The sequence below is a fragment of the Cherax quadricarinatus genome, chromosome 84 (genome assembly GCF_038502225.1).
Source record: "Cherax quadricarinatus isolate ZL_2023a chromosome 84, ASM3850222v1, whole genome shotgun sequence".
Classification (NCBI taxonomy): domain Eukaryota; kingdom Metazoa; phylum Arthropoda; class Malacostraca; order Decapoda; family Parastacidae; genus Cherax; species Cherax quadricarinatus.
The window spans coordinates 12,263,211-12,335,299 of NC_091375.1; the positions used below are offsets into that span (position 1 = coordinate 12,263,211).

General features: G+C 42.2%; 8 protein-coding genes across 8 annotated transcripts in view; 1 reads left to right on the plus strand and 7 right to left on the minus strand.

Moving 5' to 3' along the window:
* Window positions 1-813: 813 nt before the first annotated feature.
* On the plus strand, window positions 814-3,256 carry LOC128704380 (actin, muscle). Its single transcript, XM_053799529.2, has 2 exons — window positions 814-1,003; window positions 1,464-3,256. The coding sequence occupies exon 2, from the start codon at window positions 1,480-1,482 to the stop codon at window positions 2,608-2,610; it is 1,131 nt and encodes a 376-aa protein (XP_053655504.1). The 5' UTR covers window positions 814-1,003; window positions 1,464-1,479; the 3' UTR covers window positions 2,611-3,256.
* Window positions 3,257-5,440: 2,184 nt separating this feature from the next.
* On the minus strand, window positions 5,441-8,097 carry LOC128704376 (actin-57B-like). The gene is made up of 2 exons (XM_070103114.1): window positions 7,979-8,097; window positions 5,441-6,730 (listed from the first exon to the last, which is right to left on the minus strand). Exon 2 carries the CDS (start codon window positions 6,701-6,703, stop codon window positions 5,573-5,575), a length of 1,131 nt encoding a protein of 376 aa, XP_069959215.1. The 5' UTR covers window positions 6,704-6,730; window positions 7,979-8,097; the 3' UTR covers window positions 5,441-5,572.
* A 6,247-nt stretch (window positions 8,098-14,344) lies between these two features.
* Window positions 14,345-17,529, minus strand: LOC128704357 (actin, alpha skeletal muscle-like). Its single transcript, XM_070103115.1, has 2 exons — window positions 17,499-17,529; window positions 14,345-15,592 (listed from the first exon to the last, which is right to left on the minus strand). Exon 2 carries the CDS (start codon window positions 15,577-15,579, stop codon window positions 14,446-14,448), a length of 1,134 nt encoding a protein of 377 aa, XP_069959216.1. The 5' UTR covers window positions 15,580-15,592; window positions 17,499-17,529; the 3' UTR covers window positions 14,345-14,445.
* A 3,608-nt stretch (window positions 17,530-21,137) lies between these two features.
* On the minus strand, window positions 21,138-24,431 carry LOC128704481 (actin, muscle-like). Its single transcript, XM_070103116.1, has 2 exons — window positions 24,289-24,431; window positions 21,138-22,365 (listed from the first exon to the last, which is right to left on the minus strand). The coding sequence occupies exon 2, from the start codon at window positions 22,339-22,341 to the stop codon at window positions 21,208-21,210; it is 1,134 nt and encodes a 377-aa protein (XP_069959217.1). The 5' UTR covers window positions 22,342-22,365; window positions 24,289-24,431; the 3' UTR covers window positions 21,138-21,207.
* An 8,098-nt stretch (window positions 24,432-32,529) lies between these two features.
* On the minus strand, window positions 32,530-35,849 carry LOC128704356 (actin, alpha skeletal muscle-like). Its single transcript, XM_070103117.1, has 2 exons — window positions 35,720-35,849; window positions 32,530-33,766 (listed from the first exon to the last, which is right to left on the minus strand). The coding sequence occupies exon 2, from the start codon at window positions 33,731-33,733 to the stop codon at window positions 32,600-32,602; it is 1,134 nt and encodes a 377-aa protein (XP_069959218.1). The 5' UTR covers window positions 33,734-33,766; window positions 35,720-35,849; the 3' UTR covers window positions 32,530-32,599.
* An 8,124-nt stretch (window positions 35,850-43,973) lies between these two features.
* Window positions 43,974-48,674, minus strand: LOC128704354 (actin, alpha skeletal muscle). Its single transcript, XM_053799516.2, has 2 exons — window positions 48,521-48,674; window positions 43,974-45,183 (listed from the first exon to the last, which is right to left on the minus strand). The coding sequence occupies exon 2, from the start codon at window positions 45,148-45,150 to the stop codon at window positions 44,017-44,019; it is 1,134 nt and encodes a 377-aa protein (XP_053655491.1). The 5' UTR covers window positions 45,151-45,183; window positions 48,521-48,674; the 3' UTR covers window positions 43,974-44,016.
* LOC128704467 (actin, alpha skeletal muscle-like) lies at window positions 45,180-59,335 on the minus strand. The gene is made up of 2 exons (XM_070102923.1): window positions 57,931-59,335; window positions 45,180-45,183 (listed from the first exon to the last, which is right to left on the minus strand). Exons 1-2 carry the CDS (start codon window positions 58,233-58,235, stop codon window positions 45,180-45,182), a joined length of 309 nt encoding a protein of 102 aa, XP_069959024.1. The 5' UTR covers window positions 58,236-59,335.
* Window positions 59,336-69,315: 9,980 nt separating this feature from the next.
* The window catches only part of LOC128704355 (actin, alpha skeletal muscle-like), a 3,771-nt gene continuing 997 nt past the window's right edge, over window positions 69,316-72,089 (minus strand). Inside the window, exon 2 of the mRNA XM_053799517.2 lies at window positions 69,316-69,743. Coding sequence (XP_053655492.2) covers window positions 69,316-69,711 — 396 coding nt within the window. The 5' untranslated portion in view covers window positions 69,712-69,743. The remainder of the gene's footprint in view (window positions 69,744-72,089) is intronic.

The window sequence follows — 72,089 nt, forward strand, 5'->3', positions numbered from 1 at the left end:
TTGGGTAAATAATGGAACCAATACGCATCTAACTTACCCCAAGTTATTTTTGTAACTTCGTTTGAAAGATGAAGGTCTTGGCTGGGTAACCTTCATTAGTTAACTGAGGACATCAACTCTCTTGATCTCTATAGCAAAGACCACGAAGCAGTCCTAAGGTAAACATTAATCTGGTAGAATCGACGTTTAGAAAGAGGATGTTTACGTGAGCGAGACGGTGCTAGTTATCACTTGTGTCAGCTAATTAACCTGTGCGGGACAGGTGGACGCAGTGGTGATGTTGTGATGGTGCTGTGAGGTGGTGAAAGTTAGTGATGATGGGTGATGGTGTGTCGGTGGTGTTGTGAGGTGGTGGTGAGTGTTTATGGGTAATTATTTCGGTGATAGGTTTTGGTGATCATAATGTTTTGGAGTGTGATGATCATGTATGGTGATAGGGTGCAGCGATGTTGTGTGATGGTGATGTATGGTAATTGTGTAGGGTGGCATTGCATGAGGATGGTGTGTAACGATGACAGACGAGGAATGAACGCTGGGTTACATTAGTAGTCCTTAGAATGGCACAAGGTTCGACTAAGCTATCTGTTGAACCACTCAAGAGGGCTTGCTTAAACCAGCAACTGGGTGTTTGCTCACTGATATGAACCACAAGCGTGTTAGTACGTGAGTGGTCACTGATAGAAGCCGCAGGCGTGTTGGAGGGTGGGCCCAGCAGTGTATGGTGGGTGGGGAAAAAGTGATAACTCCAGGTATGGGCATAGTGGCCCGTAGATTTGCCCGTAGCAGGTATAAAAGACCAAGATCAACTCCCCTAGGCCTCACATTACGCCCAGCCACACAAGAGTGAATATCAGAACCATATAGAGCATAGCACATAGTTTACCTGTGGGGTGAATTCTAAGAGTTCCGAGTTTCTCTGTGTATATGTGTACATAAATAGCTTCCAATATACTTGTAATTTTTGCAAATTCCGCTTTTACAGCCACTCTTGATTATTCTCCATGTAAGTATAGCTTAAGTGATGTTTACAGACCTACTTTTACTGGGAAGTAATCTCCCTCGTACACACACCAACATGAGCCTCGCTATCCTCATAAAAACTGTTTACAACATTGAGTAACTTACTACCTAATTACGTATTGTAGTGAACATTCTTCATCCATGATGTAATTGTATTTCAAAACATTCTCTCTTTTTTTTTAAGTCTACGTTTGAATCATTTCTACCTTAAAATAATTTCACTTTTCAAAACAGTTATGACAAAGAAAATGCTATTTTTTTTATTGTAAAATATTATGAATATTTTACTCATGATTCCTCTTTTGGCTGCTTAGTACTTTTTGTAAAATTATAACATTATCAGGAAATATATCTTCCAACTTTCCGTATTTACAAATTTTGCTGATTTCTCAGATGAAGCATCATAGCAAGGAATTACATTTTACTTATTATTTTCTTTTCAGACAGAGAAATTCACGAATGTGTGACGACGACGCTTGTGCCCTGGTTGTGGACAATGGCTCCGGTATGGTCAAGGCCGGCTTCGCTGGTGACGACGCTCCCCGCGCCGTCTTTCCTTCCATCGTCGGCCGTCCTCGTCACCAGGGTGTGATGGTCGGTATGGGTCAGAAGGATGCCTACGTCGGAGATGAGGCCCAGAGCAAGAGAGGTATCCTGACTCTCAAGTACCCCATCGAGCACGGCATCATCACCAACTGGGACGACATGGAGAAGATCTGGCATCATTCTTTCTACAACGAGCTGCGTGTTGCCCCTGAGGAGTCTCCTGTCCTCCTCACTGAGGCTCCTCTCAACCCCAAGGCCAACCGTGAGAAGATGACTCAAATTATGTTTGAAACTTTTGCAGCCCCGGCCATGTACGTGGCCATCCAGGCCGTGTTGTCCCTGTACGCCTCTGGTCGTACCACAGGTATCGTGCTGGACTCTGGTGATGGTGTGTCTCACACTGTTCCCATCTACGAGGGATATGCTCTTCCACACGCTATCCTTCGTCTTGACCTGGCTGGCCGAGACTTGACTGATTACTTGATGAAGATTCTTACTGAACGTGGCTACTCCTTTACAACTACTGCAGAACGTGAGATAGTTCGCGATGTGAAGGAAAAACTATGTTACGTAGCTCTTGATTTCGAGGGGGAGATGAACGTTGCCGCTGCTTCATCGTCTCTGGAGAAATCTTACGAACTGCCAGACGGACAGGTTATTACTATTGGTAATGAACGTTTTCGTTGTCCTGAAGCTCTCTTCCAACCTTCATTTTTAGGCATGGAATCTGTGGGTATTCACGAAACAGTTTTCAACTCAATAATGAGATGCGACATTGACATAAGAAAAGATCTATATGCCAATACAGTCATGTCTGGTGGTACCACCATGTACCCTGGTATTGCTGACCGCATGCAGAAAGAAATAACTTCTTTGGCTCCTTCTACCATCAAGATCAAGATCATTGCTCCTCCCGAGCGTAAGTACTCCGTCTGGATCGGTGGTTCCATCCTGGCCTCACTGTCCACTTTCCAGTCCATGTGGATCACCAAGGAGGAGTACGATGAGTCCGGCCCCGGCATCGTCCACCGCAAATGTTTTTAATTTTTTGAGTATTTATAGTAATCTGATTTCAAAACACACATGCATAAAGTTTTCCATTGTGATTAAGCTGGTTGTTTATAAAAATAATATTTCTGTTATTGTCCATTGTCAATTATTCTTGGTTGAAATAGACTGATGTGTTAGGTGATTTTAAATAACTCACATTTGTAACTCCTATAATTAAATCTTGCGGTTCACTTAGTGTTTCCAACATGTAGCGTATCTCTGGTAGCTAATCTATGTACCAAAGTTCCAAATGCACAAACCAAGGAACTGGTGGAGTTTGAACCTACGGCGGGGGAGTCTTAAAACTCCAGGCCAATGCTCTGAAAAATATTTCACCTTCCCAGTTAGGAAAAGAAAATCCCAGTTGGGTACCAATGCTAGCAAGACCTTTATGCAATGGTGCTTAATCACGATTCTATATTAGCATATATTTTGAAAGTTCGCAGTCTTTATGGCTGTCAGCAGATAATGACTGACACAGAATTTAAGCTACAGATTAATTAAAGAAAGATATATCAACCACTCAATCTAGTAAATAGTTTGTCTTCAGTCTGTGTCATATGACCAATGCGGGATTTGCGAAGGATGTCAAGTACAGTCTGTGTAATAACTGATTTTACTGCCCACTGAATGTCTAAAATATCAATTAATACACTCATTAATTTAATAAAATTATTTTAAAGAACTGTGTTAAAGATTCATTTATATATATATATATATATATATATATATATATATATATATATATATATATATATATATATATATATATATATATATATATATATATATATATATATATATATATATATATATATATATATATATATATATATATATATATATATATGCAAAACAACCACTCTGAAAGAATAGAGAAATTCCAAGCGCTTTCGTGACTACTCACATTATCAAGGAACTTGATTATCATAGTTCCTTGATAATGTGAGTAGTTCCTTGATAATGTGAGTAGTCACGAAAGCGCTTGGAATTTCTCTATTCTTTCAGAGTGGTTGTTTTGCATATTCTGAAATCACCTGTTTACTGTGATCTTGTTGCATGTATATATATATATATATATATATATATATATATATATATATATATATATATATATATATATATATATATATATATATATATATATATATATATATATATATATATATATATATATATATATATATATATATATATATATATATATATATATATATATATATATATATATATATACAATAAGATCACAGTAAACAGGTGATTTCAGAATATGCAAAACAACCTCTGTGAAAGAATAAACTCCAAGCGCTTTCGTGACTACTCACATTATCAAGGAACAATGAAAGTAGAGCATCAAAGGAAGGTATATAAGGGGTCTAACCCACACCTCACCATCACATCCCACAACAAAGCAACACCTGACGCACGACTCATAAGAAAGGGAACACTGCAGCAGTCCCGCTGGCCCAACTAGACAGGTCCTTCACACAACCCACAAACAAGAATTAAGAATTAAGAATTTTAAAGTTTATTATTTGTTCAATATATTATTAAATTCTTCCCAAATTCTATTAATTATAAATGAATTTAATTTATATAAACCAAAGGAAATATTCATATTATTGTCAAAACTGCTTTTTAGGAACAAGATTCAATTATATTCCTGTCGACCATGGACTTGCTTGATACAACTTTCTCAACTTTTTGAAAATCAATTGGATGGTTAAAATCTTTCACATGAATAAATAGAGCATTGGAATCTTGTCCTGTTCTAATGCTATATTTATGTTGTTTTAATCTTAGTTCGAGATTTTTACCAGTTTGACCGTAATAATCTTTATCGCAAATTTTGCAAGGAATCTTATAGACACATCCATCAGCATTTTGGGGGGAATTCTTTATCAAAAGTTTTTTTTACTGTATCAAGATTTTTGAATACAACTTTAATATTAAAAGTCTTAAGAAGAGAAGGCATATCAACCAAGTTTTCATGGTAAGGGAGAACCAACATATTTTTAGTTGAATAAGGCTGGTTGTCCCTTTTTGGATTGTAAAAAATATTTCTAGCAACTTTAAAAGATTTATCAATTACATTTCTTGGGTAATTCAAATCATTAGAGTTCATAGATGAGGAAATATCCAAAATTTATGAAATAGGTAATGATTTGAAATACCCAAGAAACGTAATTGATAAATCTTTTAAAGTTGCTAGAAATACTTTTTACAATCCAAAAAGGGACAACCAACCTTATTCAACTAAAAATATGTTGTGTACGAATGGTATATAATACCGACAAGATGAGAGTAAGACACATGTGCAACATCTGGGTATCTTTATTGTAGACGTTTCGCCATCCAGTGGCTTTATCAATACAAATTCTAGGACATAACTTGAAGACAGTAGAACTATGTACAGAAGATGAGGTAATCAGTCCCTCAACCTAGGAGTAGGTGCGAACAGCACCATAGTCGTGGAGATTCTGAAGCAGAAGAAAGAATCCTGGCGCTTATATAGTAACGTCAGGTGAAGCAGACGAGGGCATATTCACTGGTAGGCGGGATTCCCCAGTGGAAGTAGGTCCTTCCCAAAGAGATGGGTTAGTTGTAGTAGTAGTTGTCGTAGTCATGAAGGTTATGTACATGTCCTCAGAATTAAGATTCCATGATGTTGCAGTGTTGCAGACACTGCAACACTTTTAATATCAATATGAGTGATGGTTATAAAGTTAGGTTGAAGAAAAGTACCATGAGTGCTTTTAGGGAAAATCTAAAGATTGTTGATATATCACTTTTTATTTACTTCTCAGGGGTAATATTTCCTTATGATTTGCAGTAGAGATGAGGATAAAAAAATACATTGAAAATAGTAAAAATTATTTGAAAATACAAATAAAGGCTTTGGAATCGATATTTTTATAAGATACACAGTAGTCAGGCACATTTGTTTAATATAATATCAAAAACATTTGCGGTGGACGATGCCGGGGCCGGACTCGTCGTACTCTTCCTTGGTGACCCACATTTGCTGGAAGGTGGACAGTGAGGCCAGGATGGAACCACCGATCCAGACGGAGTACTTACGCTCGGGAGGAGCAATGATCTTGATCTTAATGGTAGCAGGAGCCAAGTTTGTTATTTCCTTTTGTACTCTGTCAGCAATACCAGGATACATGGTGCTGCCGCCTGAGAGGACTGAGTTGGCGTATAAGTCTTTCCTAATGTCAACATCACACTTCATTATAGAATTATAGACTGTTTCGTGAACTCCACATGCCTCCATTCCTAAGAAGGAAGGCTGGAATAGAGATTCAGGAGCACGAAAACGCTCGTTGCCAATGGTGATGACCTGACCGTCGGGAAGTTCGTAAGATTTATCTAAAGTCGAGGAGGCCGCTGCGACATTCATTTCCCCTTCGAAATCAAGAGCAACATAACAGAGTTTTTCTTTAATATCTCGAACAATTTCTCGTTCAGCAGTAGTGGTGAAGGAATAGCCTCGCTCAGTCATAATCTTCATCAAGTAATCAGTCAAATCACGCCCAGCTAAATCAAGACGAAGGATGGCGTGAGGAAGAGCATAACCCTCGTAGATGGGAACAGTGTGGGACACACCATCACCAGAGTCCAGCACGATGCCTGTGGTACGACCAGAGGCGTACAGGGACAACACAGCCTGGATGGCTACATACGTGGCTGGTGTGGCAAAGGTCTCAAACATGATCTGTGTCATCTTCTCACGGTTGGCCTTGGGGTTGAGGGGAGCCTCAGTGAGAAGGATAGGGGACTCCTCAGGGGCAACACGCAGCTCGTTGTAGAAAGAGTGATGCCAGATCTTCTCCATGTCGTCCCAGTTGGTGACGATACCGTGCTCGATGGGGTACTTGAGAGTCAGGATACCTCTCTTGCTCTGGGCCTCATCACCGACGTAGGCGTCCTTCTGACCCATACCGACCATCACACCCTGGTGACGAGGACGGCCGACGATGGAGGGAAATACGGCTCGGGGAGCGTCGTCACCGGCGAAGCCGGCCTTGACCATGCCGGAGCCATTGTCGCACACCAGAGCACAGTCTTCTTCCTCACACATAACAGGGATTTAATCGCTCAGCTAAATCTGTTGGTATAGCAACAATTTTCATGTTTATTTACATACGATTATATTATTTTTGTCCAAACTTTAAAATATAATAATGATTTTCTCATAAACGCCGAAGTGCATTAAAACATTTTAAATAAGTGAAGGCAGAAACAGATAACATAAAAATTATGACAAAACTGAAAGAGAAAAGGCTAATTAAACTACTTCCTATGGCATCTTAAACTATCAGTGTAACAGATTCACTAAAGTCATTCAATAAAATGAATTACAGAGCAAAACATAAACATTACGAACAATGAAGGTATTAAAATAGTCGGTGACGTCACGAGTAAGACAAGAGAGCCTTAGTCTAAAGTAATAGGGACTATCTGTCTATGTAAGTGTATAAGTGTATTACACAAGTATCAGTGTGGGTATGCAGACGTAAAGACTAGTTAAGAGAACGGTGTGCATTAATAAAAAAAATCAGTAGATAACATTTATATAAAGTAGCAAGATAAATAACAAAAAGGCACAATACCGTGACTGGAACGATACACAAATAACCCGCACATAAAAGAGAGAAGCTTACGACGACGTTTCGGTCCGACGTCGTCGTAAGCTTCTCTCTTTTATGTGCGGGTTATTTGTGTAAAGTAGCAAGATATTCAAGAGAAACTGCAAAACTCACATTACGTTATATTTCTTCACAATAACAAGTGAATATAGGATGGATTAACCTCCAAAATTATATGGTAAATTAATTTCAAAATTCAGAGCTTGTTTCTGTTATTAATACAAATATACAATCACACATACACATGAAAATGGATTTATCGAGTCATACTTTAAGTATGGAAGGGGAGGGTGACACACCTTATATAAATATAACACAAACCTGGTTGTTAAGACCACACACTAAATACAACACTGGTTGAAGCATCACCTCACTACCAGTGGTCAGTTTCAGTAGCTGTTACAATCATGAAACTAGCGGTTTCACAACTCTGGTAAGTCGTTGTATAGTCGTGACTCAGCATCATCGCCAGACAGATTCACCTCAGCAGCGCTTCCAGTCATGGAAACTGTTACTCTTCGTTAGATTTGTCTTTGACCGTTCCTCAGAATTATCTACAAGTATCAATATACCTCTTTTGAAAACAAATCACGTGTACTCAGGAGGTGAAAGACGTAACTCTGTGTCATAGCACCAATGTAGAGTCACTGACAAACGCAGTGACTTCACAGGCGTTACATATTGACTCACCTGCAAATTAAACTCACCTCGTCCTCCCTCCCCAGTTGTATATTCAACCCACTAGGAGTCTAAGGAGCCAGGGAGTGGACAGGGCGTTCTCTGCCTACCTTCCTGACAGACTGAACGACACATGAACCTTACCTCAACCCTATATAGCCTCACACTGGCTCTTAAGACCTGCTGTTCATCTCTTTCCCCTCTCTCCTCGCATGCCAGGGAAAGCTATGGGTGCCATTTCGAGGGGAGCTTAAGAACGGCGTTTGTCGACACAAGGATGGAATTCACTCCTCCCACACCCGGATATAGACGAGCTGGAGGAAGATATACTTATCATTATTTATATTCCACATCATTGCCCACTGTGGCACAAATCTTTCATTTATTAAGGTTTTCCATAAGCAAGCACGAAGCATTTACTAGAATATTCGTTTAGGTTCTAAGCTAAATACAACAGATTGATAATAATAATAATAATAATAATAATAATAATAATAATAATAATAATAATAATAATAATAATAATAATAATAATAATAATAATAATAATAATGATAATAATAATAATTAAAAATCTTCAACACTAACATAGAACTGCATTGCACATCTATGCCGCACTCTGCACTAACCCTTTCGTGTGTACTGAGGTAGAGAAAACTGGGGTTATGCAACACGGGGATACCTTGGACCGTGAGGCTACCAAAATACTACACATCTAGTTCCTTATCTGTTGCTACAGTAGCAGAGCTGTGCTCGTGACCCCTGGCTGTCTTCAAGACCCCTGGCTGTCTTCAAGACCCCTGGCTGTCTTCAAGACCCCTGGCTGCCTTCAAGACCCCTGGCTGTCTTCAAGACCCCTGGCTGTCTTCAAGACCCCTGGCTGTCTTCAAGACCCCTGGCTGTCTTCAAGACCCCTGGCTGTCTTCAAGACCCCTGGCTGCCTTCAAGACCCCTGGCTGTCTTCAAGACCCCTGGCTGTCTTCAAGACCCCTGGCTGTCTTCAAGACCCCTGGCTGTCTTCAAGACCCCTGGCTGTCTTCAAGACCCCTGGCTGTCTTCAAGACCCCTGGCTGTCTTCAAGACCCCTGGCTGTCTTCAAGACCCCTGGCTGCCTTCAAGACCCCTGGCTGTCTTCAAGACCCCTGGCTGTCTTCAAGACCCCTGGCTGTCTTCAAGACCCCTGGCTGTCTTCAAGACCCCTGGCTGTCTTCAAGACCCCTGGCTGTCTTCAAGACCCCTGGCTGTCTTCAAGACCCCTGGCTGTCTTCAAGACCCCTGGCTGCCTTCAAGACCCCTGGCTGTCTTCAAGACCCCTGGCTGTCTTCAAGACCCCTGGCTGTCTTCAAGACCCCTGGCTGCCTTCAAGACCCCTGGCTGTCTTCAAGACCCCTGGCTGCCTTCAAGACCCCTGGCTGTCTTCAAGACCCCTGGCTGTCTTCAAGACCCCTGGCTGTCTTCAAGACCCCTGGCTGCCTTCAAGACCCCTGGCTGTCTTCAAGACCCCTGGCTGTCTTCAAGACCCCTGGCTGTCTTCAAGACCCTTGGCTGTCTTCAAGACTCCTGGCTGTCTTCAAGACCCCTGACTGTCTTCAAGACCCCTGGCTGTCTTCAAGACCCCTGGCTGTCTTCAAGACCCCTGGCTGTCTTCAAGACCCCTGGCTGTCTTCAAGACCCCTGGCTGTCTTCAAGACTCCTGGCTGTCTTCGAGACCCCTGACTGTCTTCAAGACCCCTGGCTGTCTTCAAGACCCCTGGCTGTCTTCAAGACCCCTGGCTGTCTTCAAGACCCCTGGCTGTCCTCAAGACCCCTGACTGTCTTCAAGACCCCTGGCTGTCTTCAAGACCCCTGGTTGTCTTCAAGACCCCTGGCTGCCTTCAAGACCCCTGGCTGCCTTCAAGACCCCTGGCTGCCTTCAAGACCCCTGGCTGTCTTCAAGACCCCTGGCTGTCTTTAAGACCCCTGGCTGTCTTCAAGACCCCTGGCTGCCTTCAAGACCCCTGGCTGTCTTCAAGACCCCTGGCTGCCTTCAAAACCCCTGGCTGTCTTCAAGACCCCTGGCTGCCTTCAAGGCTCCTGGCTGCCTTCAAGACCCCTGGCTGTCTTCAAGACCCCTGGCTGCCTTCAAGACCCCTGGCTGCCTTCAAGACCCCTGGCTGACTTCAAGACCCCTGGCTGCCTTCAAGACCCCTGGCTGCCTTCAAGACCCCTGGCTGCCTTCAAAACCCCTGGCTGTCTTCAAGACCCCTGGCTGTCTTCAAGACCCCTGGCTGCCTTCAAAACCCCTGGCTGTCTTCAAGACCCCTGGCTGCCTTCAAGGCTCCTGGCTGCCTTCAAGACCCCTGGCTGTCTTCAAGACCCCTGGCTGCCTTCAAGACCCCTGGTTGCCTTCAAGACCCCTGGCTGCCTTCAAGACCCCTGGCTGCCTTCAAGACCCCTGGCTGTCTTCAAGACCCCTGGCTGCCTTCAAGACCCCTGGCTGCCTTCAAGACCCCTGGCTGCCTTGAAGATCTCTGGCTGTCTTTAAGACCTTTGGCTGTCTTCAAGACCCCTTGCTGCCTTCAAGACCCCTGGCTGTCTTCAAGACCCCTGGCTGCCTTCAAGACCCCTGGCTGCCTTCAAGACCCCTGGCTGTCTTCAAGACCCCTGGCTGCCTTCAAGACCCCTGGCTGCCTTCAAGACCCCTGGCTGTCTTCAAGACCCCTGGCTGTCTTCAAGACCCCTGGCTGCCTTCAAAACCCCTGGCTGTCTTCAAGACCCCTGGCTGTCTTCAAGACCTCTGGCTGTCTTCAAAACCCCTGGCTGTCTTCAAGACCCCTGGCTGTCTTCAAGAAGGTACTCGACAGGCACCTGAAGTCAGTACCTGACCAGCCGAGCTGTAGTTCGTACGTTGGTTTAAGTGTGGCCAGCAGTAGCAGCCTGGTTCACCAGGCCCTGATCCACCAGGAGGCCTGGTGACAGACCAAGCCGTGGGGACGTGGGCTCCCCGAAATCCTCTCCGGGTCGCGTCCCTTCAGTAATTTTTTCATCACGTAAACAAGTGACTTTGACTTTTTTTGGAGGTTATCCTAATTAATTTAGACATATGCAAAAATCCTCATTACGTATGATCATAACGACACCTGTAATTATTCAAACAATTAAACCTGACAAAAGCCATATATGATATTCAGTTCTCTTGTATTCATTGTAACTTTTAATTTTTTATTTACAACCCCCTAAGAAACTGTATATAAAACCATTAAATTAGTCATTACGTCATAATAATAATAATAATAATAATAATAATAATAATAATAATAATAATAATAATAATAATAATAATAATAATAATAATAATAATGATAATAATAATAATAATAATAATAATAATAATAATAATAATAATAATAATAATAATAATAATAATAATAATACAGACCATAGCTACATCAATGATATAGAAACCCCTTTGTTATGCAGAGTATTTCGGGCAAATTAGGTCAGTTTTGTCCCAGGATGCGACCCACACCAGTCGACTAACACCCAGGTACCCAATTTACTGATGGGTGAACATGGGCAACCGGTGTAAAGAAACAGGCAATGTGTTTCTATCGTCGCTGGGAATCGAACCCAGACACTCGCCGAAATGCTTCGCATGTTAATGGGTTTTCTGCGTGCACACTTATGTATCACGCAGACCCGGTGGCCTGGTGGCTAAAGCTTCCGCTTCACACACGGAGGGCCCGGGTTCGATTCCCGGCGGGTGGAAACATTCGACACGTTTCCTTACACCTGTTGTCCTGTTCACCTAGCAGCAAATAGGTACCTGGGTGTTAGTCGACTGGTGTGGGTCGCATCCTGGGGGACAAGATTAAGGACCCCAATGGAAATAAGTTAGTCCTCGATGACGCACTGACTTTCTTGGGTTATCCTGGGTGGCTAACCCTCCGGGGTTAAAAATCCGAACGAAATCTTATCTTATCTTCTGTACAAATATTGTATCATGCCGAAATACAGTATCTTATAAGATAAGATTAAGATAAGATAAGATTTCGTTCGGATTTTTAACTCCGGAGGGTTAGCCACCCAGGATAACCCAAGAAAGTCAGTGCGTCATCGAGGACTGTCTAACTTATTTCCATTGGGGTCCTTAATCTTGTCCCCCAGGATGCGACCCACACCAGTCGACTAACACCCAGGTACCTATTTGCTGCTAGGTGAACAGGACAACAGGTGTAAGGAAACGTGTCGAATGTTTCCACCCGCCGGGAATCGAACCCGGGCCCTCCGTGTGTGAAGCGGGAGCTTTAGCTTAACTGTATTTTTGTGTACCTATACCTGAATAAACTTACTATAGAAAGTCGCAGATAAATAAACTAATCATTACACAATATGTTATGAAAATACACTAATAGAATTCTGTAGTTAAATTTAGTTTGACGTCGTTCCGAGAGAGTCACACTGAATATTCTTAAGTTACCCTCGTAAAGTTGTGACATTCTCACAGCTCCATTTTCTCACTGACGTTGCACGAAGCGTTTTCTTCTGGTGAGAATTAAAGCTTCGGGGAGAATGTGGAAAATGTTGTGTAATGTTTGTTTGTTGCTGGCCTGTCCCAAAAAAAAATAAAAAAAATAAAATAGAGTTGTAGTGGGAAGATTTTCTGTTGAGCTCAGGCATGTTATTTTATTTTATTACAATTTACAGTAGTTATACCTTGAATATGATTTTTATGAGGATCATCTATTGTTATTTTCACCCATTTAGCAATTATAATAGCCTTTATTTCTTCAAGTACAATACGTACAGACCAAACGGTCATCAATAACCTATACAGAAAGCCCCTTGTTATGCAGAACATTTCTGGTTAATTTTCCCAGGATGCGACCCACACCAGTCAACACCCAGGTACCTACTTACTGCTAGATGAGCGAGGACAGCAGGCATCTTCGACCTGTTTTCACCCATACCAGGGATCGAACCACGGACCTCAATGTGTGCACAACCAACCGAGTTACGGGACACGACAAAGGAGCTACTGGAACTATGTGGTTATGTCGTGGAAATATATTGCCATGATAATAGCTATTGAAAAGAGACGAGCAGGAAATCTAAATATCAAGTGAGACATAAAGTTGATTTAAGATTTATTTAAAGTTCACTCGAACGCACACCCACAACATTACTGAAAATCTGGCTACTCCGGAATCAACGGAGAGCTGTTAAAAGAATCTGATCTATAGCGCAGCCTCCTGTTACACAGGTCTACCTGAAGGGTGTACCTGATATACTTGGTATATCGGTAGTTTTGTCGCCATTCTTTCAAGCACTTCTCTCAAGTACTTAGGACTCGATCCTGCGTTCCCATGCCCAGCCCTGTGAGAACTGAAGTATGCATCACTCTCTCCACTAGATCAACCATCTCTAAACACCAGGCGCCCATCAGTACTGAGTGGGTTATCCCTGGATCAAGGACATTCCTCGTGCGTAAGATGGTCGTGCGCGGTCATGATCTCCACTTCTCCCGCCTAAGACGGAGATCACAGGTAAAGAAAATCAACTTAGTTTATGGGGTGTGAAAGAGGCAGTTGGGAGGCAGCGGTGCGAGGCAGCGCCCTGGTACAACGTTTATTTTTTCTTTTGTCTAGACTCCTGTACAAACATTTTCTCACTGTTTCCTTAGCATTAACTGAGACATTAAACATTTTAACTGAGACATTAAACATCTTAACGGAGAAGAATTAAAAACAACAGCTCTTGGCAAACGATGTTTTGTAATATTAACTTCACATATGTCTAGGATTCATTAGACATCTGAATAAAAACATTGAATTAATGATTGATGTTTGATGTTTAGCCAAATGGAGACACCCCAGCAGACGTTTGAATCCCCGACGTTTGAACTTATTTGGTTCCTAGGTTGTGTTCGGTGTCTGCTCGACACACACATCCCATACAGTGTTGGGCAGTAGGGTAATGCTGCTGATCATTTGAAAGCAGATAAGTGCAATGATTCAGAGAAAGAATATCTGCTTCATTATGGAGGCACACCCTAAGAAAGGGTTAGGGTATTTGCCAGATTTACCAGCATCAAAAGCCTGGTTGACCAGACAAGCACCAGATGAGCCCGGTTAGGGCCGGGCTCTGGGAGTAGGAAAATTTTCGGAAGTCATTAAAGATCGTTAAGATATAACTCAAAATTTTATATTCACGAGAAACTTTCTTTTAGAGAATGTTTTCAGATAGAAACGTTCCTGTAGTGGAACGTTATGTATTAAATTTCATATGATCCTTAAATTTGAAAAAAGTCAAACTATGTATAAAAGTTATGAATAAAACACGAGAATGGTTTTAATATTTGTTATATATTGACATCCATCAGTTAAACAAGCAGTTTATCACATAAAAATAATAATATATTTAAAATCTTATTATAAATTAATAGCTGTATAGCCCTTGTGGCTTAGCGCTTCTTTTTGATTATAATAATAATAATTATAAATTAATAAAAGGCTCTTTAAAAGCATTTGCGGTGGACAATAAAAGGACCAGATTCCTCGTACTCTTCCTTTGTGATCCACATGGCTTGGAACGTGGACAGTGAGGCCAGGATGGAGCCACCGATCCAGACGGAGTACTTACGCTCGGGAGGAGCAATGATCTTGATCTTGATGGTAGAAGGAGCCAGAGCAGTGATTTCCTTCTGCATGCGGTCAGCAATACCAGGGTACATGGTGGTACCACCAGACAAAACAGTGTTGGCAAATAGATCTTTCCTGATGTCAATGTCGCACCTCATGATGGAGCTGTATACAGTCTCATGTACACCAGCGGATTCCATACCCAGGAAGGAAGGCTGGAAGAGAGACTCAGGAGCACGGAAACGTTCATTACCAATGGTGATGACCTGACCGTCGGGAAGTTCGTAGGACTTGTCCAGTGAAGTTGAGGCTCCAGCCACATTCATCTCACTCTCGAAGTCTAAAGCTATGTAACACAGTTTCTCTTTTATGTCTCGAACAATTTCACGCTCAGCAGTGGTAGTGAATGAATATCCACGCTCTGTCATAATTTTCATTAGATACTGAGTCACATCGCGACCAGCCATGTCAAGCCGAATGATGGCATGAGGTAAAGAATATCCTTCGTAAACGGGAACATTGTGAGTGACACCATCACCAGAGTCACACACCAGACCAGTGGTACGACCAGAGGCGTACAAGGACAACACAGCCTGGATTGTAACGTACATGGAAGGCACATTGAAGGACTCAAACATGATCTGTGTCATCTTCTCACGGTTAGCCTTTGGGTTAAGGGGAGCTTCGGTCAACATTGTAGGGGACTCTTCAGGGGCAATACGGAGTTCATTGTAGAAGGTGTGGTACCAGATCTTCTCCATGTCGTCCCAGTTGGTAATGATACCATGTTCGATTGGGTACTTGAGAGTCAGGATACCACGCTTGGCTTGTGCTTCTTCACCGACGTAGGCGTCCTTCTGACCCATACCGACCATCACTCCCTGGTGACGAGGACGGCCGACGATGGAAGGAAAAACGCAACGGGGAGCGTCGTCACCAGCGAAGCCTGCCTTGACCATGCCGGAGCCATTGTCGCAGACAAGAGCACACGCTTCGTCTTCGTCACACATTTTGGTGTTTTATCTGCAAAGCAGATAATAAAATACTACATTTAATTCATATCTTATCAAAGTTAATAACTTCTGCAAACATTGCTTCCCAACTAGATAACAGTAAAACAAGGAAAACTAATGCCATTCCTTTCCTGAGGTGTCGCGATACTCAGTTTGTGATGGAGCGTTGTACTAGTAATGACTCCTGTAATCAGTGTTTGACTCACCAATGTGCTCGATACGGCGTATACTGTCAGTGGCCCTAGAAATCCCAACAACAACAAAAACTCACCAATGTAATCAATACCAAGAGTCGAGTGTAATGAAAGTCACTATTACCTAGACATAAAATGTATCATTATATTAATAATATACAATACTGACGAGGTGATGAGACACCTATGCAATACTTCGGCAATTAGGGTACCCAGGCAATTAAGGTACCCCACGTGTCTTAACCATAAACACCGACCTGGTCGAGGAGTTCCACCGGCCATTCAGATAATGGATGATGGTCCACATGTTGTACAGCTACAGTTTATAGTCTATTAGGAATATTTCTTCCTGTATTCATAAAGTGGATGACGGAAAAACAAAATATTCAGATATTTATCCCTGGGATTTAATATTTCATTTGGTGTAATATTGTAATAATGTTGGTTGAATTACCGACAATATGTTAGGTAAAGATTAAGACACATGTGCAGCAGTTAGGTATCTTTATTGATGAAACGTTTCTCCTACACAGTAGGTTTCTTCAGTCATATACAAAGGCAGGAATAGAACTCAAATTAAGATGTCAGTCCCTCAGTCTGTAGGCTGAGGGACTGATCACCTCAAATAATTTTTCTCCAAGGTTGATGGACTGATTACAGTATCTTTATTTGACTTACTGCTCTCTTTGTACTCGACTGAAGAAGGCTACTGTATAGGCGAAACGTTACGAAATAAAAATACCTAACTGTTGCATATGTATCTTACCTAACAACCTGGTATCTTCATCAAAATTTCCTGGTATTGAACGTGTGTTTAATTCATCATTATATTGATATTATACCAATAAAATAATAATCTTAAGAAAGTAACTGAAAGATTTTCTTAATTTCTAACTCAGATCTTCTGTATATAATCGTCTCCGTGGAGCTTTTGGTCACTTAACTGAGCCTTTAGCTGGCTTACCAGTCCACACCCAAAAGAAATTCCGCTATAGCGTATATTGGAAAGTATTCTACGATTGAGAAGACACGCAGTAGTGGTCGTATGACCGAGGCCTTCTGCTGGCTTACCAGCTCACTCACTTAAACATTACTATATAAGAAATGGTTACTTGAGTTTTAAGTCTTTCAACAAGACAAAGCATCGGTAAGATTGTCAATGACTTTTGTTCACTACCAGTCAAGAAAACTTTAATCCCTAATAATGGAATTAAATGCATCTTTTAGCGTATATACCTTGAGAGACACTTAGGTATATACGTAAAGCTTAAGGTGTTTACACTAGCAAACTGAAATCGTATGTGGGAGCCTATCTCCCCCACACACAACTGTATGCTACTGTGCATGACCTGTGTACTATACCGACAAGATGAAGAATTAGACACAGGTGTAACATCTGGGCATCATTATTTGTAGACATTTCGCCATCCAGTGTCTTTATCACTGCAAGGACGTAATGTGAACAATGTAGAAGTATATACAAAAGAGGAGGTAATCAATCCCTCAGTCTTGGAGATGTTGAAGAGAATCGTACTCTTGAAGACTACGATTCTCTTTACCAACTCCAAGACTGAGGGATCGATTACCTCATCTTTTGTACATACTTCTACAATCCTCACTTTTAATCGTTGCATTGTATTGATAAATCCACTGGATGGTGGAACGTCTTCAAATAAATATACCCAGATGCTGCACATGTCTGATTTTTCACAGTGAACTTACCAGGGTTGTTTCGCGAGAAGAGTGAGGTCTGAAATACCTTCTCTCCTTCCCTTATATACGACACCCAGACCCCCTCGACTGTAAATAAGGAATGCAAAAGAGAGCCAAAGGTGTACCACGCGTACTGAATGATGCTCTTTGTGTTTTTTTAAATATATTTGACAGTAAAGATACCCGTATATGGGGATAAATTGTGGCCTTAGGCTGGAACTCAGTTCTTTGAGTTGTAAAGAAAATTCATGAGACTTCTAACTTACTGTTGAGATAAGATAAGATTTCGTTCGGATTTTTAACCCCGGAGGGTTAGGCACCCATGATAACCCAAGAAAGTCAGTGCGTCATCGAGGACTGTCTAACTTATTTCCATTGGGGTCCACAATCTTGTCCCCCAGGATGCGACCCACACCAGTCGACTAACACCCAGGTACCTATTTGCTGCTAGGTGAACAGGACAATAGGTGTAAGGAAACGTGTCGAAATGTTTCCACCCGCCTGGAATCGAACACCTATACAGGTGGCCCTCCCGGGCCACCTGTATAGGTGTCCCGTAGCTTGATCACTAGAGCACTCAACTCACCGGGGTTCGAATCTTCAGTACGGCTGGAAAAAAACATTAGAACGTGTTTCCATAATCACCTGCTGTCCCTGTTCACTCATCAGTATAAAATGGGTACCTGGGTGTTAGTGGACTGGTGTGGGTCGCATCCTGGGACAAAATTGACCTAATTTGCCCGAAATGCTTAAAATAACAAGCGGTTTTCTATATAGTAGTATGTCACTGATGTCAGATATGGTCTGTATACCTTGTACATGTACTGGTAGTAAGTAAAGAGATATTATTATTATTATTATTATTATTATTATTATTATTATTATTATTATTATTATTATTATTATTATTATTATTATTATTATTATTATTATTATTGTTATTAAGATCAAAAGGAGATCGGTGTAATCAGTCCCTCAGCCTGGAGTCGATGTGATCAGTACATCAATCAGTCTTGTAAAGTTTGATAAGACTGATGGACTGAGCACATCGACTAAGGGACTGTTTACCTCAAACTCCTTCTGATCTTCAACCATTCTTCTCTGTACTGGACTGAGAAAGGCACTGCTTGGCGAAACGTGTCTAATTTATCATCAGTATATAATATAATGGTCATAAGTTGGGATGATTATCCTGTATATAAGACTCGCTGGTTGGCCGGACTTGAGTCCTGGAGGTGGAGATATGGTGCAGGTTTTGAACTGTAGTATCAGCATGTCTCTGACAAGACAGTGATGGAGTGAGTCATGGTGAAAGTGTGTCTTCTTTTACGGGCCACCCTACCTTGGTGGTGTTTTGTTTGTCAGGAAACAGTGTCTCCTGGGACAGGTCTTAGTCATGTGATGACCCATTATGTGGTTAACCACCATTCATCTCACACACTGAGGTCCGGGGTTCGATCCCCGGTACAGGTGGAAACACTGGGGCTTGTTTCTTTAAGACACCTGCTGTCCGTGTTCATCTGGCAGTACCTGGGTGTTAGTCGACTGGTGTGGGTCGCATTCTGGGGGACAAAAGTTACCTATTTTGCCCGAAATGCTCCGCATAACCAGGGGCTTTCTATATAGCAAGTCAGGTATGGTTTATATAAATTGTATCATGTACTTATAGAAATAAAGATTATTATTATTATTATTATTATTATTATTATTATTATTATTATTATTATTATTATTATTATTATTATTATTATTATTATTATTATGATAATGATGATAAAATTGAGACACATGTGCAACATCTGGGTATCTTTATTGTAGACGTTTCGCCATCCAGTAGCTTTTTCAATACAAATTCCAGGACATAACTTGAAGACAGGAGAACTATATACAGAAGACGAGGTAATCAGTCCCTCAACCTAGCAGGAGGTGCGAAGAGCACCATAGTCGTGTTGTTATTATTATTGTTATTATTATTATTATTATTATTATTATTATTATTATTATTATTATTATTATTATTATTATTATTATTATTATTATTATTATTATTATTGTTATTATTATTATTGTTGTTGTTGTTAAATGTTCTCTCTCCGAAGTTGTGCTGGGAAGTGACGAAGTTCAGCAGGTGATAACCCTGGTCCTGAAGAAGCAGGTGTCAGCAGTACCTGCTACCTCATTATGTTCTCTTTCTTCATTATTTTGTATGTTGTGGCTCCATTTGGACTGCTGAACACTCATGGCGAAACGTCCCCCTTAATGTCCTGAGCTGTACACCAGCGTCCGTTTTCCAGCAACATCTCGGTATCGCCATACTATTTACAAATGTGTAGTTTATTGCCTGATTGACCAGATCTAGTTCATTACCTTTGTAATTTGTCATGAGTGTGACCAGCTCTACCTGGAGCTGGTCATTATTGTGACCAGATCTAGTTTATTACCTTTGTGACTTGTTTATCTATCAAAACTTTGGAGACCAGTCCCTGGACCCATTATGTACCTCTAATCTTTTGACTAGCGCCCACAAGATGGGTATAGAGTGCATAATAACCATATTAAACTAAACTAAACTATTGCCTTTTTTGACTGACTTGTACACTCAGAAGATCAAAACTTAATTGAGTGTTGTTCCAGCCACGTTTTTGTGCTTTTTTTATTCTTCAAAGACTGACTTTTCTGGAAAGACAAGTCATTTCCAGCTCCTTTGGACGGAAATTTCATTCTACGAGGGGTGACATTACTACATTGCTTGATTAATGGATATAAAGGCCATGTACTGCATGAGGCTCATTGATGTTTCTTACCAACTTTTAACTTTAAGCCCTAAATTAGGGTTTAAAGTAAATTCTAGGAATATATACGCTTAGAGACATGCACCTCTTAATGTATATATCCTGTCATGCAGTAGCTAGATAGTCAGGCACGAGGGAGAATTCTCGCTCAAGTTAATACCTGAGCTCACTTTAAAGTTAATATAACTCTCTATTGTGTAAACTGAAAATTATGTTACTTTTTCGTATAAGGAAAATGAATTTTAACACCCAAAACTGTTGATTATATAATCTATTATCTTTTAGTACCAAGCTCAATGAACTATTTAAAGTCAGCCATACAAACATTCAGCTTCGACTCATTGGTTTCATAGAGACATGGTACTATTTTCTCTTCAGTACCGTTTTGTTATAATGGTGTTGTGTAAATTAGCCAAAAAAAAAAAATATTCTCGTGGCTTTAAAAAAAAGTATTTTTTTTTAAGACCAACTCACCCACTCTCCTTAAAGTTTCAATAATACAGTGAAGAACACCCTATAGAAAATAGCAATAATAGCAACATAAACCCTACAGGGCTATTCTTTCCATGGGAATTACAGTCTTGGTCAAACCATAAAACATTTTATGAAAAGTAACCTCTAAAATTATTTTTCAGAGAGGAATTATTCTCTACATAAATTAACCATATCATATTGATTTCATTTATTATATATATATATATATATATATATATATATATATATATATATATATATATATATATATATATATATATATATATATATATATATATATATATATATATATATATATATATATATATATATATATATATATATATATATATATGTATATATAAAAGTGTATTAATAAAAGTTTATTTAGCTCAATGATACCGTTTTATTAATAATGTGGTATACATAATTAGTTGATGTAAACAACACATTTAGAAGCATTTGCGGTGGACGATGCCGGGGCCGGACTCGTCGTACTCCTCCTTGGTGATCCACATGGTCTGGAAGGTGGACAGTGAGGCCAGGATGGAACCTCCGATCCAGACGGAGTACTTACGCTCGGGAGGAGCAATGATCTTGATCTTGATGGTAGAGGGAGCCAGAGCAGTGATTTCCTTCTGCATGCGGTCAGCAATACCAGGGTACATGGTGGTACCACCAGACATGACTGTGTTGGCAAAGAGGTCCTTCCTGATGTCAATGTCGCACCTCATGATGGAGCTGTGGACGGTCTCATGAACACCAGCGGATTCCATACCCAGGAAGGAAGGTTGGAACAGAGCCTCAGGAGCACGGAAACGCTCATTACCAATGGTGATGACCTGGCCGTCAGGAAGCTCGTATGACTTGTCAATTGAAGTGGAAGCAGCAGCAACATTCATCTCACTTTCGAAGTCGAGGGCGATGTAGCAAAGTTTCTCCTTGATGTCACGGACAATCTCACGCTCAGCTGTGGTGGTGAAGGAGTAGCCACGCTCAGTCATAATCTTCATGAGGTAGTTGGTAAGGTCACGACCAGCAAGGTCAAGACGAAGGATGGCATGAGGAAGAGCGAAACCTTCATAGACGGGGACCATGTGAGAGACACCATCACCAGAGTCACACACCAGACCAGTGGTACGACCAGAGGCATACAGGGACAACACAGCCTGGATGGTAACATACATGGCAGGCATGTTGAAAGACTCGAACATAATCTGTGTCATCTTCTCACGGTTGGCCTTGGGGTTGAGAGGAGCTTCAGTCAACATTGTGGGGGACTCTTCTGGGGCGATGCGCAGCTCGTTATAGAAGGTATGGTACCAGATCTTCTCCATGTCGTCCCAGTTGGTAATGATGCCGTGCTCGATGGGGTACTTGAGTGTAAGGATTCCACGCTTTGCTTGGGCCTCATCACCGACGTAGGCGTCCTTCTGACCCATACCGACCATCACACCCTGGTGACGAGCGCGGCCGACGATGGAGGGAAAGACAGCGCGAGGAGCGTCGTCACCAGCGAAGCCGGCCTTAACCATGCCGGAGCCATTGTCGCAGACAAGAGCACACGCTTCTTCTTCATCACACATTGTTGTCTATCTTCAGCTGCGTGTCTGAAAATATTGGAAAACAGACGTTATTAAATCTATTTGCTGTATCTGAAAAGATAAAAAAAGAGGAAGAATGACAGTATGAGAGTGATAGACATATAACTAAGAGGTCATTCACGAGATGAAAACCTAGAGAAAATAAGTTCATTACCTACAAATTACCTTCCCACAAAAATTACTATATTTCATTCATGTACTATAAACATGTGTGATGAATGGTTTGAAAAACCGACATGTTGAAGATTGAGACACTTATGCAGCATATGGGAATCTTTATTCAGGAAACGTTTCGCCACGCAGTGGCTTCATCAGTCCAATACAAAGAGGAAGGCGTAAGGAGAGGAGGAGAATGAGGTAATCAGTCCCTCAACCTGGAGTCGATGTGTTCAGTCCATCAATCTTGTAGAATGTACATTCTACAAGATTGATGGACTGAACACATCGACTCCAGGTTGAGGGACTGATTACCTCATTCTCCTCCTCTCCTTACGCCTTCCTCTTTGTATTGGACTGATGAAGCCACTGCGTGGCGAAACGTTTCCTGAATAAAGATTCCCATATGCTGCATAAGTGTCTCAATCTACTATAAACATGGTTAGCGCTCAGTAGATCTAGCTATCCTGTAAATATTGCTAATACAAAACATGATTTGTAATCACAAATTATTTTACATCTCACTAACTTTGCAGAGATCAGAACCATAAATTGGAAAGATTCAATTTCTAGTAATCTAAATATTTTCAGTAAACGTAATTTGTTATCTGCGGAAGCGTCAGTTTTATCGCTTCTTAAATAAATGTAACTAAGTAGCTCTGGAGTTACGCTGATTTACCTGGTCACAAGAATACTTTTTACCCATAGTACATAATATCGTGATGGAAAATGCGCAGTCTTAATTGCTTGGATAGCGTTAAAAATGGATTGGGTAAATATTCTGTTAGTGGGATGGATTGGTGAAGGACCTGCTTAGTATGGGTCAACAGGACTGCTGCAGTATTCTTATCTTATGTTCTTTTGAAAGAGTGGGATGATATATTTATGGTGACTGATGTGACTATCCTGCCATGATTGGTGCTAGTTCAACCGACTTCACATGCATACTTTCCTGAACTCTCCTGGTTGTACTGAAGGTACTATGCTTAACGAAGACACTGGTTGTACTGAAGGTACTATGCTTAACGAAGACACTGGTTGTACTGAAGGTACTATGCTTAACGAGGACACTGGTTATATTGAAGGTACTATGCTTAACGAGGACATTGTTGAACTGAAGGTTCTATGCTTAACGAAGACACTAGTTTTACTTAAGGTACAGTACTATGGGTGACAGGACGCAAGTGCATAATATCAGACAGCCCTGTTTGGATTTGTTACGTGTAAATAGCAACATATTGACCGCACATGCATTATAACTGCAACTCTCCTGGGTAGGTTGTCTTTCGTCCCCTGCTTCTTAAAATACATGCATTAAGAACATGTTTATTGAATTAGTTTCGGTCCTAGGACTTTGGTCACTCCTAATAAGTGAAGTCGTTGAAGTTCCTGGACCGACATATATCTAATTAAGGGATTCTAAGTAAATCTACTAAGTATATGCACTCGTTAGTATCGTTTACATCTTCTGCCTACATTTGTCGTACAGTGCTATACACCTAACAAGGACACTTGTTGCACTTTAGCGTACAGTGCCTTCACCGTTAAGTGCGTCGTTAAAACACGCACTTAAAGTGCGTGTTTAACAACCACATCGGATACACAGAATGACCACCATCGTAATGTCACTTATCACATTAAAACGCGTTATTGTAACTAACATTAAGTGCCAGTCAGTGACGCTTTTAAAAACTTTTCAACTCGAGCAACTTCGGCGATTATTGTAATCTGTAAGTGTAATCCGCGGCGACAACGGATTTCAACGACACTAACCGTAAGATGCCAAGCTTAATCCCCTGCCTCCCTGCACCTTGAGTCTTCTGCTGACTAAATGAGATCGTGTCTCCACCTGGTTTTTATACAGGACTGAGACGACCCTACTGAAAGGAATGCAGGTGAGAGCCAGGTAAGCGCTATCAGATATTATGTTTTTTTCAGATTTAAGTCGCCGATCTTCGTGAGAATTGTGATGGGTGAAGGAGAGACGGTGTGAGACACGACAAGTGGGAGGAGGAGACTAATGTTGTTGTCTCACAAGGTGCTCTCAGGTCTCAGAAAAATAAATGAGTGGTTCAGAGAGTTTCTTCGACACATTTTTGGAATTCTTTGCAATTAGCGCGTCACCGTTGCTGGACCTAAAGAGAGAGAGAGAGAGAGAGAGAGAGGGAGCTAGCTTTCATGGGTGGTGGATCATCCTTGTTACTCTTATTGCAACCCTTGTTATGAAATACGTGTTTTATTACCTTTATTATATGTGACCCTCATTATATGTAACCCTTGTTATGTGTGGATCATGAACAGTGCTGACCCTTTGTGACCTTCACTGTACACCCTTTTCTGTGTGACCTCTACAGTCTACAGTCAATGGTTTAATAAGTAATTACTTAACCATTTAGCTATTTTGTAATGGGGAAGACTTGGATAAATATCCTATTATCCATTTAATCATAAAACCAACTCATTAAATATCGCGTGTTCCAAACAAAAAATAGATAATTTGTATGTCTATTTTCACCCTCAATTAGAAGGATAGACGTAACTAAAATACACGTGTCGATAAATGGTTCATAGAATTAACAGGATGATGATTTAGACATATATGCAACACTTGGGACTGATTATATGAAACTCCTTGTGATCTTCAACCATTCTTCTCTGTATTGGACTGAGGAAGCCACTCGCTGGCGAATGAAGATACTCAAATGTTACGCAAGTGTCTAATTTAAAATATGTATCTGATGCCTTTTAAAAGGATTATGTTTTGGGATATTTATCCCTGATAGAGATGACTGGTGAACCACGTAAACAAATGAGATACAATGACGCTTTCCTATAGGTCAGCATAACCAATGCAAGGATTACAAAACTGTCTATGGCAGGATTAAAATAATCCATACCATACATTAAGAATTACAATAAAATGATCCTGCATTATAGAAACAATCAGGAATAAGGAACGAGAAAAAAGGCACAAAATCGTGACTGGAACAATTCACAAATAACCCGGTCATAGGAGAGAGGAACTTACGACGACGTTTCGGTCCGATTTGGACCATTGACTTTCTACAATCCAGACACTGTCTGCATTCCAGACACTGTCTGCATTCCAGACACTGCAATCCAGACACTGTCTGCAATCCAGACACTGTCTGAAATTCGGACACTGCCTGCGAGCAGTGTTCTTAATATCGAATGATGATGCTGTACCTTCTAGTGTTCTAAATTTGGATGAATGATGCCGTACCTTCTATTGGGTTTAGGAGTTTTACCAGCCATCTGAGCAGGTTATAAGGAGCTGACACCACAGAATCGTTGTCGCATCTTCTACTGCCTAGTTTTCGATCTTCAGTCGAACAACAGAAGGAGACTAGACCCGACAGACAGTTGTGATGAATGGTTTGAAAAACCGACAAGTTGAAGATTGAGACACTTATGCAACATATGGGAATCTTTATTCAGGAAACGTCTCGCCACACAGTGGCTTCATCAGTCCAATACAAAGTAGAAAGGCGTAAGGAGAGGAGGAGTTTGAGGTAATCAGTCCCTCAGCCTGGAGTCGATGTGTTCAGTCCATCAATCTTGTAGAATGTACAGCATAGGGCCGTAGACGTGGCTTATATACTGTAGTGAGGTTTGATGGTTTGAAAAACCGACAAGTTGAATATTGAGACGCTTATGCATTCTTATGAATAAAGATTCCCATATGTTGCATAAGTGTCTCAATCTTCAACTTGTCGGTTTTTCAAACCATTCAACACAACTGTCAGACACAACAGCATCATGGGATCTTGTTACAAAGAATTCTTCAACACTTGTCCAACCTTTGGACGAAGACCTACTTCAACTAGTGGATGGTACCACTATGATCCCACCTCCTCTTGCTTCACATCACCTCACTACAGTATATAAGCCACGTCTACGGCCCTATGCTGTACTTTCTACAAGATTGATGCACTGAACACATCGACTCCAGGCTGAGGGACTGATTACCTCAAACTCCTCCTCTCCTTACGCCTTTCTACTTTGTATTGGACTGATGAAGCCACTGTGTGGCGAAACGTTTCCTGAATAAAGATTCCCATATGTTGCATAAGTGTCTCAATCCTCGACAGACAGTTGTTTACTCAGACCTTTGTTGTTTTTCACGACCTTGCCTTGGTGGGAATCGGCCAGTGTACTAATAATAAATAAATAAATATATATATATATATATATATATATATATATATATATATATATATATATATATATATATATATATATATATATATATATATATATAAAGGTGTCATATACGATACATGTTGTTACGTGTGTATCACCGATTATAAGGCGAAAATCTCATCCAGCTCCTCAGAGCTGGGGCGTGTGCCCAAAATACCATTACCCCTTTGAACAGCCGCACTGAGCCTCTGGAACAGAAAACTAGCTGCCCTGGGATCCCTAGTTACCCTGATGAGTCTTTTTCCCAGCTCCTTAAGGAATTTAGATGCATTCTTTCCCCATGAGCCAAGGGTCTCTGAGCCTATGGGAACAGACATATAGTCATGGTCAAGTTCTCCATATTTTCTAGACTTTTGGGACTCCCTGAAGCTGGCAGCTGCCCCTCCTTCCTCCCTGGTGTATTGGAGATAGATATCAGCCAAGGTAGATGCACATGTATAGTCTCACACCACCTGCTTCCCGTCTGTCCAGGCTTGAAGGGTGAGACCATCTGGACGCTTCTGGCTGCCATCAGATCTGCATAGCTGGGGTGGCTCCCTTGCTGCTGGGCATCCGGCTGTTGTGAGGCTCCTCTTGATAATGTTATTAACCTCCTCATGTCTTGCAATCTTTCCCTCGGATTTACGGCACACAAGACCATGGTACCCGAATCGGTTTGCTGCTTCACTGCCACAAATACATCTGGGTTCGGCGAGAATAGGGGCGGCAGGTCGAAGGGCAACACCAATGCGGATGGTCTGTGGGTCGAGGCGTGTGCCAAGGCTGGAGTTGGGAACAGCCAACAGAAAGTCCCCAGCATGAGGTGCTCTCACTGCCAGGAGGTGGGTTCTATCCTTCCCTGACACACTCTGAAGCATTGTTGAGGCTATATTTTCCACTATTGGACCATCCCAGTGCGATTGTTTGTAGTTGTTGGAGGGAGCAGGTCTGGTTTCAGAGCCCGTTAGATTATCCCAGATCATTGCTCCGTCAATGAATTTTTGGTCCTTGACTCCAGTCTTGTCCCTAAGATGTTCAGGGAGAATCGCTGTTACAAGCTCTCTGGATGCAATACACGAGGACAGAAAAGCAGGTAGCGCAATCTGTGATGACTTGGGGACACCAATGCCTCCTAGTCTGACTGGAAGTGTAGCTTGGTTCCACTGCCCGTCTTCTAGAGTAAGGTTAAGTACTTTCGTAAAAATCTGCCTCAGGATACTGTCATATTCGTGCAGTATAGGGTTATCATATGAAGGTGCACATCTTAGGAAATATGTCAACCTGGGCAGACTCAAGCACTTTGTGAGAAGGTACAAAGCATCGTGGGTGTCCAGATTGCCTATTCGTTGTTCCATTCTCCTTAACTTCCAATTTCTTCCTGAGAATTGTGTCAATGGCATTGCTTCCCAGAGGTGCTCCTAGCAAGACACTGTTTTTGGGGGCAATGACTGCTGCTCCTGGTAGTTTTGATCTCACTGCATTTATCACTTGTTGACTGACTGAGATGATTTCACATTTGGATGGATTCAGGATGAGACTCATTTCCTGTCCCCGTGTCATTACCTGTGTAAGATCATTTAGGAGGGACTCCTTTGTACCTGCTAGTCTGCCATCATCTAGGAACCAGATGTTTAGCTCACTGGTCAGTCTGACTGTGATTTCCCTAACTGCTATACAGAAGAGAAATGGTGTAAGAGGATCTCCTTGTTGGACACCCTCCAATGATGTGATATATATATATGTATATATATATATATATATATATATATATATATATATATATATATATATATATATATATATATATATATATATATATATATATATATATATATATAAAATTGTTTTACAAAACCAATTATAAAGAGCTTTTTCGGTACGCCCAACAGGTGAGAGAAGAGAGATCGTTCACACTGAACATAAATACCCATCAGAGGCAAGAACCAGTCTCAGTGTAACAGGTGTAGTGTATATATATCGTAGTTCACCTCTCTTTTTTATGTTCCCGACGACGGAGAACGCAGAGTGTGTGTCTGTCGTGTAGTCACAGCTGTGGCAGGACTGTCTGAAACTACACCTCTGTTATGTTCCCCGTGGAGGAGAGATCAAAGTTGTGTGTGTGTGTGTGTGTGTGTGTGTGTGTGTATTGCAGCCACGAGAGTATTTGCTCGCCCATATCTCTGTGAGGATCTTTACAGTCTACTGCTCCTGTGAAGGGAGACAGAGAGAGGGGCTGAGCACCCCCCAGCTCACTTAAAAACTGGTTCTGTATTCGACAATATCATTATTATGGTGTCCTACAAGGTCGGACACCAACAACGTTCTGTATTCGGCTCCACTGATTTAACGACAATTATACGCTGTACTCAGCATTGAGCTGACTAACTTGTGGTTCACTCGAAAATCCATTTCTGGTTATCATCCCTTCAGGATGTACACAAAATTACAAATTTACCCTGCATGCTGTACAATTATAACTGCACATCATTTTTGAATAGATCGCAAGGGGACTTGCAAGTAGCTTATCTCCCGGGAGGACTAAGCTTCTCTTGATCTTCAAGACCACCTCTGAGGGAGGTCTTGACCACCAAGTCTTATGTAGTCTTAGTAAATAAATCTGTGTTGACAATTAGCGATACGTCTCATTGCGTGTTTAAAATTTGTGGGATTTGTTGGTGGTAATCCGGTGGTCAAGTGCTTTTGTTGTCCAGGTTTATTTTAGGACGGTCAGCTCTATGTATAATGACCTAGTCTCCTAACTTGACGACTTCGTCTGTGTATATGACGACCTGGTCCTTGAACATAACGACCTGCTCTGTGACCATGACATCCTGGTTTTTTGAATATGACAGAATGATTTGTGACCATGACAGCCTGGTTTTTGAACATGACAACCTGGTTTGTGACCATGACAACTTGGTCTTTGAACATGACGACCTGGTCTGTGTACATAACGACCACGTCTGCATACATAATGACTAGATCCGTGCACATACGACCAAGTCTATTACTAACAGTAAGACCAGGCTTCTGTACTTGGTATATCACCAATGAAATTAAAAATATTTCTCAACCAATTCCAAAATATTGCAGACTCTCGAACACATTCGAAAATTATTAGAAAAATTGATCTGAAAATTAATGTGAATTCAATTCATTTTTACGTTTTAATTGATTTTTTGTAACATCTTAGTCTCTATAGCAGTTCAATCCAAAGTAATTTTTGGCACTATCATATACATTATTTTACTGGACGAGGAAGCTATGAGGTGTTACACTTTACGATGCATTTGTTTTCGTTAATGTTCGTTATTTTTGGCAGTTCTTAGCTCAGCGATAACGAATTTGCCTCAGCCAAAGCCAAGTTCGATTTTCGAGAAAGTCTACGTACAGTGGTTGCCCATTTTCACTTACAAGCAACTCTATTCTTGGGTATTAGTCGACTGTTGAGACTTGAATCCTTGAAGGTTGGTCGTATACCTTAAAAAGAACTGAACCTTGAAAATGAGCAGAGGTTAGGTAACTGCTTTTAGCCTGTAAATTTAGTGGCATAAAAAAAACTTCATAGGGGAGAGTAGACCTTTATTTTTAAAGAACTTTCACCCCTGCAATTCTATATAGTCTATCACGTCTCTGCTAAATACCCATTTATCTTCGACAAGTTCAACATTGATGCAGTTTAATTAGATAAGTTCAAAGTCCATCTGACTGGATAACCAGTTTTAGCGGGAAAGTTGTGAGTCAATTAAGTTCTATCTTCTAATCAATACATTTCTATAAATAAATTAAAAGGATTCGTATGTGTAATAAACACATACACTACAACCTGCTTAAAGATTTCTCAACATTTCGAAAACCCTAGCTGAAGTTTAGCTATCTGGAATATACCTGGAGAATGTTTCAGGGGTCAACGCCCCCTCGACCCTGTCCATGACTTAGCAATATTCTACACAGAATGATCCAGTGAATCATTCTGTATCTGAAACAACGTATCATTTTTATTTTTTAAGTTTACGCTGTTCAAAATGGAGCAATACTTTAGGCCACTGACTTGTTGTAGATTCTGAAGACGGAAGAGTGGACACACGAGAAACACTCAGAAATTTCCGTTCGGTTTCGAGATTTTTTGCTCTTGCAGTAAGGCCAAAAAACAGACTTAATTTCTACCGTAGTTCTCCTCTAACACAAATTTCAATAAAATTCCACTGTAACCCCGTTTAACCTTAAAATCATGAAGTTAACGAGGATCGGTTTATGATTTTAAACCCTCTCTTACCGTGATTCAAGATGTCAGTGAACAAATAAAAACCAGTGTTTATATGGTGATGCTTCAGTTGAACCCACGTAACAACTTTCTCCAGAAATCTGATCAGTTTTCACCACTGACTTGTTAGAAACCTTAGATATGAACACACACACACACACACACACACACACACACACACAAACACACACACACACACACACACATACACACACACACACACAAACACACACACACACACACACACACACACATATATATATATATATATATATATATATATATATATATATATATATATATATATATATACATACATATATATATATATATATATATATATATATATATATATATATATATATATATATATATATATATATATATATATGTATATATATATAATTTATATTTCAACAAGTCGGCCGTCTCCCACCGAGGCAGGATGACCCAAAAAAGAAAGAAAATCCCCAAAAAGAAAATACTTTCATCATCATTCAACACTTTCACCACACTCACACATTATCACTGCTTTCTTTTGCAGAGGTGCTCAGAATACAACAGTTTAGAAGCATATACGTATAAAGATACACAACATATCCCTCCATACTGCCAATATCCCAAACCCCTCCTTTAAAGTGCAGGCATTGTACTTCCCATTTCCAGGACTCAAGTCCAACTATATGAAAATAACCGGTTTCCCTGAATCCCTTCACTAAATATTACCCTGCTCACACTCCAACAGATCGTCAGGTCCCAAGTATCATTCGTCTCCATTCACTCCTATCTAACACGCTCATGCACGCTTGCTGAAAGTCCAAGCCCCTTGCCCACAAAACCTCCTTTACCCCCTCTTTCCAACCCTTTCGAGGACGACCCCTACCCCTCCTTCCTTCCCCTATAGATTTATATGCTTTCCATGTCATTCTACTTTGATCCATTCTCTCTAAATGACCAAACCACCTCAACAACCCCTCTTCTGCCCTCTGACTAATGCTTTTATTAACTCCACACCTTCTCCTAATTTCCACACTCCGAATTTTCTGCATAATATTTACACCACACATTGCCCTTAGACATTCTTTCAACACACCGGCCGTATCCCACCGAGGCGGGGCGGCCCAAAACGAAAACGAAATTTTCTCCTTTATATTTAGTAATGCATACAGGAGACGGGGTTACTAGCCTCTTGCTCCCGGCATTTTAGTCACGAATGAAATTTGCTCAGTCATATTTCCTTCATAAAATATTGCAAATATGTTCTTCAGGCAAGTTATTTTAGGTATTTAGTAAAATTACATTTGTCTAGATTCAATAAGCATTACAAGTATTAATGGGCAGCGTTGGAATCAAATGGGAACTTTATTACGCCTTTTATTAAAAGACGTGAACTCTTTATTTAACAATAAAACTGTTAAATAAAATATTGAGTCTTATATCAGAGTGAACCATCCGGAATTTTTCACTGTAGATGGTGCTGGTTTTCGTTAATTTGGCTATATCATTTTTCTCAGTTATTGAGGAGGTTATTTTGAAAAAACGTTGCATATCCGAAAATTATTTATTAATAGCTATTTCATAACTTACACAGGAAAACTGTGAATAAATTATTTATATTTAGAAGCACTTGCGGTGGACGATGCCGGGGCCGGACTCGTCGTACTCATCCTTGGTGATCCACATGGTCTGGAAGGTGGACAGTGAGGCCAGGATGGAACCACCGATCCAGACGGAGTACTTACGCTCGGGAGGAGCAATGATCTTGATTTTGATGGTGGAAGGAGCCAGAGCAGTGATTTCCTTCTGCATGCGGTCAGCAATACCAGGGTACATGGTGGTACCACCAGACATGACAATGTTAGCGAACAGGTCCTTCCTGATGTCAATGTCGCACCTCATGATGGAGCTGTGGACGGTCTCGTGAACACCAACAGATTCCATACCCAGGAAGGAAGGCTGGAACAGAGCCTCAGGGCAACGGAAGCGCTCATTACCAATGGTGATGACCTGACCATCGGGAAGCTCGTAGGACTTGTCGATAGATGATGAAGCAGCAGCAACATTCATCTCATTCTCAAAATCGAGAGCGATGTAGCAAAGCTTCTCCTTGATGTCACGGACAATCTCACGCTCAGCTGTGGTGGTGAAGGAGTAGCCACGCTCAGTCATGATTTTCATGAGATACTGAGTCAGGTCACGACCAGCAAGGTCAAGACGAAGGATGGCATGAGGAAGAGCGAAACCTTCATAGACGGGGACCATGTGAGTGACACCATCACCAGAGTCACACACCAGACCAGTGGTACGACCAGAGGCGTACAGGGACAACACAGCCTGGATGGTAACGTATGTTGCTGGCAAGTTGAAGGACTCAAACATAATCTGAGTCATCTTCTCACGGTTGGCCTTGGGGTTGAGGGGAGCTTCAGTCAACATTGTGGGGGACTCCTCAGGGGCAATACGGAGCTCATTGTAGAAGGTATGGTACCAGATCTTCTCCATGTCGTCCCAGTTGGTAATGATGCCGTGCTCGATGGGGTACTTGAGAGTCAGGATACCTCTCTTGCTCTGGGCCTCATCACCGACATAGGCGTCCTTCTGACCCATACCGACCATCACACCCTGGTGACGAGCACGGCCGACGATAGAAGGAAATACGGCGCGGGGAGCGTCGTCACCGGCGAAGCCGGCCTTAACCATGCCGGAGCCATTGTCCACAACCAGGGCTACCTGTTCCTCCTCGTCACACATGGTGGATGCTCGAGTATGGAGTCAGATAATAACCTGGAAAAAATAAACTGTGTTGAATAGAAAGGATGAGAAATATCACTGAAAAACAAATGTAGATTTAAACATAGAATTTCTGGCCTCTTCAGAGGGAATGAACAAGATGCTGGCTGAAAAGGTATCACCTGATCTCCAATGATACAGTGAAGAGTTAAATATTGATTTACTTGACTCCCACCAACAATATTGTCAAACATATTCGTTAAAGATTACTATTTACTTTAGCGTAAACTATAGTGAAAAAAATAGTATGCTTGAAAGAGAATTTAATGACTTTGCAAAAATTAACTCGATAATTCTCTGGTTTTCCTTACAAAAAGCTAATCAATATAGTTCGTGGAAATTGCACTGGATGTCACAATCTTGTTGATCAGATCAATATAAGTCAGGGGATATCTGTATAGTAACTGTTAACATATTCTTTGTTCATCACAAATGATGTCATATGATATAGCGAAATAATAATAATAATGGTTCTTTTTTCTTGTTAAATAGAATGAATATATATATATATATATATATATATATATATATATATATATATATATATATATATATATATATATATATATATATATATATTTATATATATATATATATATATATATATATATATATATATATATATATATATATATATATTTATTTATATATATATATATATATATATATATATATATATATATATATATATATATATATATATATATATATATATATATATATATATACATATTATTGTAACCAAGAACTAGCGGTATTGATCAATAACAACACTGCGCTAGCCAAGGATTCGAACCCATGTTGTACTGGCCTGCCTCATAGTAAGCGAGAACCACATGACGTGTGTGTGTGTGTGCACTCCTCTAATTGTACTCACTTAATTGTGGTTGCAGGGGTCGATTCATAGCTCCTGGCCCCGCCTCTTCACTGGTCGCCACTAGGTCACTCCCTCTTCTGTGAGCTTTATCATACCTCTTCCTAAAGCTATGTGTGGATTCTGCCTCCACTACCGTACTTTGAGACTATTCAACTTCCTGACAACTCTATGACCGAAGAAATACTTCCTAACATCCCTGTAACTCATCTGAGTCTTCATCTTTCAATTGTGACCCCTTGTTGCTGTGTCCCATCTCTGGAACATTCTGTCTCTGTCCACCTTGACGATTCCTGTCAGTATTTTATGTTGTTGCCGTGTCCTTCCCCATCTTTCCTGTCCCTCAGTGTCGTCAGGTCGATTTCCCTTAACCTCTCCTCGTAGGACATTTCCCTTAGCTCCGGGACTAATCTTGCTGCAAACCTTTCCACTTTTTTTAATTTCCTGACGTGCTTGGCTAGGTGTGGGTTCCAAACTGGTGCCGCATACACCAATATGGGCCTAACGTACACGGTGTACAGGGTCCTGAACGATTCCTTACTGAGATCTCAGAAAGCTATTCTTAGGTTTGCTAGGCGCTCATGTGCTGCAGCAGTTATTTGGTTGATGTGAGTCTCAGGAGATATGTTCGGTATTATACTCACCCCAAGATCCTTTTCCCTTTTGTGCGTGTGTGTGTGTGTGTGTGTGTGTGTGTGTGTGTGTGTGTGTGTGTGTGTGTGTGTGTGTGTGTGTGTGTGTGTGTGTGTGTGTGTCTATAGCTGGCTTGACAAAAAAGTTCTTCTTCGGCAGAATGAAAATTTTGACTGAGGCACATTGGCCCCCATACAAAATTTGGTCCACTGCAGATTTTCGTCCAACTATAGTGTGTTCCTCAACCTGTCAACTTAAAAGCTCTTCCCCGCTATAACTGTCCTGCAATATGCTGCCAAATAGATTTTTCCACCTCTGTTCTTATTCTCCAAGATTCTTCTACACATTAATCACTGATTTAGACTTTTCAAATCTCTGTCTCCCAAAAGAATCGTGTGTCACTCAACACCAGAAGCAGCAGCAGCAGCAGCAGCACCTACCAAAGCCGAGTCCTGATGTGACTGGAGGTCTGCAGTTTCAATCTCCTGCTTTTATATACTCAAAAGCCTGACTAATAGGAATGTGTAGCGGTGCCAACATTGTATTTACTCTCATTATATGTACTTCCACCTATTTCTGAGCTGCCCACACGTTACTTGCTACTTAAGGATTTCTCAGATCGAGGCTTACCAAGGGCTGTTGCAGCTGGGATGACCACATGCCCTAACTGAGGTAAATACATATTACAACCAGGTTATTTCAGAATCCTGAATCAGGACCCTATTTTGCATGATTGTATTAGCTTATTGCTTATCCTTTTTTGTTTAAAATCAAGTCCTATAGATTACACGAGGGTCATTAAGACAGCAGGGCATTAACATCGAAGATACCTAAATGTCTAAAATAAATTATGTATTAAATTTTATTTGTATATACACTGAGAAAGGCTCATTTAAGAATATATATACATATATATATGTAAGCACGTAATAATATCGCTGCATTAGCAAAGGCAGACGGCAGCCATAACTTTTTTTACGGTCTATAAACACGCCCACGCAGTTTTCTTCGTCAGCGAGCATGTGGTGGAAATTCTTGACGATATCCTCGTGGCCCAACTCTCACTCTCTCACCAAAGAGAACGTACGTTCAGAATTTAACGTTTCCTGAATGGTTGGTTGGTGAGTCGGGGGGCTGACTACAAGAAGGTCACTAAAGCTGCATATCACCTGTTCACCACCAGTCAAGAATACTTTAATACTTAAAATAAGAGTTAGGCTCTCAGAGTATATACACAGTGAGAGTATATACACCCCTCCAACGCTGTATATATATATATATATATATATATATATATATATATATATATATATATATATATATATATATATATATATATATATATATATATATATATATATATATATATATATATATATATATATATATATATATATATATATATATACATATGTCGTGCCGAATATGTAAAACTGGTCAATTAGCAAGAACTCATTTACAATTAAGTCCTTTCTGAAATTTTCTCTTATACGTTTCAAGATATATTTTTTTCATTAATGTTAATGTAAAAATTTATCATTTTGCACCAGAAGAATCTTAGAAAACTTACCTAACCTTATTATAAGAAGAACAATTTATTTTAGCCTAACCCAACTAAATATATTTTAGATTTATTTACAATAATTTATTACTAAACAAACACAGTGAAATATATTTTTTTCGTTAGGATCAGAATGATTTTGGCGAAATTATTGCTTACACAGATTTTCGTTTGTCCTATTTGGCAAGATGAGCGTTGCTATTTAAGCCAAGATCGCAAGTTCTGCCTATTCGGCACGACATATATATATTAACAAGTCGGCCGTCTCCCACCGAGGCAGGGTGACCCAAAAAGAAAATACTTCCATCATCATTCAACACTTTCACCTCACTCACACATAATCACTGTTTTTACAGAGATGCTCAGAGCACAACAGTTTAGAAGCATATACGTATAAAGATACACAACATATCCCTCCAAACTGCTAATATCCCGAACCCCTCCTTTAAAGTCCAGACATTGTACTTCCCATTTCCAGGACTCAAGTCCGGTTATATAAAAATAACCGGTTTCCCTGAATCCCTTCACTAAATATTACCCTGCTCACACTCCAACAGCTCGTCAGGTCCCAAATACCATTCGTCTCCATTCACTCCTATCTAACTGAAGAGGTTTTGTTCATTGGTTTATTGTGTTAATTAGTTGATGAAAAATATCGTTATACATGTTAAACAGATATTTTATTACGTCTAATATTAATAAAGTAAATTAGTTGGATTTAATGAGTGTAGAGGAGCTTTGAAGGAAAGGACAAGTTACCTTCCTGGAACCTCGGTCGCTCCAAATGATACAAGGGAGTGAGAAAATCCCAGTATATATAGTGGAAAATACTAGTCACGGGTGAGGGGTCAGGTTAGGTTAGTTCAGGTTCGTCAGGAAACGGAACAAGTGTTTCTTGACGTGGGTCTTGGCTGATGACCCGCCGTTGGAGCTTTTTGTCATCAGGTGAAGGGGTAAGATCACCTGTTTGCTGTATCACCTGGCTGCCCAGGTGAAACATGAAACAGTACCATGAGTCAGGAGGAGTATGGTGATACCGACAGTATGTAAAGACATATGAAACCATACCACGGGTGGGGTTCGAAAACCCCACTTGTAGCAGTTTCCCCAATAAATGTTCTGAAGAATGAATGTGTCTTAGTCTTCAGTACTATGTGTACCAGAGGCTTTGAGATAATATATATTTGCCAAGCTTCGTTATGTGGTGTTGGTAGTAGCAATTAAGGGGGCTATTAATGCAGTAGCGTCCATGCCTTTAGTGTTCTCTGTAGACATTTCAGAAATGTACCAGCGCATGAGACGACCCTTTACAGTCCTGTGTCCTAGACACGTGATGCTGGCCTAGTCTTAGTTGCAAGCACCGTTTGTGTTTTTAAACACGTATGGAAAGATTCCTTACGGTTTCTCCTACCAGAATGTGTTACTGCCTCCCATATATTAAAGACGAGGAGGTATCTATACCTACTCCCACGGCAGACATTGGTCTGAGACACTCCCACGACAGGAAGCCAAGGCCGGGTCACCTCTTGGAAAAGGCCCGGGTCGGGTTCTAGAACAGAGCACAACCATTTATTATGGCGTATACTTATGCTTCAGTGCTCTTTGGGGGACCTGTAACAGGCTATTTGATTCCATTGGGGACCTGTAACAGGGTATTTGATTCCATGGGGGACCTGTAACAGGGTATTTGATTTCATGGGGGACCTGTAACAGGGTATTTGATTCCATGGGGGACCTGTAACAGGGTATTTGATTCCATTGGGGACCTGTAACAGGGTATTTGATTCCATGGGGGACCTGTAACAGGGTATTTGATTCCATGGGGGACCTGTAACAGGGTATTTGATTCCATGGGGGACCTGTAACAGGGTATTTGATTCCATGGGGGACCTGTAACAGGGTATTTGATTCCATGGGGGACCTGTAACAGGGTATTTGATTCCATGGGGGACCTGTAACAGAGTATTTGATTCCATGGGGGACCTGTAACAGGGTATTTGATTCCATGGGGGACCTGTAACAGGGTATTTGATTCCATGGGGGACCTGTAACAGGGTATTTGATTCCATGGGGGACCTGTAACAGGGTATTTGATTCCATGGGGGACCTGTAACAGAGTATTTGATTCCATGGGGGACCTGTAACAGGGTATTTGATTCCATGGGGGACCTGTAACAGGGTATTTGATTCCATGGGGGACCTGTAACAGGGTATTTGATTCCATGGGGGACCTGTAACAGAGTATTTGATTCCATTATGTTAGCCTGTAATACCATTGATTTTTTTAGTTTCATGGGAGTTTTTACCTTAAATTTCAGTAGATTTCTTTTATTAAATATGATCTAAAAAAATTTTTATATGGTACTGGAGTATCTTCTTCTTTTTTCGTTTATGGAGTTAGACATAAACTCTGAAATATGTATGAATTTCTGCCATAATTCTGAAAAATGTTGACAGCGATTATTTTTCTAATGTTGCTCTTGCCTTAAATATTCATGATGATGTGTTTATATAAATGTTGGAGAAGCATGACACTCATAATTAAATGTTGGAGAAGCATGACACTCATAATTAAGTGTTGAAGAAGCATGACACTCATAATTAAATGTTGGAGAAGCATGACACTCATAATTAAGTGTTGGAGAAGCATGACACTCATAATTAAATGTTGGAGAAGCATGACACTCATAATTAAGTGTTGTAGAAGCATGACACTCACAATTAAGTGTTGGAGAAGCATGACACTCACAATTAAGTGTTGTAGAAGCATGACACTCACAATTAAGTGTTGTAGAAGCATGACACTCACAATTAAGTGTTGGAGAAGCATGACACTCACAATTAAGTGTTGTAGAAGCATGACACTCACAATTAAGTGTTGGAGAAGCATGACACTCATAATTAAATGTTGGAGAAGCATGACACTCATAATTAAGTGTTGTAGAAGCATGACACTCACAATTAAGTGTTGTAGAAGCATGACACTCACAATTAAGTGTTGGAGAAGCATGACACTCATAATTAAGTGTTGTAGAAGCATGACACTCACAATTAAGTGTTGGAGAAGCATGACACTCACAATTAAGTGTTGGAGAAGCATGACACTCATAATTAAATGTTGGAGAAGCATGACACTCATAATTAAGTGTTGTAGAAGCATGACACTCACAATTAAGTGTTGTAGAAGCATGACACTCACAATTAAGTGTTGGAGAAGCATGACACTCATAATTAAGTGTTGTAGAAGCATGACACTCACAATTAAGTGTTGGAGAAGCATGACACTCACAATTAAGTGTTGTAGAAGCATGACACTCACAATTAAGTGTTGGAGAAGCATGACACTCATAATTAAGTGTTGTAGAAGCATGACACTCACAGTTAAGTGTTGAAGAAGCATGACACTCACAATTAAGTGTTGTAGAAGCATGACACTCATAATTAAGTGTTGTAGAAGCATGACACTCACAGTTAAGTGTTGAAGAAGCATGACACTCACAATTAAGTGTTGTAGAAGCATGACACTCACAATTAAGTGTTGTAGAAGCATGACACTCACAATTAAGTGTTGTAGAAGCATGACACTCACAGTTAAGTGTTGGAGAAGCATGACACTCATAATTAAGTGTTGAAGAAGCATGACACTCACAATTAAGTGTTGAAGAAGCATGACACTCACAATTAAGTGTTGTAGAAGCATGACACTCATAATTAAGTGTTGTAGAAGCATGACACTCACAGTTAAGTGTTGAAGAAGCATGACACTCACAATTAAGTGTTGTAGAAGCATGACACTCACAATTAAGTGTTGTAGAAGCATGACACTCACAGTTAAGTGTTGGAGAAGCATGACACTCACAGTTAAGTGTTGTAGAAGCATGACACTCACAATTAAGTGTTGTAGAAGCATGACACTCACAATTAAGTGTTGTAGAAGCATGACACTCACAATTAAGTGTTGAAGAAGCATGACACTCACAATTAAGTGTTGTAGAAGCATGACACTCATAATTAAGTGTTGTAGAAGCATGACACTCACAATTAAGTGTTGAAGAAGCATGACACTCACAATTAAGTGTTGTAGAAGCATGACACTCACAATTAAGTGTTGTAGAAGCATGACACTCACAATTAAGTGTTGAAGAAGCATGACACTCACAATTAAGTGTTGTAGAAGCATGACACTCATAATTAAGTGTTGTAGAAGCATGACACTCACAATTAAGTGTTGAAGAAGCATGACACTCACAATTAAGTGTTGTAGAAGCATGACACTCACAATTAAGTGTTGAAGAAGCATGACACTCACAATTAAGTGTTGTAGAAGCATGACACTCACAATTAAGTGTTGTAGAAGCATGACACTCACAATTAAGTGTTGAAGAAGCATGACACTCACAATTAAGTGTTGTAGAAGCATGACACTCACAATTAAGTGTTGAAGAAGCATGACACTCACAATTAAGTGTTGTAGAAGCATGACACTCATAATTAAGTGTTGTAGAAGCATGACACTCATAATTAAGTGTTGTAGAAGCATGACACTCATAATTAAGTGTTTTAGAAGCATGACACTCATAATTAAGTGTTGTAGAAGCATGACACTCATAATTAAGTGTTGTAGAAGCATGACACTCACAGTTAAGTGTTGAAGAAGCATGACACTCACAATTAAGTGTTGAAGAAGCATGACACTCACAATTAAGTGTTGAAGAAGCATGACACTCACAATTAAGTGTTGTAGAAGCATGACACTCACAGTTAAGTGTTGAAGAAGCATGACACTCACAGTTAAGTGTTGAAGAAGCATGACACTCACAATTAAGTGTTGAAGAAGCATGACACTCACAATTAAGTGTTGAAGAAGCATGACACTCATAATTAAGTGTTGTAGAAGCATGACACTCACAATTAAGTGTTGAAGAAGCATGACACTCACAATTAAGTGTTGAAGAAGCATGACACTCACAATTAAGTGTTGAAGAGGCATGACACTCACAATTAAGTGTTGTAGAAGCATGACACTCATAATTAAGTGTTGAAGAAGCATGACACTCATAATTAAGTGTTGTAGAAGCATGACACTCATAATTAAGTGTTGAAGAAGCATGACACTCACAATTTAGTGTTGAAGAAGCATGACACTCACAATTAAGTGTTGAAAATTGGGTTCGTCAAATGTTTGTTAGTATGGGCCAACAGGCCTGCTGCAGTGTTCCTCCTTTCTTATGTTCTTATGTTCTTAAGAAGCATGACACTCACAATTAAGTGTTGAAAATTGGGTTCGTCAAATGTTTGTTAGTATGGGCCAACAGGCCTGCTGCAGTGTTCCTCCTTTCTTATGTTCTTATGTTCTTAAGAAGCATGACACTCACAATTAAGTGTTGTAGAAGCATGACACTCACAATTAAGTGTTGAAGAAGCATGACACTCATAATTAAGTGTTGAAGAAGCATGACACTCACAATTAAGTGTTGTAGAAGCATGACACTCACAATATAGTGAGTTAGGTGATTGGGTTCGATACTTCTCAATTACACGAGGGTCATTAAGGCTACATGTCACCCTTTCTCCACCATTCAAGACTACTTTAAAAATACCTTAAAATAAGGGTTGAAGTAAACTCTTGGTATACATACACTGAGAGATATATACCTCCCAGTGTGTATACACTGAGAGATATATACCTCCCAGTGTGTATACACTGAGACATACACCTTTCACTCTACAGCTTAGTTTTGTAGCAAAATTTATATCGCAGCCAAGAGCTGTGACTCGAACCCTGCAACCTCAATTAGGTGAGTACACACACACACACACAGGACAGAGACAGGAAGTTCCAGAAATGGGACACAGAAACAAGGGGTCACAACTGGAAGTTGTAGACTCAGAGGAGTCAAAGGGGTGCTAAGAAGTATTTCTTCAGTCATAGAGTTGTCAGAAAGTGGAATAGTCTAGCAAGTGATGTAGTGAAGGCAGGAACCATACATAGCTTTAAGACGAGGTATGACAAAGCTCAGGGAGCAGAGACAGAGAGGCCCTAGCAGCGATCAGTGAAGAGGCGGGGCCAGGAGCTGAGTCTCGACCCTTGCAAGCACAATTTGGTGAGTACACACACACACACACACACACACACACACACACACACACACACACACACACACACACACACACACACACACACACACACACACACACACACACACACACACACACATTCACGACAGACAAAATTGCCTCTTAATTTATACAGTAATTTTGTATGCAGCCAAATAAACAGTTTATAATCATTTGTGATATAATTTTAACAGATTTTTATAGTAATCTGTGATAACAAAGAAGTAATAAAGCGCTAATACAGACTGAATTTGCATAATTTAGACTAGATAAAGCTACACTAGATAATGTAAATGTAGATAGGAAGTGTATCTGCACTTAGCTTTATTTTCATGGTGATATCTGTCAACTGTGTATAAAAGTGGGAACCGAGACACTTCATAATTAATAAGACAAAAATATTTTACATTGTGACTGTATTAAATGGATTTTATCTCAAAGAACTTTATTATTATTATTATTATTATTATTATTATTATTATTATTATTATTATTATTATTATTATTATTATTATTATTATTGTTTTTGTTGTTGCTGTTGTTGTTATTGTTGCTGCTGTTGTATTTGGGAAGGGAGCGCTAAACCCGTAAGGGTCATGCAGCGATTATGGAATGGGAGACATTCAGGTTTGTTCCAAGGAAGAGGAGAGGAGGGGCCATTCCTTTGACAGAAAACAACTTCCCAAATTTTGAATTTTGTCATAACGTCGTTCCATTGCAATATACTTCCCTGTTTCCCCCTTGTCATCACATTATTTATTTATTTATAAATATTCGCTGGGGCTGAATCCTGATGTGGAAAACTTAGTCATATGATCACCTGCAACAGGAGCTTTTGCTCGTCTGACCGAAGCCTTCCACTGGCTTACCCCTCCACCCCTTTATTTATGTCAGTAAATATGGATGGTGCCTTCTGCAACAACTTTCCAAACTTATGCTTGAATTATCAAGTTACAGTAATACAGATTTTTGTAATTTTAAATAAAGGATGTCGTTTTTAATAAAAAAAATATCCGTATTCGAAAACAGTTTATTAAAACATTTATTCCGATCGAGTATTTAGAAGCACTTGCGGTGGACGATGCCGGGGCCGGACTCGTCATACTCCTCCTTGGTGATCCACATGGTCTGGAAGGTGGACAGTGAGGCCAGGATGGAACCACCGATCCAGACGGAGTACTTACGCTCGGGAGGAGCAATGATCTTGATTTTGATGGTAGCAGGAGCCAGAGCAGTGATTTCCTTCTGCATGCGGTCAGCAATACCAGGGTACATGGTGGTACCACCAGACATGACAATGTTGGCAAACAGGTCCTTCCTGATGTCAATGTCGCACCTCATGATGGAGCTGTGGACGGTCTCATGAACACCAGCGGATTCCATACCCAGGAAGGAAGGCTGGAACAGAGCCTCAGGGCAACGGAAACGCTCATTACCAATGGTAATGACCTGACCATCGGGAAGCTCGTAGGACTTGTCAATAGATGAAGAAGCAGCAGCAACATTCATCTCATTCTCGAAGTCGAGGGCAATGTAACAGAGCTTTTCCTTGATGTCACGGACAATCTCACGCTCAGCTGTGGTGGTGAAGGAGTAGCCACGCTCAGTCATGATCTTCATGAGATACTGAGTCAGGTCACGACCAGCAAGGTCAAGACGAAGGATGGCATGAGGAAGGGCGAAACCTTCATAGACGGGGACCATGTGAGTGACACCATCACCAGAGTCACACACCAGACCAGTGGTACGACCAGAGGCGTACAAGGACAACACAGCCTGGATGGTAACGTATGTTGCTGGCAAGTTGAAGGACTCAAACATAATCTGAGTCATCTTCTCACGGTTGGCCTTGGGGTTGAGAGGAGCTTCAGTCAACATTGTGGGGGACTCCTCAGGGGCAATACGGAGCTCATTGTAGAAGGTATGGTACCAGATCTTCTCCATGTCGTCCCAGTTAGTAATGATACCGTGTTCGATAGGGTACTTGAGAGTCAGGATACCTCTCTTGCTCTGGGCCTCATCACCGACATAGGCGTCCTTCTGACCCATACCGACCATCACACCCTGGTGACGAGCGCGGCCGACGATGGAGGGAAATACGGCGCGGGGAGCGTCGTCACCGGCGAAGCCGGCCTTAACCATGCCGGAGCCATTGTCCACAACCAGGGCTACCTGTTCCTCCTCGTCACACATGGTGGATGCTCGAGTATGGAGTCAGACAATTACCTGGAAGAACAAATTATGTTTAATAACAAACAGATGCTTTGTCAAAAAAGAAAATAATTATGACATGACTTATAATGCTTTTCATCATTTGCCTAATTCAGTAAACTTCCCCATGCATTCATTTCCAAAGACTTGAGTACCCCAAACTGTTGCTCAACCTACTTGTATATATATATATATATATATATATATATATATATATATATATATATATATATATATATATATATATATATATATATATATATATATATATATATATATATATATATATATATATATATATATATATATATATATATATATATATATATATATATATATATATATATATATATATATATATATATACATATATATATATATATATATATATATATATATATATATATATATATATTTTTTTTTTATTATCACACCGGCCGATTCCCACCAAGGCAGGGTGGCCCGAAAAAGAAAAACTTTCACCATCATTCACTCCATCACTGTCTTGCCAGAAGGGTGCTTTACACTACAGTTTTTAAACTGCAACATTAACACCCCTCCTTCAGAGTGCAGGCACTGTACTTCCCATCTCCAGGACTCAAGTCCGGCCTGCCGGTTTCCCTGAATCCCTTCATAAATGTTACTTTGCTCACACTCCAACAGCACGTCAAGTATTAAAAACCATTTGTCTCCATTCACTCCTATCAAACACGCTCACGCATGCCTGCTGGAAGTCCAAGCCCCTCGCACACAAAACCTCCTTTACCCCCTCCCTCCAACCCTTCCTAGGCCGACCCCTACCCCGCCTTCCTTCCACTACAGACTGATACACTCTTGAAGTCATTCTGTTTCGCTCCATTCTCTCTACATGTCCGAACCACCTCAACAACCCTTCCTCAGCCCTCTGGACAACAGTTTTGGTAATCCCGCACCTCCTCCTAACTTCCAAACTACGAATTCTCTGCATTATATTCACACCACACATTGCCCTCAGACATGACATCTCCACTGCCTCCAGCCTTCTCCTCGCTGCAACATTCATCACCCACGCTTCACACCCATATAAGAGCGTTGGTAAAACTATACTCTCATACATTCCCCTCTTTGCCTCCAAGGACAAAGTTCTTTGTTTCCACAGACTCCTAAGTGCACCACTCACTCTTTTTCCCTCATCAATTCTATGATTCACCTCATCTTTCATAGACCCATCCGCTGACACGTCCACTCCCAAATATCTGAAATACGTTCACCTCCTCCATACTCTCTCCCTCCAATCTGATATTCAATCTTTCATCACCTAATCTTTTTGTTATCCTCATAACCTTACTCTTTCCTGTATTCACCTTTAATTTTCTTCTTTTGCACACCCTACCAAATTCATCCACCAATCTCTGCAACTTCTCTTCAGAATCTCCCAAGAGCACAGTGTCATCAGCAAAGAGCAGCTGTGACACTACAAGGATCTCGTGAATACTTCATCAAATCAACTATACATGAAATAATAATTTGTTACTTTCTCGACATGGTGAGATTTTTGTTTCACGAACAGGAACTGACTGCTTCTTTGACTTTTCAGCTTATTTATATATCTTCATTATTGTTTCGTATTCTCATTGCAATTTGCTATTACTCTCCCTGCCGCCCATATGCTGTAATTTATTCTGCCTTACTATTCACAAGATTCCATTTGTTCCCTTACATTTTTTTCTTTACCTCAGTGTTCCACCAATCACTTCTCTTACTGCACCTACCCTTTCTGCATCTATTTTCCTGCACCTGCTTTCCTGTACCTATCCTTCCTGTACCTATCCTTGCACATACCTTTGCATAATTACAAACTATAGTACAAGTTGTTCTCAAGACAGGACATCAGCATACTGGGAGTACATTCTACAAGATTGATGGACTGAACACATCGACTCCAGGCTGAGGGACTGATTACCTCAATCTCTTCCTCTTCTTGCACCTCTCTGCTTTGTATTTGACTGATGAAGCCACTGTGTGGCGAAGCGTTTCCTAAATAAAGATTCCCATATGGTGCATAAGTGTCTCAATCTTCATACTGGGAGACGAACAGTGAAAATATTCTACTTGCGTACATGCTTACAAGAACACCTTTTAAATTCATGTATCGTGGTTCACGTCGCTAATGAGAGAAGAAATACATTCATCGCGATCAAACTTATAAGAATGCAGTTACTGATTTAGTTAAATAGGAACCACATGTTATGTATCTCTCTCTTTTAAGTGAGTATAATGATGCAGATGAATCGCTTTTGCTGCGCACAAGAAATTGCAATTAAAATGCAAGGTTAAAAATACGAAATACTCCACAGTGAAAAAATTCAGAATGAAATATCTGAACGAGCTCCTGTGTTTGCCCACATTTCTTAAAATACATGTAAACACAAGAATGCTCACAGGTATTTCTTTGCTATTTTTCACTGTGGTATATCCTGGATGGTGGTATATACTCCCACTATCTGTGACTACCAACCCGTCACCTTAGTCCACTAGATTACAGAGGATTTCAAGTATTTTCCCACCAGAATACTGGGCAGGTTGGTGACTAATTCTACCGGTAGTCTCTTCCAAGTCACTGGTTAAAATGCTCGTAATTTGAGTGGAAAGACTGTGCGGGGCTAATAATCCCAGAGCACGAATCAGTAATCTCAGACCACGAATCAGTAATCCCTGACCAGAGGGCTGTAACCTCACACCTCGGGATGAAATCCTTATCATTCACTGGGAATTTTCAACACTGACAAGCGACGTATAGAAGAAACGGGACCAGCCGTCACTTGCTGATGGCTGCTCAAGATATCTCCATAAAATCTCGTGATCGGGTCTCAGTTGAGCTTACCAGCCTGCCCCTGTACAATGGATTACACGATGAGCTGACAACCCCAACCCCGACGGTTCTGTCATTATATATATATATATACGAACTGAGAATTTCACCCTAGCGTAAAGGAAACAACTTGTTTTAGAAGGACTGGGAAACGATGAGATGGTGTCTCCTGTGTTATCAGTTCACTGTTTAGTCGTAAGACTTCCTCTCTACTAGTAAAAGGTAGTTACGGTTTGACTTACTCCTTAATGCTGCCTAAATCTGAATATGCTAATGAAAGGAATGGCATTTCTATACTGACTTATATAGAAGTATATTCTGAGCTTAATTTTAGAAGAGTTGGCCTAATCATTTGTGTTATAGCCAGATGATACAATATCTTTCCGTTTTTCACTTATTCATTGTTTCAAAGCTGATGGACCTGTCGCTTGGAAGTATTCACTCGTATATCACTCAGCACTAACAAACAACAGCAGCAGCAGCAGCAGCAGCAGCACCTACCACAGCCGAGTCCTGATGTGACTGGAGGTCTGCAGTTTCAATCTTCTGCTTTTATATACTCAAAAGTCTGACTGAGAGGAATGTGTTGCTGTGCCAACATTGTATTTATTCCCATGATATGTACTGCCACCTGTCTTTGAGCTGCCCACACGTGGACATCTACTTAAGAATCTCCGAGAGATATGCCTACCATGTCGACCCGCACCTGGGCAATCAACACACACACACACACAAACACACACACACACACCGTGTTTTTGGGCTTTTTTTGAACGCTTGTTTTAATGTATTAATCTTTTAGATAAAGGCTACAACGCGAAGGTTCATAATGCAAGCCTCTAACATTAAGAACAATGAGAGACATACACTTCTCGGGTGTACTCGCATACGCGCTCTTGACCATGTATGTATGAAATAGCCTCGCTACATTACCGGCTACTGGCGATGGCCGTAACTTTTTTTACGAGCAGTAAAGACAACCACGACATTTTCTTTCGTGTCACTAGACAGATGTGTGAGAATTTTTGCAGTTGTTAAAATTCTTTATTTAAAGAATAACCATTTTAAACAAGCCGTATCTTTTTTAGCTATCCCTCTTCTCAAGGAATTATTCACTGATATAAATACATACACACACACACACATATATATATATATATATATATATATATATATATATATATATATATATATATATATATATATATATATATATATATATATATATATATATATATATATATATATATATATATATATATATATATATATATATATATATATATATATATATATACATATATATATAATGTATTTCGTTAGGTTAACTTAGAAAAAAATATCCACAAAGAGGGCTGCGCGGAGTTGCACTGAATTAGTGTAGAAAGATTTGTGTCAATGTGATTTTTTGTGTAGACAACGAATTTTATGGAGGGAGTCACCTGCCTGTGTTTGATTCATCCCTGGGGAAGACTGTTTTTGTACTCTCCCACGCACTCTGTACTCTCACACGCACTCTGTACTCTCCCACGCACTCTGTACTCTCACACGCACTCTGTACTCTCCCACGAACTCTGTACTCTCCCACGCACTCTGTACTCTCACACGCACTCTGTACTCTCCCACGCACTATGTACTCCCACACGCACTCTGTACTCTCCCACGCACTCTGTACTCTCGCACGTACTCTACACTCTCCAACTCGCTATGTGCTCTCACACGCACTCTGTACTCTCCCACGCACTCTGTACTCTCCCACGCACTCTGTACTCTCCCACACACTCTGCACTTCCACGCACTCTGTACTCTCCCACGCACTCTGTACTCTCCCACGCACTCTGTACTCTCCCACGCACTCTGTACTCTCCCACGCACTCTGTACTCTCACACGCACTCTGCACTTCCACGCACTCTGTACTCTCCCACGCACTCTGTACTCTCCAATGCACTCTGTACTCTCCCACGCACTCTGTACTCTCCCACGCACTCTGTACTCTCCCACGCACTCTGTACTCTCCCACGCACTCTGTACTCTCCCACGCACTCTGTACTCTCACACGCACTCTGTACTCTCCCACGAACTCTGTACTCTCCCACGCACTCTGTACTCTCACACGCACTCTGTACTCTCCCACGAACTCTGTACTCTCCCACGCACTCTGTACTCTCACACGCACTCTGTACTCTCCCACGAACTCTGTACTCTCCCACGCACTCTGTACTCTCACACGCACTCTGTACTCTAACACGCACTCTGTACTCTCACGCGCACTCTGTACTCTCACACGCACTCTGTATTATCCCCCGCACTCTACTCTCCCACGAACTCTGCACTCTCACACGCACTCTGTGCTCTCCTACGCACTCTGTACTCTCCCAGGCACTCAGTACTCTCCCACGTACTCTGTACTCTCCCACGCACTATGCATTCTCCCACGCACTCTGTACTCTCGCACGTACTCTGCACTCTCCAACTCACTCTGCACTCTCACACGCACTCTGTGCTCTCCTACGCACTCTGTACTCTCCCACGCACTCAGTACTCTCCCACGTACTCTGTACTCTCCCACACACTATGCACTCTTCCACGCTCTCTGTACTCTCGCACGTACTCTGCACTCGCCAGCTCACTCTGTACTCTCACACGCACTCTGCACTCTCACACGCACTCTGTACTCTCCCCCGCACTCTACTCTCCCACGAACTCTGTGCTCTCACACGCACTCTGTACTTTCCCACGCACTCAGTACTCTCCCATGCACTATGTACTCTCACACGCACTATGCACTCTCCCTCGCACTCTGTACTCTCGCACGTACTCTGCACTCTCCAACTCACTCTGTACTCTCACACGCACTCTGTATTCTAACACGCACTCCGTACTCTCCCAAGCGCTCTGTACTCTCCCACGCACTCTGTACTCTCCCACGCGCTCTGTACTCTCCCACGCACTCTGTACTCTCACGCACTCTGTACTCTCCCACGCTCTCTGTACTTTCCCAGGCACTCTGTACTCTCCAATGCACTCTGTACTCTCCCACGCACTCTGTACTCTCCCACGCACTCTGTACTCTCACACGCACTCTGTACTCTCCAATACACTCTGTACTCTCCCACGCACTCTGTTCCCTCCCACGCACTCTGTACTCTCCCACGCACTCTGTACTCTTCCACGCACTCTGTACTCTCCCACGCACTCTGTACTCTCAAACGCACTCTGTACTCTCACACGCACTCTGTACTCTCACACGCACTCTGTACTCTCCCCCGCACTCTACTCTCCCACGAACTCTGTACTCTCCCACGCACTCTGTACTCTCCCACGCACTCTGCACTCTCCAATGCACTCTGTACTCTCCCACGCACTCTGTACTCTCCCACGCACTCTGTACTCTCCCACGCACTCTGTACTCTCACACGCACTCTGTACTCTCACACGCACTCTGTACTCTCACACGCGCTCTGTACTCTCCCCCGCACTCTACTCTCCCACGAACTCTGTACTCTCACACGCACTCTGTACTCTCCTACACACTCTGTACTCTCCCACGCACTCAGTACTCTCCCACGCACTGTGTACTCTCCCACACACTCTGTACTCTCCCACGCACTCTGTACTCTCCCACGCACTCTGTACTCTCCCACGCACTCTGTGCTCTCGCACGTACTCTGCACTCTCCAACTCACTCTGTACTCTCACACGCACTCTGTACTCTCCCACGCACTCTGTACTCTCCCACACACTCTGTACTCTCCCACGCACTCTGTACTCTCCCACGCATTCTGTACTCTCCCACGCAATCTGTACTCTCTCACGCACTCTGTACTCTCCCACGCACTCTGTACTCTCCCACGCACTCTGTACTCTCCCACGCACTCTGTACTCTTCCACGCACTCTGTACTCTCCCTCGCACTCTGTACTCTCCCACGCACTCTGTACTATCCCAAGCACTCTGTACTCTCACACGCACTCTGTACTCTCACACGCACTCCGTACTCTCCCATGCACTCTGTACTCTCCCACGAACTCTGTACTCTCCCACGCACTCTGTACTCTCCCACGCACTCTGTACTCTCCCACGCAATTTGTACTCTCCCATGCACTCTGTACTCTCCCACGAACTCTGTACTCTCCCACGCACTCTGTACTCTCCCACGCACTCAGTAGTCTCCCACGCTCTCTGTACTCTCCCACGCACTATACACTCTCCCACGCACTCTATACTGTCCCACGCACTATGCACTCTCCCACGCACTCTGTACTCTCCCACGCACTCTGTACTCTCCCAAGCACTATGCACTCTCTCACGCACTCTGTACTCTCCCACGCAATCTGTACTCTCCCACGCACTCTGCACTCTCCCACGCACTATGCACTCTTCCACGCACTCTGTACTGTCCCACGCACTATGCACTCTCCCACGCACTCTGTACTCTCCCACGCACTCTGTGCTCTCCCACGCACTCTGTACTCTCCCATACACTCTGTACTCTCCCACGCACTCTGTTCTCTCCCACGCACTCTGTACTCTCCCACGCACTCTGTACTCTTCCACGCACTCTGTACTCTCCCACGCACTCTGTACTCTCAAACGCACTCTGTACTCTCACACGCACTCTGTACTCTCACACGCACTCTGTACTCTCCCCCGCACTCTACTCTCCCACGAACTCTGTACTCTCCCACGCACTCTGTACTCTCCCACGCACTCTGTACTCTCCGATGCACTCTGTACTGTCCCACGCACTCTGTACTGTCCCACGCACTCTGTACTCTCCCACGCACTCTGTACTCTCACACGCACTCTATACTCTCACACGCACTCTGTACTCTCACACGCGCTCTGTACTCTCCCCCGCACTCTACTCTCCCACGAACTCTGTACTCTCACACGCACTCTGTACTCTCCTACACACTCTGTACTCTCCCACGCACTCAGTACTCTCCCACGCACTGTGTACTCTCCCACACACTCTGTACTCTCCCACGCACTCTGTACTCTCCCACGCACTCTGTGCTCTCGCACGTACTCTGCACTCTCCAACTCACTCTGTACTCTCACACGCACTCTGTACTCTCCCACGCACTCTGTACTCTCCCACACACTCTGTACTCTCCCCCGCACTCTACTCTCCCACGAACTCTGTACTCTCACACGCACTCTGTACTCTCCTACACACTCTGTACTCTCCCACGCACTCAGTACTCTCCCACGCACTGTGTACTCTCCCACACACTCTGTACTCTCCCACGCACTCTGTACTCTCCCACGCACTCTGTACTCTCCCACGCACTCTGTGCTCTCGCACGTACTCTGCACTCTCCAACTCACTCTGTACTCTCACACGCACTCTGTACTCTCCCACGCACTCTGTACTCTCCCACACACTCTGTACTCTCCCACGCACTCTGTACTCTCCCACGCATTCTGTACTCTCCCACGCAATCTGTACTCTCTCACGCACTCTGTACTCTCCCACGCACTCTGTACTCTCCCACGCACTCTGTACTCTCCCACGCACTCTGTACTCTTCCACGCACTCTGTACTCTCCCTCGCACTCTGTACTCTCCCACGCACTCTGTACTATCCCAAGCACTCTGTACTCTCACACGCACTCTGTACTCTCACATGCACTCTGTACTCTCCCCCGCACTCTACTCTCCCACGAGCTCTGTACTCTCCCACGCACTCTGTACTCTCCCACGCACTCTGTACTCTCCCACGCAATTTGTACTCTCCCATGCACTCTGTACTCTCCCACGAACTCTGTACTCTCCCACGCACTCTGTACTCTCCCACGCACTCAGTAGTCTCCCACGCTCTCTGTACTCTCCCACGCACTATACACTCTCCCACGCACTCTATACTGTCCCACGCACTATGCACTCTCCCACGCACTCTGTACTCTCCCACGCACTCTGTACTCTCCCAAGCACTATGCACTCTCCCACGCACTCTGTACTCTCCCACGCAATCTGTACTCTCCCACGCACTCTGCACTCTCCCACGCACTATGCACTCTTCCACGCACTCTGTACTGTCCCACGCACTATGCACTCTCCCACGCACTCTGTACTCTCCCACGCACTCTGTACTCTCACACGCACTCTGTACTCTCCAATACACTCTGTACTCTCCCACGCACTCTGTTCTCTCCCACGCACTCTGTACTCTCCCACGCACTCTGTACTCTTCCACGCACTCTGTACTCTCCCACGCACTCTGTACTCTCAAACGCACTCTGTACTCTCACACGCACTCTGTACTCTCACACGCACTCTGTACTCTCCCCCGCACTCTACTCTCCCACGAACTCTGTACTCTCCCACGCACTCTGTACTCTCCCACGCACTCTGTACTCTCCGATGCACTCTGTACTCTCCCACGCACTCTGTACTCTCCCACGCACTCTGTACTCTCCCACGCACTCTGTACTCTCACACGCACTCTATACTCTCACACGCACTCTGTACTCTCACACGCGCTCTGTACTCTCCCCCGCACTCTACTCTCCCACGAACTCTGTACTCTCACACGCACTCTGTACTCTCCTACACACTCTGTACTCTCCCACGCACTCAGTACTCTCCCACGCACTGTGTACTCTCCCACACACTCTGTACTCTCCCACGCACTCTGTACTCTCCCACGCACTCTGTGCTCTCGCACGTACTCTGCACTCTCCAACTCACTCTGTACTCTCACACGCACTCTGTACTCTCCCACGCACTCTGTACTCTCCCACACACTCTGTACTCTCTTACGCACTCTCTACTCTCCCACGCACTCTGTACTCTCCCACGCACTCTGTACTCCCTCACGCACTCTGTACTCTCCCACGCACTCTGTACTCTCCCACGCACTCTGTACTCTCCCACGCACTCTGTACTCTTCCACGCACTCTGTACTCTCCCTCGCACTCTGTACTCTCCCACGCACTCTGTACTATCCCAAGCACTCTGTACTCTCACACGCACTCTGTACTCTCACATGCACTCTGTACTCTCCCCCGCACTCTACTCTCCCACGAGCTCTGTACTCTCCCACGCACTCTGTACTCTCCCACGCACTCTGTACTCTCCCACGCAATTTGTACTCTCCCATGCACTCTGTACTCTCCCACGAACTCTGTACTCTCCCACGCACTCTGTACTCTCCCACGCACTCAGTAGTCTCCCACGCTCTCTGTACTCTCCCACGCACTATACACTCTCCCACGCACTCTATACTGTCCCACGCACTATGCACTCTCCCACGCACTCTGTACTCTCCCACGCACTCTGTACTCTCCCAAGCACTATGCACTCTCCCACGCACTCTGTACTCTCCCACGCAATCTGTACTCTCCCACGCACTCTGCACTCTCCCACGCACTATGCACTCTTCCACGCACTCTGTACTGTCCCACGCACTATGCACTCTCCCACGCACTCTGTACTCTCCCACGCACTCTGTACTCTCCCAAGCACTATGCACTCTCCCACGCACTCTGTACTCTCCCACACACTCTGTACTCTCCCACGCAATCTGTACTCTCCCACGCACTATGCACTCTCCCACGCACTATGCACTCTCCCACGCACTCTGTGCTCTCCCACGCACTTTGCACTCTCCCATGCACTCTGTACTCTCCCACGCACTTATATATTTGTATATATGTATATATATATGTATATATATATATATATATATATATATATATATATATATATATATATGTATATATATATTTATATATATATATATATATATATATATATATATATATATATATATATATATATATATATATATATATATATATATACATATATATATATATATATATATATATATATATATATATATATATATATATATATATATATATATATATATATATATATATATATATTTATATATATATGTGACAGCTAATTCATCACATATTAGTCAGTTTGTTCTTTATATCATTATCAGCGTATTAATCCTAATCATTACTGACTATCCAAAGAACTGTATTCTAGTCGAATTTTTTTTTTAAATTTACATTTGAAGACACCACAGAGGTGCCATGGTGGCCAAGCACAACTGTGACTTCATCGCGGTCTCCCTTACTTTCTCTCTGTAAATACACGTAGGAAGAATGTGCTTCAGGGGTCCGGGGAGTGCTTGAGACACACGCAGGAAGAATGTCCCAGGTTGATCCGGGGAAGTGCTTGAGAGGACCTGAAGCAGTCGCGCGCTAGACACTGCCAGACAGGGATTGAGTGGAGATGCGTGTGTGGGTAGTGATGCCTTGTTGTGTTGGGTTGTGGGTGACGGAAGAAGTGTTGCTTAGAAATTGTAGCGACGGAAGTTGTGTTGGGGAGAGGTTGTGTTGGTGAGAGGGTGCGTTGGTTAGAGGTTGTTTGGGTTAGAGGTTGTGTTGGTGAGAGATTGTGTTGGTGAGAGATTGTAGTAAGGGAGGTTCTGTTGGTGATAGGTTGCAGTGAGAAAGGTTGTGTTGGTGAGAGGTTGTGGGTGCTGGAAGTTGTGTTGGTGAGAGGTTGAAGTAATGGAGATTCTGTTGGTGAGAGGTTAGGGATGCTTGAGATAGTGTTGGTGAAAAGTTGTGGGTGCTGGAGGTTGTGTTGGTGAGAGGTTGTGTTGTGAGAGATTGTGGGTGCTGGAAGTTGTGTTGGTGAGAGATTGAAGTAATGGAGGTTCTGTTGGTGAGAGGTTATGGATGCTTGAGGTTGTGTTGGTGAGAAGTTGTGGGTGCTGGAGGTTGTGTTGGTGAGAGGTTGTGTTATGGGTCGTAGCACTGAGAAGTCGTGGGAGTATCGATGGTCTTGGCGTGGGTGTGTGGGAGTGCAGATCGCTTTAACGTGGGTGTGGGGGAGGTATTAATAGTCTTGACATGGGTGTGGGTGTATTGATAGTCTTGATATGGGTGTGCATGTATCGATAGTATTGACGTGGGTGTTGATATCTTAGAGGTTGAGCCGTGTGGTAAGAACGCCAATAATGTTAGGAGGCACGGGATGAGAAAACTCTGAATAGGTAAGAGACACTGAGGATAAAGTTTAAATTCTGAGGACCTTCGAAGATCACCTTTAGATGCTGAGGACCTTGGAGGATCACGTTTTGATTGAGGACCATGGGTAGTAACGCATAGTTAGCGAGGAGGCGTGGTGAACCTATATTTTCGGGTAAAACTTGTATCATCGCCGTGCTGGGCCTCTGGTGTTCGTCCAGCCGAAACAGAAACCAATATCCAGTATGGTAAACAAAAAAAAATAGTGAATGAACGTGCATGTATTTACTCTAAGAATTACTTTCATACACACATACGTGCCTTCCACTAAGCTAGTATGTCAATGCATTTATTTATGTATTAACATTCACGTGTCAAGATACAGTTTTAGAAGCTAAGGAAATGGTAGATAAAAGGTTTGTCGAAGAGTCCTAGAAACACAACAAGAGAAGTCTTCTTGTGGGCTATTATTGATAGTGTTTGACCTGGTGGCCATCAGGGTCCCAGTGATGCATCTTACACTATGGCTGTGTAGGGTTATTATTGAGTATACATTAAGAGTATTGGGGGTGAAATAGTACCTAGATTAGGCAGTTGGGGTCGCTCCAGCATAGACTTACTCTTCACTTGTTCTGTTCTTTTTCTCCTGGCAATGAGAAAAGTCATTACTAACCTTGAAAAAGTTTTGCTAACTATTTTAAAACAGGGTTATGAAATAAGCTCCGGGAAAGCCTCCTGGGATGTCCCTGAAGTACTTTTATTCTCTTCTTTGAGGATGTAGTTCCCCAGTGAGTTCCAGGGGTTGTGTATATATATATATATATATATATATATATATATATATATATATATATATATATATATATATATATATATATATATATATATATATATATATATATATATTGCCCCTCAGAGGCAATACGAAGTTCATTGTAGAAGGTATGGTACCAGATCTTCTCCATGTCGTCCCAGTTGGTGATGATGCCGTGCTCGATGGGATACTTGAGAGTCAGGATACCTCTCTTGCTCTGGGCCTCATAACCGACATAGGCGTCCTTCTGACCCATACCGACCATCACACCCTGGTGACGAGGACGGCCGACGATGAAAGGAAAGACGGCGCGGGGAGCGTCGTCACCAGCGAAGCCGGCCTTGACCATGCCGGAGCCATTGTCCACAACCAAGGCTACCTGTTCCTCGTCGTCACACATGGTGGTAGTTATTTATAGTCGCGGAAATTCACCTGAAATGAAATTTGATTCATATTTGTACATATATTTAAGTACTTACAAGAAGAAAAGAATGCTGAAAGTTCTCTGCAGGAACAAGACTGAGATGTATTAAACTGCGAAACTGCAGTAAGGAAGCAACTTTAAGGGGTATCAAACGTACCACTAGGAAGCCTGTCACCAAGGAATCTCCCAGTCGAGCTTCTCCCAGTGCTCTCCCACTCTTCTCCACCCACTGCGTCGTTTATGCAGATTCATATTCAGTCTTACCCCATCCTCCTATTCATATCTATTCCTTCACCCACTATCTTTCCTTTTCACCCATTCATTACTTTACGCTCTTTTTCTACATCTCTCACTCATTCTCACCACTTCCTTAACCAACTCGTACCCCTTACCCACAACCATTCACATACCTTCAGACCCCTTACCCACAACCATTCACATATCTTCAGACCCTTTACCCACAACCATTCACATACCTTCAGACCCCTTACCCACAACCATTCACATACCTTCAGACCCCTTATCCACAACATTCACATACCTTCAGACCCCTTACCCACAACCATTCACATATCTTCAGACCCTTTACCCACAACCATTCACATACCTTCAGACCCCTTATCCACAACATTCACATACCTTCAGACCCCTTATCCACAACCATTCACATATCTTCAGACCCTTTACCCACAACCATTCACATATCTTCAGACCTCTTACCCACAACCATTCACATATCTTCAGACCCCTTACCCACAACCATTCACATATCTTCAGACCCTTTACCCACAACCATTCACATATCTTCAGACCCCTTACCCACAACCATTCACATACCTTCAGAAAACCACTCACACCTTTTCCTCGACATCAATTCATCTCTTTCTTGTCCCCAATCCAGCCATTTACTTCAATTACAACTCTATCATTATTCATCCAACTCTCCCTCTTACACCACCATTTTCCCCTATCAATATACCCTATCATCCTCCCTATCATCCTTCCTGTCATCCTAACAAAGAGGAACTAATATCTTACCTCTCTAAGTCTCCCCCCCAACTATGATGATACCATCTACCGTGGCTATAGAATTGCAGCAGAGACTAACCAGTTAGAAAAAATATATTTCAACACATGTTCGACAGGAGGCAAAGACTTCTGTGCTGGAATACCCATGAAATCACAAGTGGAGCGAGAAGGGAAAAGTAGCAGAAGGAAAATTAAACATAATCACCACTGTTGTGACTAAATTTACCAGCGAAATTACTAAAGCAATGTTTCCAGGAAAAGAGATAGAGAATTAACAGTGGAGGAGTCCAAGATGATGGCACTGGAAGGAGTCAATGAAGATTTTATGAAACCGGGAAAGTAAACTCTAGAAGCATCAAAGACTACATAACAGGAGTGTGATAATGGGAAGAAGAGGTATTAAATTAGGAAAATATAAATTAGTGTCTAACAGTTGAAAACCTGAGCGAAAGCATAGCTAATGCAAAAGGAGTGAAATGGGGAGAGAGTGGAATTTCAGTCATGAGGCCTGGTCATGGACCAGGACGCGGGGTCGTTGACCCCCGGAACTTACTCCAGTTAAGAGAATTCATTTTCTCAGTAGGGATAAGAAATATAGAGCAAAACTAATAGTCACTAATAGAAAGTGCACCTGAGACACCATGTTACACACCGTCAGGGGTGACAACTGTTCTAGACGGGGTACAGTGGATAAAGAGAGCTAGATATCCAACCAAAACAACTGCAAGGATGACTGCAGTAACATCTGTTATGGTGATTGCGCTAACATCTGCGAGAATGATTGTATTATGATTCTTGCGCCGATATCTGTGATGATTTGCCTCACTAATAAGTTATGAGAGGCTGAATGTCTGACAAGGGAAGCTTGTGGGATAAATACAGATTTAGGAGAAAATCAAACGAAGAAGAGAATGGAAAAATACAGGGCAAAAATAAGAGTGATATCTACTCTTAATGCATTATTATGTAAGTGAGAACTTTCTCTTATCCATCACAGATTTGTTTTAAGTCAATAATTCTCAATGAATTTTATGACACTGATCTCCCCGTGGAGGATGGATAAGCTCACCGTCACTTACCAAGAGGCTTCACCTGACTGAAACCCTGGCGAACTATGCGCCTCCTTATATACCCGTTCCTCGGTTCCTAATTGCAACAGTCTGAACACGATCCAACACATTCTGTCTGGGATCTGGTAACTTTCACCTACCAACGTGATAACCTTCTCTAGGATTTATTTTCTTTTAATACGCAGTTTTAGCTTATCCATTGAGTTTTATTGGAAGAGTGGAAAAATAACTTAGACAATTTCCCGTCATATTGTTTGTAGTTATATTTACATGAACCTTATTCAAGCCTCCTGCTACACTGTTCTCTATGTACTATGTAGGTATTTGTACCTGTTCCTAGTCAATTACGTCTGCATATCATTGGTAATCAAAAATTAGGTGTTTGTAGTACGTACTACTCATTATCAACCCAAGAAGAATTTACATTTAATTCTTGACTATCACTGTAAATGCTCGTATCTGATGCAGTGTTGATCTTTACTGAGTTTACAAATAAAATTGGACCAATTACCCGAAATGCTCAGCATAACAAGAGGCTTTCTATATAGTAGTATGTCACTGATGTCAGCTATGGTCTGTATACCTTGCACATGTACTGGTAGAAATAAATATTATTATTATTATTATTATTATTATTATTATTATTATTATTATTATTATTATTATTATTATTATTATTATTATTATTATTTCAACAAAACGGCCGTATCCCACTGAGGCAGGGTGCCCCCCCCCAAAAAAAGAAAATTAAGAATTTTTGACTTTAGAAGGGGTTACTAACCGCTTGTTCCTGGCATTTTAGTCGCCTCTTACAACACGCATGGCTTACGGAGGAAGAATTCTGTTCCACTTCCCCATGGAAATAAGAGAAAATAAACAAGAACAAGAACTAGTAAGAAAATAGAAGAAACCCCAGAGGGGTGTGTGTATATAAGCTTGTACATGTATGTGTAGTGTGACCTAGGTGTAAGTAGAAGTAGCAAGACGTACCTGAAATCTTGCGTGTTTATGAGACAGAAAAAAGACACCAGCAATCCTACCATCTTGTAAAACAATTACAGGCTTTCGTTTTACACTCACTTGGCAGGACGGTAGTACGGTTGCTGTCTACCAACCTACTAGTACCTCCCTGGGCGGTTGCTGTCTACCAACCTACTACCACAGGACGGTAGTAGCTGTCTACCAACCTACTACCACAGGACGGTAGTACCTCCCTGGGTGGTTGCTGTCTACCAACCTACTACCACAGGACGGTAGTACCTCCCTGGGTGGTTGTTGTCTAAATACCTACTACCACAGGACGGTAGTACCTCCCTGGGTGGTTGCTATCAACCAACCTACTACCACATGACGGTAGTACCTCCCTGGGTGGTTGCTATCAACCAACCTACTACCACATGACGGTAGTACCTCCCTGGGTGGTTGCTATCAACCAACCTACTTCCACAGGACGGTAGTACCTCCCTGGGTGGTTGATATCAACCAACCTACTTCCACAGGACGGTAGTACCTCCCTGGGTGGTTGCTGTCTACCAACCTACTACCTATAGGTCGGTAGACCTGTTTGCGAAGTGGTACAGCAAGAAATTCTGGGATTTGTCAAATGAATGTGTACGAATTTTTTTTTCTTCCTTAGACAAGTTGTTTGGGAGATCTGAATGCTGATGAGAGACACTAATATGGAAGGCACCGAGGAAAAAGTTGAATTGTGAAGTGTAAACGACAATATGAAACCTACAGTAGAAGTGTGCTTAGAATGAGATGTTCTGGGTTATTCAGTACACACTCCAAGGATAGAATGATATGTCAGTGAAGTGTGATGAAGGGTGCAATTGGAGTGACCTGCTGACCACGTCTTCATGACTTCGGTTGTCCATGTTTCTGTAGCAGGGAACATTTTGCGCTCCCTCATATTTTTAATTATAATGATGCACCAGGAAACAATATCTTATATACATTTAGTGTTTTATTCCTTTTCCATGACACGTCACTAGGAGGCTTATAAAAGCTGCTCTGGCACCTCACCTAAAAGCAACTTCGTGCAAGATAAAATGTATTAAAATTTATTTTTGCTTCCAGATTAAGTTGTATAGTACCTAAGTTCTCACTAATGCCTTTTCCAGGAGTTTTCGTTCCATTGAATACGGTGCACTTTTTTATATTGTAGTAATGTTTGTTTTTTGTTTCAGACCATCTCTTGACAGTGGAGATCTTCAAGATGCTTGCGATTTGCCTAGAGGTTCTTCTTCCTCCTTCTCCTCCTGGCTGCACGAGTGGCAGTAGAGGTTACACAGAATCATAAGATAAGTAACCTCGGCATTTTATATATCAATCATCATGACAAACACATTAATAGGTTCGGAATACCCAGCTTATACCTACCTTCCTACCTGCCTACCTACCTACCTACCTACCTACCTACCTACCTACCTACCTACCTACCTACCTACCTACCAACCTACCTACCTACCTACCTACCTACCTACCTACCTACCTACCTACCTACCTACCTACCTACCTACCTACCTACCAACCTACCTACCTACCTACCTACCTACGATACACAAATAACCCGCACATAAAAGACAGAAGCTTACGACGACGTTTCGGTCCGACTTGGACCATTGACAAAGTCACACTAACAGAGGAGGAGCAGGACGGCTATATATAGGCAGGAAGAGGTGGAGGTAGTAGTAGTGGTAGTAGTAGTGGTAGTAGTAGTACAAGAATTGTATATAATACCGACAGGATGAAATGACACATGCACAACACCCGGGCATCCCCACCGTAGACGTTTCGCCATCCAGCCAGCCACTGGATGGCGAAACGTCCACAACAAAGACAACCAGACGCCGCACATGTGTCTAATTTCATCAGTAGATGTAGTAGAAGAAGAAGAGGTAGTAGTAGTGGTAGTGGTAGAAGTGGGAAATAAGGAAGACGAGCCAGTCAAATACAAAGGAAGGGGAGCACTGCAAGAGAGCTAGAAACCCACAGAGGGAGAGCAAGCGCACCGAGGTGCGTGAAAGGGGAAGTGGTGAAATAAAATAAAGAAGGAACAGAAACACGAGACAGGAGAGAGAAAGACAACCCAGAGGAGAAAAGGAGAGAGGAAAGGGGAAGAGGAAGAAGAAAAAGAAGAAGAAGAAAAAATGAGGATTCAGGTTAAGTCACGGGTGTTCTGAAGTTTGGAGCATTTTACAATGTAGTGGGAGAGGAAGGCATCTACAGAGACGAAGCCAGGGCTAAGGTTCATACAAGGAAAGTTGTGTATAAGAGAGGATTCAACTAAACGGCGACTGTTCGAGTTGGAAGTAGGGAAGACAGTTTTAGCAGAAGACCAGTCAATAGGATGGCTATGATCTCTGACGTGACAGAAAAGAGCATTGTTAGTGTCGGCAAGCCTAACACTATTTTTGTGCTCCCTAAGTCTGTCAGAAAGAGATCGACCAGTTTCTCCAAAGTATTGAAGAGGACAGGAGGAGCAAGAAATAGAGTAGACACCAGGAACATCTGTAGAGGGAGGAGAGGTATGAACGAGATTAGTGCGAAGAGTGTTAGTCTGGCGGAAGGTAAGCTTGATGTCTAAGGGACGGAGAGAATTGTTGAGATTAGAAAGACCGGAAATGTAGGGAAGGCAGAGGATAGAAGAGTTCCCATGAGTAGAGAGTTTGGGAGAGAAGAAATTGCGTTTAGCACGTGAGAGGGCAGAGTCTATGAAATGGGAAGGGTAGCCAAGACGGGAGAACGAATTATAAAGAGTGGAAATTTCTGCTGGAAGGAACTGAGGATCACAGATGCGGAGGGCACGGAGAAAGAGGGAGATAAGAACACTTTTCTTGACAGGGGAAGCATGATAGGAAAAGTAGTGAATGTACATGCCACTGTGCATAGGTTTACGGTAAACGGAAAAGGAAAAACCTGTATCTGAGCGGTGGACATGGACATCAAGGAAAGGAAGTAAGGAATTAGATTCCCATTCAGCTTTAAACTTAATGGAAGGGGCAAGATTGTTAAGAGCTTCAAGAAAAGGTTGGAAGAGACTGGAGTCATGAGGCCACAGAGCAAAGATGTCATCCACATAGCGGAGCCAGAGTGAAGGTTGCACATCGAGGGTAGGAAGAAGAACAGTCTCGAAGTATTCCATGTAAAGATTAGCAAGGACAGGAGAGAGAGGAGAGCCCATAGCGACACCGAAGGTTTGGGAATAATATTTCCCTTGGAAGGAAAAGGAGTTAGAGTCCACACAGAGGCGGATCAGATCAAGAAAGACATCAGTGGGGATAGGGAGATGAAGAAACCCTTCATGGGCCTTCTCTCTAAGGAAATCAAGGACATCATCAAGAGGGACATTGGTGAAGAGGGACTCAACGTCAAGACTAAGCATCTTACAGGTTGGGAGAGAGCGAACCCGTTCAATGAAGTCTTGAGAGTGACGGAGGTGGGCAGGAGAAAAAGTACCAAGAAAGGGAGTGAGGGTTTTGGCCAGCCAAGAAGCAAGAGAATAAGAGACAGAACCTCTAGAGGATATGATAGGACGAAGAGGAATATCAGGTTTATGAGTTTTGGGAAGGCCATAGAAATAGGGAAGAGAGGGACAGATGACACGAAACCGTTGAACAAGGTCAAAGTCAGGAGGACAGAGGTCGGAGAGAGTCCTTAGTTTTTTGTTGAAAGTTCTCTTGATGCGATCAAGAGGGTTGGAAACGAGAGGAGTGTAGGTGCGTGAGTCAGAGAGCAAGACATCAGCTTTACGGAGGTAATCCTCGCGATCAAGGATAACTACCGAATTACCTTTGTCAGAAGATAGTATGACAATGTTAGTGTTAGATTTAAGAGAAGAAAGGGCAAGTTGGTAACGGCGTGGAAGGTGGTGATTCTTGGAAAACAGACTAACAAGAGCAGGAAGGAGAGCACCACGAAAAGTGGACAAGTCAGGAAGATTACGGAAGCGAGATTGACGAAAGGAATCAAAAGAGCTAATCAGGGAAATACCAGCGCGAGGAGTAGGCGAAGTGGCAAAGGAAAGACCAAAACCAAGAAGTTCAAGCTCATACTGAGAGAGTGAGACAGAAGACAGATTAGTAACACAGTCAGTGAGGGAGAATTTAGACCAAGGGCTAGCTGAGATGAGACGTTGAAGTTTATTTTGTAGTTTGGAAGAATGAATTTGCGCATTCAGGCGAGCAGTGTCAAAGGCAATGGTAGAGAGAAGGTTACAGAGATCCTGTGGTAGAGCCGCAAAGAGAGCACGTTGACGTTGACGGAGAGTAAAGAAGGCATCTTCAACCTGTGATTTAGTAGAAAGAATGAGCTGTTGAAGTAGGAGACGGGCATGATCAGGAAAGGGAGTGCCCAGTGGGTTGGTTTTCAGGAAGTGGGAGAAGGAAGGTGGCAGAACTTGTTCAGCAAGACAGTCACGTAGGAAGCGAAGCTGATTCTTACGACGCCGGGTAGCAATAAGAGCAGCCTCATAAGATCGAAAGAGGGGTTTAAAAGAGGGAAGAACATTAAAAAAGTTGGAGAGAATATGACGCTTAACTGCGGGGTCCATAAATAACAAAAAGGCACAATACCGTGACTGGAACGATACACAAATAACCCGCACATAAAAGACAGAAGCTTACGACGACGTTTCGGTCCGACTTGGACCATTGACAAAGTCACACTAACAGAGGAGGAGCAGGACGGCTATATATAGGCAGGAAGAGGTAGAGGTAGTAGTAGTGGTAGTAGTAGTGGTAGTAGTAGTACAAGAATTGTATATAATACCGACAATTCTTGTACTACTACTACCACTACTACTACCACTACTACTACCTCTACCTCTTCCTGCCTATATATAGCCGTTCTGCTCCTCCTCTGTTAGTGTGACTTTGTCAATGGTCCAAGTCGGACCGAAACGTCGTCGTAAGCTTCTGTCTTTTATGTGCGGGTTATTTGTGTATCGTTCCAGTCACGGTATTGTGCCTTTTTGTTATTTATGGACCCCGCAGTTAAGCGTCATATTCTCTCCAACTTTTTTAATGTTCTTCCCTCTTTTAAACCCCTCTTTCGATCTTATGAGGCTGCTCTTATTGCTACCCGGCGTCGTAAGAATCAGCTTCGCTTCCTACGTGACTGTCTTGCTGAACAAGTTCTGCCACCTTCCTTCTCCCACTTCCTGAAAACCAACCCACTGGGCACTCCCTTTCCTGATCATGCCCGTCTCCTACTTCAACAGCTCATTCTTTCTACTAAATCACAGGTTGAAGATGCCTTCTTTACTCTCCGTCAACGTCAACGTGCTCTCTTTGCGGCTCTACCACAGGATCTCTGTAACCTTCTCTCTACCATTGCCTTTGACACTGCTCGCCTGAATGCGCAAATTCATTCTTCCAAACTACAAAATAAACTTCAACGTCTCATCTCAGCTAGCCCTTGGTCTAAATTCTCCCTCACTGACTGTGTTACTAATCTGTCTTCTGTCTCACTCTCTCAGTATGAGCTTGAACTTCTTGGTTTTGGTCTTTCCTTTGCCACTTCGCCTACTCCTCGCGCTGGTATTTCCCTGATTAGCTCTTTTGATTCCTTTCGTCAATCTCGCTTCCGTAATCTTCCTGACTTGTCCACTTTTCGTGGTGCTCTCCTTCCTGCTCTTGTTAGTCTGTTTTCCAAGAATCACCACCTTCCACGCCGTTACCAACTTGCCCTTTCTTCTCTTAAATCTAACACTAACATTGTCATACTATCTTCTGACAAAGGTAATTCGGTAGTTATCCTTGATCGCGAGGATTACCTCCGTAAAGCTGATGTCTTGCTCTCTGACTCACGCACCTACACTCCTCTCGTTTCCAACCCTCTTGATCGCATCAAGAGAACTTTCAACAAAAAACTAAGGACTCTCTCCGACCTCTGTCCTCCTGACTTTGACCTTGTTCAACGGTTTCGTGTCATCTGTCCCTCTCTTCCCTATTTCTATGGCCTTCCCAAAACTCATAAACCTGATATTCCTCTTCGTCCTATCATATCCTCTAGAGGTTCTGTCTCTTATTCTCTTGCTTCTTGGCTGGCCAAAACCCTCACTCCCTTTCTTGGTACTTTTTCTCCTGCCCACCTCCGTCACTCTCAAGACTTCATTGAACGGGTTCGCTCTCTCCCAACCTGTAAGATGCTTAGTCTTGACGTTGAGTCCCTCTTCACCAATGTCCCTCTTGATGATGTCCTTGATTTCCTTAGAGAGAAGGCCCATGAAGGGTTTCTTCATCTCCCTATCCCCACTGATGTCTTTCTTGATCTGATCCGCCTCTGTGTGGACTCTAACTCCTTTTCCTTCCAAGGGAAATATTATTCCCAAACCTTCGGTGTCGCTATGGGCTCTCCTCTCTCTCCTGTCCTTGCTAATCTTTACATGGAATACTTCGAGACTGTTCTTCTTCCTACCCTCGATGTGCAACCTTCACTCTGGCTCCGCTATGTGGATGACATCTTTGCTCTGTGGCCTCATGACTCCAGTCTCTTCCAACCTTTTCTTGAAGCTCTTAACAATCTTGCCCCTTCCATTAAGTTTAAAGCTGAATGGGAATCTAATTCCTTACTTCCTTTCCTTGATGTCCATGTCCACCGCTCAGATACAGGTTTTTCCTTTTCCGTTTACCGTAAACCTATGCACAGTGGCATGTACATTCACTACTTTTCCTATCATGCTTCCCCTGTCAAGAAAAGTGTTCTTATCTCCCTCTTTCTCCGTGCCCTCCGCATCTGTGATCCTCAGTTCCTTCCAGCAGAAATTTCCACTCTTTATAATTCGTTCTCCCGTCTTGGCTACCCTTCCCATTTCATAGACTCTGCCCTCTCACGTGCTAAACGCAATTTCTTCTCTCCCAAACTCTCTACTCATGGGAACTCTTCTATCCTCTGCCTTCCCTACATTTCCGGTCTTTCTAATCTCAACAATTCTCTCCGTCCCTTAGACATCAAGCTTACCTTCCGCCAGACTAACACTCTTCGCACTAATCTCGTTCATACCTCTCCTCCCTCTACAGATGTTCCTGGTGTCTACTCTATTTCTTGCTCCTCCTGTCCTCTTCAATACTTTGGAGAAACTGGTCGATCTCTTTCTGACAGACTTAGGGAGCACAAAAATAGTGTTAGGCTTGCCGACACTAACAATGCTCTTTTCTGTCACGTCAGAGATCATAGCCATCCTATTGACTGGTCTTCTGCTAAAACTGTCTTCCCTACTTCCAACTCGAACAGTCGCCGTTTAGTTGAATCCTCTCTTATACACAACTTTCCTTGTATGAACCTTAGCCCTGGCTTCGTCTCTGTAGATGCCTTCCTCTCCCACTACATTGTAAAATGCTCCAAACTTCAGAACACCCGTGACTTAACCTGAATCCTCATTTTTTTTCTTCTTCTTCTTTTTCTTCTTCCTCTTCCCCTTTCCTCTCTCCTTTTCTCCTCTGGGTTGTCTTTCTCTCTCCTGTCTCGTGTTTCTGTTCCTTCTTTATTTTATTTCACCACTTCCCCTTTCACGCACCTCGGTGCGCTTGCTCTCCCTCTGTGGGTTTCTAGCTCTCTTGCAGTGCTCCCCTTCCTTTGTATTTGACTGGCTCGTCTTCCTTATTTCCCACTTCTACCACTACCACTACTACTACCTCTTCTTCTTCTACTACATCTACTGATGAAATTAGACACATGTGCGGCGTCTGGTTGTCTTTGTTGTGGACGTTTCGCCATCCAGTGGCTGGCTGGATGGCGAAACGTCTACGGTGGGGATGCCCGGGTGTTGTGCATGTGTCATTTCATCCTGTCGGTATTATATACAATTCTTGTACTACTACTACCACTACTACTACCACTACTACTACCTCCACCTCTTCCTGCCTATATATAGCCGTCCTGCTCCTCCTCTTTTGTCAATGGTCCAAGTCGGACCGAAACGTCGTCGTAAGCTTCTGTCTTTTATGTGCGGGTTATTTGTGTAAGGCCTCAAACATGATCTGTGTCATCTTCTCACGGTTGGCCTTGGGGTTGAGGGGAGCTTCAGTCAACATTGTGGGGGACTCCTCAGGGGCAATACGGAGCTCATTGTAGAAGGTATGGTACCAGATCTTCTCCATGTCATCCCAGTTGGTGATGATGCCGTGTTCAATGGGATACTTGAGAGTCAGGATACCTCTCTTGCTCTGGGCCTCATCACCGACGTAGGCGTCCTTCTGACCCATACCGACCATCACACCCTGGTGACGAGCGCGGCCGACGATGGAGGGAAAGACGGCGCGGGGAGCGTCGTCACCAGCGAAGCCGGCCTTGACCATGCCGGAGCCATTGTCCACAACCAGGGCTACCTGATCCTCCTCGTCACACATGGTGGTGGTGCACTATGAATCCTCAGAACTATCTAAAGAAAAGAAATGGGATGCATTGTAGTTGCATGAATGTTAATAATAATGTTAATGGTAATGCTAATAAAGGAGAAACTTCAGTGTCCAGGAACCTCATTGTAACGATTTTACATTTGTAAGGAATAACTTTGATTTAACTTATAATTACTTTTTAATAGTTATTATTTCGTAAATTTATAATTTGTTTCAGCATTGGATGGATTTACTGAAAAAATCTATCTTTTTTTTTCTTTTTTAGACCAGATCTGAGATGGAATTGAAAGGTCTTATTAGTGTTCCAGAACAAAATTAACCTTAGTCTTTCAAAAAACAGAATCGCATCACGAAATCCAATGTTTATTTTTGAGTGATATGGTCAACGAAAACCTGACTTACTGATTCTTATGCATCTAAAAGTCTGTTTATTTCTCTAAGTTAAACTTACTTGACACTATTCTAATGGGTATATATCTCTTGATGTGTATTCATCGAGAGAATATTCAAAGAAGGGTATATACATGTCGGCATTTATAGACGTCAAGCTTATTTTTGCCCTATATTAAAAAGAGAGCAAATGAGAGAGTGGGTGAGATGTTATCAACAAATTTTGTTGAAAATAAGAAAAAGTTTTGGAGTGAGATTAACAAGTTAAGAAAGCCTAGAGAACAAATGGATTTGTCAGTTAAAAATAGGAGAGGAGAGTTATTAAATGGAGAGGTAGAGGTATTGGGAAGATGGAAGGAATATTTTGAGGAATTGTTAAATGTTGATGAAGATAGGGAAGCTGTGATTTCGTGTATAGGGCAAGGAGGAATAACATCTTGTAGGAGTGAGGAAGAGCCAGTTGTGAGTGTGGGGGAAGTTCGTGAGGCAGTAGGTAAAATGAAAGGGGGTAAGGCAGCCGGGATTGATGGGATAAAGATAGAAATGTTAAAAGCAGGTGGGGATATAGTTTTGGAGTGGTTGGTGCAATTATTTAATAAATGTATGGAAGAGGGTAAGGTACCTAGGGATTGGCAGAGAGCATGCATAGTTCCTTTGTATAAAGGCAAAGGGGATAAAAGAGAGTGCAAAAATTATAGGGGGATAAGTCTGTTGAGTGTACCTGGTAAAGTGTATGGTAGAGTTATAATTGAAAGAATTAAGAGTAAGACGGAGAATAGGATAGCAGATGAACAAGGAGGCTTTAGGAAAGGTAGGGGGTGTGTGGACCAGGTGTTTACAGTGAAACATATAAGTGAACAGTATTTAGATAAGGCTAAAGAGGTCTTTGTGGCATTTATGGATTTGGAAAAGGCGTATGACAGGGTGGATAGGGGGGCAATGTGGCAGATGTTGCAAGTGTATGGTGTAGGAGGTAGGTTACTGAAAGCAGTGAAGAGTTTTTACGAGGATAGTGAGGCTCAAGTTAGAGTATGTAGGAAAGAGGGAAATTTTTTCCCAGTAAAAGTAGGCCTTAGACAAGGATGTGTGATGTCACCGTGGTTGTTTAATATATTTATAGATGGGGTTGTAAGAGAAGTAAATGCGAGGGTCTTGGCAAGAGGCGTGGAGTTAAAAGATAAAGAATCACACACAAAGTGGGAGTTGTCACAGCTGCTCTTTGCCGATGACACTGTGCTCTTGGGAGATTCTGAAGAGAAGTTGCAGAGATTGGTGGATGAATTTGGTAGGGTGTGCAACAGAAGAAAATTAAAGGTGAATACAGGAAAGAGTAAGGTTATGAGGATAACAAAAAGATTAGGTGATGAAAGATTGAATATCAGATTGGAGGGAGAGAGTATGGAGGAGGTGAACGTATTCAGATATTTGGGAGTGGACGTGTCAGCGGATGGGTCTATGAAAGATGAGGTGAATCATAGAATTGATGAGGGAAAAAGAGTGAGTGGTGCACTTAGGAGTCTGTGGAGACAAAGAACTTTGTCCTTGGAGGCAAAGAGGGGAATGTATGAGAGTATAGTTTTACCAACGCTCTTATATGGGTGTGAAGCGTGGGTGATGAATGTTGCAGCGAGGAGGAGGCTGGAGGCAGTGGAGATTATTTTTGCCCTATATTAAGAATTAAAGTTTATCAGAGTGATGCACAGGTGACCTGTAGCCTCAATGACCCTTGTGTAGTTGATCGGCTATAAAATGAATAAATCTTCAACCAAAGTGAGAAATATTCGTATCTTTAGACAATTTTGAACTCGCCAAAAAATTTACATATTCAACTTGACAAGTTCTGGCGCAAGTGGGCCATGACTGACTGGTGGACCAGAGTCCAGCTGCGATAGCTTCCAAACTTCTGTAACGTCAATTGATTGCATTTACCATAGCTTCGTTCAAGCTGTATCGTTAAGTTGCTACAGATACAATAGTAC

Coding starts and splice junctions, on each gene's coding strand:
- LOC128704380 (XM_053799529.2), top strand. CDS start 1,480: ATGTGTGACGACGACGCTTGTGCCCTGGTTGTGGACAATGGCTCCGGT.
- LOC128704376 (XM_070103114.1), bottom strand. CDS start 6,703: ATGTGTGAGGAAGAAGACTGTGCTCTGGTGTGCGACAATGGCTCCGGC.
- LOC128704357 (XM_070103115.1), bottom strand. CDS start 15,579: ATGTGTGACGAAGACGAAGCGTGTGCTCTTGTCTGCGACAATGGCTCC.
- LOC128704481 (XM_070103116.1), bottom strand. CDS start 22,341: ATGTGTGATGAAGAAGAAGCGTGTGCTCTTGTCTGCGACAATGGCTCC.
- LOC128704356 (XM_070103117.1), bottom strand. CDS start 33,733: ATGTGTGACGAGGAGGAACAGGTAGCCCTGGTTGTGGACAATGGCTCC.
- LOC128704354 (XM_053799516.2), bottom strand. CDS start 45,150: ATGTGTGACGAGGAGGAACAGGTAGCCCTGGTTGTGGACAATGGCTCC.
- LOC128704467 (XM_070102923.1), bottom strand. CDS start 58,235: ATGTGTGACGACGAGGAACAGGTAGCCTTGGTTGTGGACAATGGCTCC.